Consider the following 72,089-nt stretch of genomic DNA (forward strand, 5'->3'; position numbering starts at 1 on the left):
GAATTCCTAAAATGCCCTGATCTATTGACTACGGCGTACCTCTGGGCATCTTTGTACTATTACTTTATTCTTCGCTATCAGATGCTCCCAACAGAGGACTGTACTAAGCAATTGTATCTAGATCTTTTCTGAATTGTTTTCCACTTTATGTAGCTCCCGTTGAGCCTCTTCTAAACATCAATTTAGTGGCATAACTCGTTTCTCACACAATGGCATTTTAATCAATGTTTTTAGATACTTCAGATACTTACCTCTTGGTCCTTTTAAAAACCAGCGTTCAGCTTCACTATAACTGACAAACATATCAATCGCAAACTCAGTGATAAATCCACCCAAAATACTATCAATCTAGTAATCGACAGCCTTCACAACCTTGTATTCTGATCCTTCCACTAACTCTGGAGTACACACAATATGGTTATCCAGCTTCCAGGTAGGTTGACCATCCACCAATTTAGAAAAACATTCGTATAATTCACATGGAAAAGAGAAAAAGAAAACTTCGTGTTCGTCTATTTACAGATATCTTTGCAACAACTCTTCTTTCGATAGACACGGATTCATGTTTTCTTGAGCTGCAAACTTGTGCGGCTTCTGATCTATCCAGTTTTCAATCTCCTTCTTTGTTGGTTTCCACAAACCGTACACCACACGTCCCTCAGATACATCTTGGTCGAGGAAATGGAACCATTTGTTGGCTTGATGGGGCTTGGACCCAAGTTCGAAGTTAGTTTTCTAACCAAGTTCGAAGGAAATGGAACCATTTGTTGGCTTGATGGGGCTTGGACACTTACTACTTCCCTTACCTATGACTCTCCTATGACTTCCTTTTATACTCTTCCTTCATTAGAGTACCATGGTCCGCGAACTATGGTCGGGTCTCAAAACAACTTGTCTTTAACAAAATAAGGGGATTTTACCTTCCTAAAGCCTCTTTTATTCCTATTGATCTATGCTACTCATGATCCATGCCTCAAAATGCGGAGGTTTTACAATATCTTTACAAACTTTTAACAAAACTTTAACAAAATCTGACCCAGGGGACCCAGTCCCAACATTGTGGTATCTAAATAGTGGAGCATCATTCCATATGATTTCCAATAAATAATTTTTCAGAAACTTGGAGGAGAAGGACCTCCATATGCACATCAAGATGGGAGATGATGGAAGGTATAGCACGACCGACATCGATATTGTTATGTTGGATTCTGGTTCTCCTCTCATGTTAAAAGATGTCATGTATGTTCTGAGTCTCACGAAGAATATAATTTTAGTTGCTATGTTGGAATATCGTGGCTATGATGTGATATTTAGAAAAGGAAAGGCTTTCCTTCATCACATAGCCATGGGACAAGTGAATTGGATTAGGGTTGGGGTGAAGAACCTCTACAAATCATATGTAGAAGACTGTGCTACTTTGAGCACGAAAGCAGAGAAGGTGCAGAGCCGAGACATTAGTGAATGATGACATAGAATATTGGGCCATTTTCACCATGGAGCCTTGAAGATCATGAATCATATTTCTATGAGACTTCCCAAGGGTGCACTAGAGAAGTGAGATACATGCAAAGGGTGTACACTAGGGAAGTACACCAAAGCCACCTTTCATGATAAGTATAGTTGAGCGCAAGCGATCCTTGAAAGAGTTCACTTAGATGTGTGTGGACCATTCTTAACAACTTCCACGGTCAAGCATAGGTATTATGTTATATTTGTAGATGATTTCTCATATAAGTGTTGGATATTATTCATGTAGAAGAAAGACCAGACATTCTCAAAATTTTGTGAATTTAAAGCACTTTTTGAGAAAGATAACTATGGAGAATATGTGTTGAATGAGTTCAAGAACTTATGTGCATTAGAAGACATTCGATGGTATTTAATAGCACCTCATAACCCACAACAGAATGGGGTGGCTAAAAGGAAGAAAAAAGTATTGTGGGAGCTTCACGCTCGATGTTACATGATCAGGGCCTACCGTTGCACTTGTGGGCTGAAGCCTGCAACACAACTATATATGTGCATAATAGGAGTCCTCATCAGATTCTCGGGATGAGTACACTAGAAGAATTGTTTTCAAGAAAGAAACTAGATGTGTCACTTTTAGGATCTTTGGTTCATCAGTTTACTATCATGTTTCCAAGGATGCACGAAAAAAGCTAGAGATGACAACTGAGTTAGGCATATTTGTGGGGTACACTGATACACCTCACAACTATCAGGTGTACCTGTGATCTCACAGGATGACAGTTGTTCGTAGAGAGGTGAATTTCGATGAAGAGAAGGCCATGAGATGTTCCCTTGAGAGGGAGCTTCAGTTACATGTAGATGAGGAGCTTTTGGCTCCAAAGGAAGAACATTAGGATGATGTGGAGCATCCACAAGTAGAGGAGAAGAGAGTGGAAGCATGCACTCATGTAGAGACATCCATAGATGGAAGGAAGCACACTAGAGAAGATGACAGATTGATGCATGATGCTAGAGAGAATTTGGTGACACCCACATCATAGCACAGGCAGAGGAGGTCACAAGATTGGTACACAGGCTACATGTCTCTAATGAGTGAGATTGTAAAGACTAAGCCATCCTCATTCAAGGAAACAGTGCAACAACGAGTATGGGTTGATGTCATCATAGAGGAGTATGACTCCATTATCAAGAACAATACTTGGAAAGTTGTCCCAAGGCCAGAGGACAAGTTAGTGGTAGGTTCCAGGTGGATCTATAAGATGAAGCAAGAAATAGATGGAAGTGTTGAGAAACACAAGGCCATATTTGTGGCCAAGGGGTTCTCTCGGGTGGAGGGAATTGATTACGAGGATACATTTGCTCCAGTAGCAAGGTACTCTTCAATCAGATCTATTCTAGCACTTTCAGCATAGATGGGATGGAAGATACGTCATATGGATGTGAAGACAACCTTCCTCAATGGAGTGATTGAGGAAGAAGTGTACATAGAGCAACCAGAATTATTTGAGACCTTCAGCAGAGATTTGCACGTGTGTAGACTCAAGCAAATGTTGTATGGATTGAAATAATTACCCTCTGCTTGGTACACTAGGACCAACAACTATTTCACTAGGTTGGGCTTCAGCAAAAGTGAAGCACATGCAAACCTTTACCATATTGTGGTTAAAGGTAAATTATTGATTATAGTATTATATGTCGATGATTTAATTCTAACAGGTGATGAGAAGTTGGTCAAACGTTGCAAAGAGGATCTTGTAATAGAATTCAAGATGAAGGACTTGGGGCTCATTCATTATTTTCTTGGTATGGAAGTATGGCAAAGAGATAGTGAATTGTTTGTCTCTCAAGGAAAGTATGCCAATGAGATATTGAAGAAGTTCCACATCGAGAGAAGCATACCCATGGAGACTCCTCTAGCAGGGAATTGGAGGAAGGAAGATGTTACTTCAGGCGAAGTAGTGGAAGCTACTATTTACAGGTAGCATGTGGGTTCACTTATGTACTTAGTGAACACATGACTAGAAATGTGTTATGTAGTTAATAAACTTAGTCAAGCAACGGTGAAGCCAACTAAAATCTATTGGAAGGAAGCTAAACATGTGTTCAGATACCTCAGAGGCACCACTCAGTTTGGTCTTTTGTAGAGATGGATAGAGGGATGAAGCAAGGCTTCACAGATGCATATTTGGTAGGGAGTCCATCAGACAGGAAGAGAACATCGAGGGGAATCTTCAATATTGGGTCAGCAACATTTTCTTGGTACAACAAGAAGAAGAGATCAGTTGCACTCAACTCAGCAGAAGCAGAGTACATGGTTTCTAGTCAAGCATCTTGTGAGGCTATCTAGATGAGGAAGGTCCTTGATGGGTTATTTGGTCAGCAGATGGATCCTACACTGATTTACTGTGACAATCAGAGTTGTATCAAACTCTCTGAGAATATATATTTTCATGATCAGTCCAAGCATATCGACATTCAGTATCACTATCTACGAGATTGTGTAGAGGAGAATCATGTTGCTAGAGTACATTCCTACAGAGGAACAAGATGCAGATATATTGCCTAAGGCACTGTCAAGATGAAAATTCGAGTTCCACAGAGGCAATATTGGGGTATCTGATAATCCCTTTCTTGTTGAGAGGGAGTGTTTAAAATGCAACAATAAAATCTTGATTTAATTTTCCCTTGAATTAAATTAGGAGAAAAACTGTAACTCCACATCGCAAGACAACTTGTACGAGTTAACTAAATTAATTTGACTTAATTGGTTCAGTTAATTCAATTTGAGGGTCTAAATTGAGTCATGTAGAGTGTCTCCTACTTTATAGGCGCTCTAGTTGAGTTTATTTTGAGTTGTAATTAATTAATTCAGTTTAACTGAGTTAAAGTCAGTTAAACTAGTTCCAATGGATGGAGGAACCAGTATGAGGTCTAGCAGTGGAGTGTTGCTTCATGTGTTCAACTAGTTAACTCATAATTCAATCATAAATAACTCATGCATGTGTGATATGAGAGTTACCCAGTTGAGATTGAAGTGCAAGGGAAATGTACTATTAGTTGTATAATCATCCAAATTGTATAGGTGGTGCATCACGTAAGAGGAAGGCCTATGATGAATTACGCAATTCCAATTGAGGAATTTCCCTAATTAATAGGGGCTAATTCCCAAGGAAAAAGAAATAGGGACTTGGGAAAGCAGAAAATTGGTTAAGTTTTGGCCAAAGCTTGTCTAGGAAGCTGTGAGACAGATAGAGATAGTGCAGAGGTTGTTCGAGCTTTAGCAACGCATTGTAATATTCTCATATTTTCTTACTAATGCAATATAAAGATAGCAAGGGTATTTAGTTGTGGCTTTCCCTAGGAAATAATTGTGTAATGTGTTGGTTGAATTCTTTCTCTTGAATGCTTCAGGATTTCTTGATTGATTAATTATTTCCTCTCATGAGTAAAGTAGATTCAAGTCTTTTTTTAGAATATTACATAAGCAGTTTTGAATCTACAAGGAATTTCTACAGGTTCAACCAATGTTTCTTTGAAATATATAACATAGGAGATTTATCATTTCTTTGAATTCGAACTTGAAGAAGTTACAAAATTAAAACACACACACATACACATATATTAAAAAAATAAATCACGAAAATTTAAAATTTAAAATTTAATATATCAATATCATTTGTATGATTACAAAACCAAACTACAACTTTTTTCCAATTTAATAATCCTATCTACAACTTTTTGGGGAAATTACAAGTATTATTAATAGTCAATTTTATTGTTGAAAATAGCAACAAGAAATGTTAAAAGTAGCAACAAGAAATCATAATTTATTTTTTCCTTGAAACAAATTAGGAATTAAATCAAAATTCTATTCTCATAGCAACTTGTAATAGTTAAATAAGTTAATTTGACTTAGTTAGCTTGGTCAATTCAAGTTGTAAGTATATCTAAAGTCATATAGAGTGATTCCTAAATTTTAGGGGTCCAAAATGAGTTCTTCTGAGTTGTAATTAATTATCTCAGTCTAATTGAGTTATAGTTAGTTAAACTAGTTCAATCAGTTGGAGGAACTAGTACAAGGTCTAGTAGTGGGGAGAAACTTCAGTGTAGCTTCACTGATCCAACAATTAACTGAAGATTCACTCATAAATAACTCATACATGTCAATTCAGAGGAAGACCCAATTGAGATTAAAGTATAGGGACAATGGACTATCAGTTGTATAATTTTCCGAGTTGTACAAATGGTGCATGCAATCAGTAGAAGTCCTATGATGGATTGTACAGTTGTGGTGAGGGATTCTCTCAATTAAATATGGGTTAATTCTCTAAGGAATTGTGTAAGGAAGTAGGGGCTTGGCAGGCAGCAAAATTGGCTAAGTGTTGGCTTGAGCCAGTTTGTGAAGCATAGAGATAGATTGTACTTATGCAGGGATTTTTCGGGTTGGACAAGCATTGTTTTTTTTCTCAAATCTTTTGGTTAATGCAATATAGATAGTCAGGGTTTTGAGCAGTTTATTTCCCCAGAAAAATATTATGTTATGTCCGATTGAAATTTTTCCTTTTCTACTTAGTGTTTTCATCGATCAATCTTTGTCTCTGCTAACGAGTATCATAGATTAAAGTCTTTTGTTTTAGAATATTACATAAAAATTTTGAATCTACAAGTAAATATATACATGGTATCAGAGCTGAAGACATTATAGAAGAGGAGAATATGAGTTTGTTGTGCAGGTGAAATTGAAATTATAGTTTCATATTTCAAAATCAGTAGGATGACATTCCACTGTTTGAGACTTGAGTATGCCCTAGAGGGCAGCTCAAATTACATAATTTGGAAGGACATGATGGAGGCAGTGTTGAAAGACAATGGGCTGAAGGAATTCATAGGTTGTGATATTCCAAATCATCCAGCGTCTGATGCTAAAGATTTGGATGAATGGAGAAAGTGTGTGGAAAAGGCGGGAAGGATTATCCTAGAAAGAGTTCAAGATCATATTGTCTCGAATCTCCATGGTAAGGAAACTCCATTTGCAATGTGGAGGGCATTGAAGAACTTGTTTCAAAATAGCAGTGACCACAGGAAGCTGGTACTTAAGGACAAGCTCATAAATATCAAGATGGAGAAGGGCAACTCAATTCCGAAGTACTTGACGAATTTCACCCAATGTTGGGATGAGTTTGGAAGTGTCACGATTACTGTTGTAGAAGATGATATAGTGAGACTAGCACTTCTAGGCCTTCCCAAGAGTTGGCACGGTTACCAGGACTCAATGAATGGGAGGGAGAAGCTACCAGAGTGGGAGCGGTTGTGGTCTGAATTGGTACAAGAAGAGATTCGATGGAACACCAGAAATGCGACCTCATCCAAAGAAGTGAAAGAGGACCTTACATTAGTCAGCAATGAAAAGAAAGCCATGGGAAATAAGTCCCAAGGCAAGGAGGGCGACAAGAAGGACTTGTCGAACATCACGTGTTTTCACTGTCATGAGTTCGGGCACTATGCCACAATATGCCCACAGAAGGAAGCAAGCAAGAAGGAGCTTGTAGTAGTAGCGATAGGTGAAGAGCTAGCTTCACAATTCGAACTTGATTTTATTCTCATTGCATGCATGACTAGCATTGTAATGGGAAGCATGTGGTATCTCGATAATGGTGCCTTATTCCATATGGCGAGGAATAAAGATCTCTTCAGTGACTTGGATGAGAAAGACCTCAAACATAACATAGAGTTTGGAGATGATAGGAGGTATAGCGTGACCGAAATTGATATGGTTACCTTTCAAAGGGAGTCTAGCTCCCCTCTCAAAATCACAGATGTGAGGTATGTCCCACGACTAAAGAAGAATCTTGTTTCCATTGTGGTATTGGAAGATTGTGTCAATGATGTGATTTTTAGCAAATGAAAAGTTCTCCTTAGATACATCGCAATGGGAAAAGTGAAACAGATCGGTGTGCGAATCAAGAACCTGTATGCACTTGAGGTACAAGACGTATGTAAGCCTTAAAAAGCAAGGCAAAGGTTAGAGACTTGGTGGTTGAGAGGGAGAACGCATTACCTCTCAACATACAACCTCAGAAGCGGTCTCAGCAACTTGTGGAGCAACCACAATTGGAGAAGTAGAGAGGAGACCGAGTGGAGGCATCCACTCAAGCAGAGACCTCTAGTAGGGGGAAATTTTGAGCCAGGTGGGTAGAGGAAGCATATGCAGTCACACCTCGAGATGAGACATGGGATGATATGAAGTAATAGTCGCAAGAGTGCAGAAATTTGGTCAGGGTCCATTAAGATGTTTTTTCTCATGGATCATTACCTTGCGACGGGAGCCCACAATACACAATAGAAGGACGGATCAGTGGCAGTTGATGCAGTCAAATGTCAAAGTGAAAGAGGCAGATAATAGCAGCAGTCAGATACTGGGGAGCGTAGAGCAGAGTTGACAATAGTGTAGATGGCACAGTGTAGAGTCAACAACATTGCAGAGTTTTCAATAGACAATGCAGTAGCTAGTAGCAGTTAGAGACTCTGATGACAGATGCATCATATTGATTTAGTTTGGATGGTTTTTCAGTTTCAGAAGTTGCAACAACAAGAAGACTAGAGATAAGTGTTGCATGCAGAACATTCCAAAAGTACTCGATTGAAATAGAATTGAATTCCTTTCTTGTTGAGAGGGAGTGCTAGAAATAAAAACAAGAAATGTTAAAAATAACAAGAAATTCAAATTTAATTTGTCATTGAATCAAATTAGGAATTAAATTGAAATTCTATTCTCATAGCAACTTGTAATAGCTAACTATGTTAATTTGACTTTGTTGACTCAGTAAAATCGAGTTGGAATTCTATCTAGAGTCATGTAGAGTGATTCCTAAGTTTTAAGGGCCTAGGTTGAGTTATTTTGAGTTGTAATTAATTAACTTAGTCTAACTGAGTTATAGTTAGTTAAACTAGTTCAATCAATTGGAGGAACTAGTAGGAGGTCTAGTAGTAGGGAGCAACTTCAGTGTAGCTTCACTGCTCCACTAATTAACTTGCTCCACTAGTTAACTGAAGATTCACTCATATATAACTCATGCATGTCAGTTCAGAGGAAGACTCAGTTGAGATTAGAGTTCAAGGACAATGTATTATCAGTTGTATAATTTTCCGAGTTGTACAGATGGTGCACGCAATCAGTAGAAAACCTATGATGGATTGTGCAGTTGTCGTGAGGGTTCCGAATTAAATATGGGCTAATTCTCTTAGGAATTGCGCAAGGAAGTAGGGGCTTGGCAGAAAGTAGAATTGGCTAAGTGTTGACTTGAGCTGGTTTGTGAAGCAGAGAGATAGATTCTACTCGTGCAAGAATTATTCAGGTTGAACAAGCATTGTATTTTCTTCTCAGAGCTTCTAGTTAATGCAATATAGATAATCGGGGTTTTGAGCAACTTCTTTCCCCATAAAAATATTGTGTTTTGTGCGATTGAAATTCTTCATTTTCTGCTTAGTGCTTTCATCAATCAAAATTTGTTTCCATTGATGAGTAGCGTAGATTCAAGTATTTTATTTTAGGATATTACATAAGCAGTTTAAATCTACAAGTAAAAATCTACATTTATGGCTGATATAGAATTGGTCATGGTTGTGCACAATCAATTATAATTTACTATGATAGATTATGATTGAGCGTAGTTACTCTTAATTGGTTGAGTATATCGACCATGAGTGAATATAGTTTCACCAATTTAACCATAATTTTCTATGATAAATTAGAAAAGTAAACATATGGCTTCATAATATACTCCTCCAATTTCTTGATATGCATGAAGCCAATCGTGAATTGAAAGGTGCAGAATGTATTTATATGAACATTTGGTTATGTAGAAATTACATATCCATCAGCCACATTCGTAGAAATCGCCACAAGAACTGTAGATTTGGTTGGAATATCTAATCTGAATAAAACAGATCCACATTCAAGCCCCGATATTTGCCGTTGTGTCTTCCAATTTGTACCCACGGTCGCTAAATGATCTCGCATTCCTCGCCCACATCTACAGTTTTCCACTTATTTTTTAATTTATTATATTCTAAATTATTTGCGCTAGTAATTTTTTTTTTTAATTTATTGCATTCTAATTATTAGTATACGTCAGATCATTCGCATTTATTGTCCTATTTTTGTGGTCCATTTTTTTTTTTTTAATTTCTCCATCCTATACAAGTTGGTTATAGTGAGAGAGTATATTTATTTTTTAATAACTTCGTTTAACTCTTTGATGTATTTGTTTTTTTATGGTATTTTTTTAATGTTATTTTTGTGTACAATTTAGTGTTTTGTTTTAATAAGAAAGGTAAGTTTAACCATTAATTTATATTTTTTTTGGTATTGTATTTTTTTATGCATCTTAAAAAATATTTAAAAAAATAAAAAAAATTATATCTTGTTATATAATTATAAAGCTAATAATTATATAATTATATTAAAATGAATAAGTAAAAATTTTGAATGGTTAAATTGTTATTTTTTTTAATTTATTGTATTGTATATGCTTATTTTGATGGATTGTTATAATAACAATTAAATAAATGGGTTGGATTTGAAGTGTTTTTTTGTTATATTATTTTAATTTATTGTATTGTATAATTTATTTTTATCGGTGTTAAGATGGGTAACTCCTGTGGATTTGATTTGTTATTCATTTGCTTCTCTCCTACACACAAGCCACCACTTCATGGTGAATATATGGGACCTCACCTCTTAAGCAGAGAGGTAGAGGCCCCTTAGCATGGTTTGTTTATTTATCTACATGAATTGGATTCATTCCATCATGTTGTTCATTTTGGGCTACTAGTTAGAGCTTTGGTTTATCCTTCAACACCTCCATTTATTGTTTCCTTGATGGCCATGCACTTCAAGTCGTGTTTGGTTATTTAGCGTGTGTTTCCTTCCATCTGCTCCATTGGCTTTCCCACACTGGATTTCCCTCCTCTCTTGACAATTTTTTCTAATGGAAAAGGTTTGAGCTCAATCTTGTCATCGATACATCTTGCCTAGGAGTTATAAAGGCCTCTCTCTTTCATAATGACCTCTAGAATCTTCCCTCTATTTTCTATGAGGTATTTGTCACTCCTTTTTTCCTTTGGTAGCCATGAAACAAGCTTGTTTCTCATATGGAAATGGTGGTCGTGTGAATTTAGGGGACTCTTAGGACTACCATGCACATGCACCTCTACATTCATGTAGAAATCCATCTGGTGGAAGAGGAAGTTTGACAAGAACCACTAATAACTCTAAATTTAGAAGTCATGGATTCCAAATACATGCAACACTTTGGGCCGCCAAAATCACTATCTTCATAAAGTAGATTTGCAATGGCATGTTAAGTTGTTGCCAAAGAAGATTCTAGTTGATTGGAGACAAACCTAGGTCAATCTAATGAACAAAGGCGATGAGCTCAGATATCTTATGCTACGCTTAGGAACAATCCATCAGCTTCAATACTTCATTGTCCTTATAATGCTCATGCTCCCTATATTGAGCTCAGATATCTTATGCTACGCTCAGGAACAATCCATCAGCTTCAATACTTCATTGTCCTTCTAATGCTCATGCTCCCTATATTTTATCATTTCCATTCTTGCTCTTCAGCTAGGCCATCTGAGCTATTGATAAGTTATTTTTAGAGTTTATGTTTAGTATCTTTAGGCCATCTGAGCTATTGATAAGTTATTCTTAGAGTTTATGTTTAGTATCTTTTTCTTGTTGTCTTGAATTCTTCACTCTCTAAAGGTTTCCCATTTTGATTTTTGTTATTAGTTTCCCCAGGGTGGGTAGCACTATATTTTTGAATTTTGAAGTTTTGGATATGCAGTTGAAGTTAATTTTTGTTACCCATTGACTATATATTTTATTGTCTTTGGTATTCTTTCTAAAGTAACATATAGAAGATAGTAAAACTAACATATCTAATGTAAATATTTGATATTTTAATATATATATATATATATATATATATATATATATATATATATATATATATATATATATATATATATATATATATATATATATATATATAGTATACGTTTGTACATTCGAGGTTATCATCATATATTTTTGTGTAATAAATTATCTAACAAAAGTTGGGAAATTCTAATTTAATCTTCTTTGCAATTTCCAATTTATCTCAATTATCAAGTGAAAAATGGTTTTCAAGTTTTTAAGATCTCTCATACTACTACGTTTTGTGTCAAATTGTTGACCCTCTGAGCTTTCCTACTTTTTCCTTTTTAGTATTGTAGATTTTGCAAATCTATTTGTCTTTCCTTTTTAGTATTGAACATTTTGCAGACTTATCATTTTAAATATTAAGGATATTTTATGATGTTTTTCATTGATAATCGGAAACAAAATTCCTTTGATTCCTTATTCTAAGTCTTTGACAACTTTACATTTATGAGACATTTCCAAATTACTCACATTAAACTTTTTCATTCTTGACATTTTGAGCCAACAAGTGTGGCTAGCCTTTAAGACAAATATTTTGTTTTGGTATCTTTGTGCCAAGAGGCACTCTCCAGCCGAGTACAATAAAAATGTTGTAATGTCCTATTTAACATGTTGAGTTGGGCATAATAATAAAAAATTAAATTAAATTAAAAATAAATAGAATAAAATAAAAGCATAGAATTAATAATTATAATTATAATTAAACCAATCTAGATCCATAATAACCCCGGATCTACCAACTATCAATTGATCAAATATTTTGATATGCAAATCTCTTTTAGCGTGAAAAGAGATTTGATTCCTATGGGCCCTTGATAGATCCCAATTAAAATAAATCTAATCTGATTGAGCTGATAGGCTTATTCTACAACCCAATATGATGTGTAACCTTGTACCCCCGTCATCAAAATTGAAAAAAAAATTAAAATAACTATACAAAATATTTAAATAATATCTGGTTATAAAAAATTTACACTTGAAAAAATTAAATCTCTCTGCAATATTTACATAAATCTATACAGATATTATAATATTCCCCTTACATTTAACCTTTCTTAAATTTTTAATGATTCAATTAAATGTTGAAATACATGTGAATTTTTTTTTTAATTCTTAGAATTTGAAATAATAACCACTAACCCACTGTAGAACTCATATTTATTCTATTAAAAGTTAATTTATTTTCAATCTTAAACAACATTCTTGTGCAAACATCTTGCCCATAAACCCGCCATCAAAAGTAACTTAAATGCTTCGACATCGAATTTACAGTTTCATATATATATATATATATATATATATATATATATATATATATATACACGTCGATATACTTTAGCTTCAGCATGGCGAGGTTTATACAGACCATATTAGGCCATGTTGCATGGGTTCCCGCACCCGGGGGTGGGGTTCTCGAACCCGTCCCGGGTTCCCGCACCCAAGTACCGGATTCGGGTACGGGTTCTTCCTAGAAGAACCCAGAAGAACCAGGTTCTTCCATGAAGTACCGGGTTCTTCAAAAAAAAAAATGGGTTCTTTTCCTTTAATGGGTTCTTGGATTCTTGGGTTCTTCGGGTTGGGTTCTTTGGGTTCTTTTAAAGGCTTGCCGGAATGAATGTCACAATTTCTTGATGTTTCGGACTGTCTGCAACATGAGCCACAACTGTCAATCCAGTTTTATACACTCAATTTGCCTCCTATAGCTGCAGCATAGTCCCTCCTCCTTGTTGTTGTCAAACGCTGAGCTGTAGGGCTTGATTCATGCCACTGTTTACATAAAACAGCTCACTGTTCACTAAGGAACAAACCTCGACCTCCCTATGCAGACTTGTGTACCCAACCGAAGCCCTAAATAGAGATGACAATGCCACAAACTTACCTCTACTCAGCCCAGACTTGTTAAATTTTTAATTTTCTAATATTCTATACTATATACTATAATATGAGAAGTATACGTTTCAGTTCTTTTAACCTGAAATAGTTGCAATTAGATTAATAAAGCGCAGAAAATCTTCATCATTTTTTGCATTAATGAATGGCATTACATAAATGCATTCATACACTGAATATAGCTCTGTGCTATTCTTTACAATATAAACCGTTCAGTGAGAATGTATTTCAACTCAATCATCTACACAACATTCAAGCCAGTTCATTATCTACCCTCTATCAATGGTGTTGCTTGCCCTTGTAATTTCACCATGGATCAACAAAATCCAATTAAATGGTTCAGAATTTGTTCAGGAAAAAGTAAAACATTTCATAGTATATATATTTTAATTTTTGAAAAATTGAATCATTACATTAACATATAAATTCTGTGGTTTTTTTTAAGGCTTGTGGCTACATTAAAGTATAAATTATGGCTGCTGGCAGCATATATTTCACTGTTGTCCCACAAAACACACAAGGCAGCCCAATAAAATAAAGTTTAAAATGTTGAGTCTTTGAGAACTCAGAATACTTTAGGATTTTTGAGCGTACTCCTGAGTTTGTAGGAAACTTGGCTAGTGTATCTCAATCAGCTGTGTGTGACAAAATCTGTCCCATATCATGATTCATGTTAATATGTAAACAATGAACAATTTTTTGGTGATAAATTTTGAAATTTCAATGTCAATGTTGAATGTTCAATGATGTGCATGTTTAAATGATTATCATTAAAGTTTTCTTGTTTAAAGTTGAAAAAATATACAAATTCAAATTTCATATATATTATTAATTATAAATTTATAATTTATAAAATATAATTATTAAAATTTAATATTATTATATTACTCTACGAACCCACGCACCCTGTTTCCAAAAATGCCGTCCCCGTCCCCGTCCCCGTCCCCGTTCCCGTCCCCGAACCCACGTTTCCTGGCAACATAGATATTAGGTTATCAAATTGATGGTTATCAGTTTTTTATGGTCTGTTATATTAGGTTTTGAAATACAATGTATTATGCTCAACCTACTTCTATATCCCGAGGCTTCACCATGGGAATCCTATTGATCTACGTTGTTTCTATGGTCAGAGCTTCGATGCCTTCCTCTACGTACAGGTATGAAAAGAGTGAACATGTATGAAAAGGTGAATCGACAAAGACAACCTTTTTTTTCAAAAGCATTGCATAATTACCTAGCTGGCCCATGTATATGCTTTTTTTATTTTATTATTTAAATTCACTTTCTTCTGGCTACATTAAACATTGCATGAGCTCTGATTTTCTCCGATTTCCACATTGCATGAGCTCTGATTTTCTCCGATTTCACAGTATTATCAAAATACTACATCAGATACTAAATGAGTTAATTGTCTACATAGATTTCAACGATTAATGGAGCCTGTTTTAGGTTTAAGTGAAAGGAGACGGCCATACTCAAGAGTGAAGATGATCCAACGACAGCAATCAGGTGTCCTCGAAAGGTATAGGACGCCAATTTTGATGAAATAGATTGAAGTTGACAAGGACATTAAAAATAAAATGACCAAGTTGAAAAAAACGTTAAGGAGTGATAAAGCATAATTAAGAGAAAGTATTGAGCAAATATATTCCATCGTTTTCACTTGCGATTCCGAGTCATGTCGAGATTCAAGAAGCCAACCCAGTCTCTGTTGAAATATTAATTTTCAACTGTGCATTTATTTCCAGCAAAACCACTCTGATTTCCCCGCACCACCTTTCACACTGAGTGGTATTTCGTGGGGAGGCTCTGATCACACCGACCAGTTGACGCGTGTCCACTGTACAGTTTCAAAACCACCAATCCCTCGGAACGTAAAGTTCGATTAAAAGGGGCTCCCGGGGAATTAATGACAGCCGTTCGATTAAAATGAAGGCTTGAAACCGTTGATTGAAGTCAAAGATGCATACAAGCCTGAACATGTGAAAGTTTTTGTGTTTTTACCGCCAGTTAGAAATTAAATGAAATTTAATTGTGATTGGTAGACAGTAGGTAGAAGTTTTAATTATATTGTTTTTTTATTCTCACGTGAGTATAGCATAGGTAAAAAACATGTAATGTTTGTTTTTATTACTTATTGTATATGCAATGTAATATGCACAGAAGTGTGAAGAAGAAAACAGGGGCAGCACAGAATCATTTTTGTGGAGAATGAAAACCCAATTCAATAGCGTGAGGGTAATGTTTTTTTTAATATGTAATGTATGCAGTGTAATATGCAGAGGGTAAATGGGCATTGTAATGAAAATGCGCTCCAGCATATGTATTGAAGAAATTTTTTTATAGCAGTGAATGTAATTTTCTGAAGTTAAAGATTGTTTTTACAGCAGTAAATGTAAAAGAAATTTTTACACACAGTAGTGTAAAATTTCTAAAAGAGACAGAGTAATTTTTTTTAAGTTCTTGGTGAATCCCTCTGTTAAGAGGATGAAGTTTGTATCAGGTAGTTTATTAATGAATATAAAGTTTTTATGTGTGTAAAAACTCTGAGCTTCTCCATCAATCTATTTTAAGCTTCCTTGTGTTAAAGATCCTGTGGCAAAAACAGAGCATTGTCCTCTGTTCAGTGATTTTGTTTTGGAATTTACCAGAAAATTCCCAACATGGTATCAAAGCTTGTCCAGGCTCTTTGAAGGTGTCAAAGAAGCTAAGGAAGGGTTTCTTGCTGCAGCAGCTTCTCCATCAGAGTGAAGACTCAGTCAAAAAATACAAGGTATTTCTCAAGTTTTTTATGTGTTGCTGTTGAAGACAGTGAGTTTTTTTTTAAATACACAGTCAGGTATTTGAAGCATAGTTTAGAGTGCAAGAATGGCTGGCTCCAGCACCAACACTAGCATGGGTATTTTTAATACTCAGCTCCCACAGTTTAATGGGAAAAACTATGACTATTGGGCAATAACCTTGACAGCCCTGTTTTCCTCACAATATTTATGGGAACTTTTTGAATATGGGTTTGAAGAACCAGGAGATGAAGATGAGTTTAATAGGTTAACTCAGGCAGGGAAAGATCTATTGAAGAGCAATAAGAAGAAGGATTCCAAAGCCCTCGCATTTTTGTATCAAGCATTGCATGAGAGTGTGTTTTCAAGGATAGCAGCAGCCAAGACATCCAAAGAAGCATGGAAAACTCTCAAGACAGCCTATCAAGGCATGGAGAAAGTGAAGACAGCAAAACTACAGTTGCTGAGGAGAGATTTTGAGAATCTGTGCATGAAGGAGTCAGACAATATTGACTCATTCTTCACACATGTGATTGGTCTGGTCACACAAATAAGGTCTCATGGAGAAACTCTTGAAGAAAGGAGGATTGTGGAGAAACTGTTGAGGGTCCTACCCTCAAAGTTCGATGTGATTGTCACCACCATAGAAGAGACAAAGGATCTCACAAACTTTTCAGTTGATGAACTTCATGCATCACTGATAACACATGAGCAGAGGTTGAGTAGAAATGAAAACTCATCTCTAGAGCAAGCCTTCAAGACCCAGATGTCCTTTGGAAGAGGAAGAGGTCAAGGCAGAGGAAACAAGAGAGGAAAAGGCAGCAATCCAAATCAGAACCAAGGCCAAGGCAGCAGCCAACAAAGTGGACAACATCATACTCAAGGACAAAGGTATGAAAAATCCAATGTCCAATGTTATTATTGTAGAAAATATGGGCATTATGCAAATGAATGTAGGAAGAAGCAGCATGATATGAATAATAGATCTAGTGCAAATATCACTAGAGAAAATACCAGCCAAGATAATGTGCTTTTAGCTTGTAACATGGCTGAAACAAACAATGATGATATATGGTTTCTAGACTCCAGTTGCAACAACCATATGACAGGAAACATAGCCCTGTTTTCTGCTCTAGATTAGAGTGTGAAGTCACAAGTCACACTTGGGACTGATAGTAAAATTTCTGTTATGGGAAAAGGAGAAGTAAAGATATTTACAAAGAAAGGTGAAAAGAAAACCATAGCAGATGTCTATTATGTTCCTGGAATGAAGTGTAACCTCTTAAGTATTGGACAACTTGTTCAAAAGGGTTACAATGTTTTCTTTGAGAATGATGTATGCACTATCATGGATAGAGCACCCAGCAAAAGATGTATTGCTAAAGTGAAGATGACAAGGAACAGGATGTTCCCTCTCAGAATAAGGGCAGATTTGAAAAACAAAGAAGTAATTGCAACAGTTACCCAAGAGGCTTTCCAAAGCGAACCGAAGGATGAAAATTGGTTGTGGCATTTGAGATTTGGACATCTCAACTTTGGAGGTCTTAACTTGTTGAGTAGAAAAGGAATGGTAAGAGGATTACCATTGATAGAGAAACCAGACAGCCTTTGTGAAGGTTGTATATTGGGAAAACAACACAGAGAAAGTTTTCCATCAGGGAAAAGCATAAGGGCAAAAGCACCCTTAGAAATTTTCCACTCAGACTTATGTGGACCAATGCAAACTCCATCACTAGCAGGAAACCAATATTTTCTAACATTCATTGATGATTTCACCAGAAAGACTTGGGTTTATTTCCTGAAGAACAAAAGTGAAGTGTTTGAAAAATTTCGCAATTTCAAAGCACTTTTAGAAAATCAAAGCAAGGTGCATATTAAAGTTCTAAGAACTGACAAAGGAGGTGAGTATATCTCCAAGGAATTCCTACGGTTTTGTAGAGAAAATGGAATACACAAACAACTTACCACAAGGTACACTCCGCAACAAAATGGAGTAGCTGAAAGAAAGAATAGGACCATCATGGATATGGCAAGGAGTATGCTAAAGGCAAAGCATTTGCCAAATGATTATTGGGCTGAAGCTGTACATTGTGCAGTATATATTTTGAATAGGTGTCCTACAAAAGTAGTCATGAACAGAGTGCTGGAAGAAGCATGGAGTGAGAGAAAGAAAGGAGTCACCCACATGAAAGTTTTTGGATGTGTGGCTTATGCACACATTCCAGATCAACTAAGGAAGAAGTTGGACAACAAAGGGGAGAAATGTATTTTCATTGGATACAGTGAGGAATCCAAAGCTTACAGGTTGTATATCCCATCTACCAAGAAGTTTTTTGTGAGCAGAGATGTTCAATTCATTGAGGAGGAAGCTTGGGATGGAAGCATAGAGAAAACAGTGAATGTTAAAAACTGTTTGTCTCATGATGAAGATGATGAGGATATGGCTGAAATACATCCCCAAACAGCAGCACCAACACAAGGACAGCAAGAGACACCCTTGAGGAGAAATGAAAGTGCTTCTCCAAGCACATCACAAGGAGGAAATTCAAGTGCTTCTTCAAGCACTTGTACACCAAATGAAAGAGGTAAGAAGTTCAGAAATTTAAGTGACTTTTATGATGAAGGTATGAATTCTTTGTTTGCTTTGTATTGTCATGTTGATGACCCTATTCATTTCGAAGATGCAATTAAGGATAAGAAATGGATAGAAGCTATGGATGAGGAGATCAATGCCATAGAAAGAAACAAGACATGGGATTTAGTTGAGCTACCAAAAGGTAAGGAAGTCATTGGAGTTAAATGGGTTTACAAGACCAAGAGTAATGCTGAAGGCAAAATAGAAAGACACAAGGCAAGGCTGGTTGTCAAAGGATATAAGCAGCAGTATGGGAGAGACTATGAGGAAACTTTTGCACCGGTTGCAAGAATGGAAACCGTGAGAGCAGTGCTGTCCATAGCAGCACAAAACAAGTGGAAAGTTTACCAAATGGACGTGAAGTCAGCATTCCTAAATGGAGTGTTAAAGGAAGAGGTTTACATTGAACAACCTCTAGGCTATGAAAAGAAAGGCCAAGAGCACAAAGTATGCAGATTGAAGAAAGCTCTTTATGGGCTGAAGCAAATGCCAAGAGCATGGTACAGTAGGATAGATTCCTATCTACTGGAAAATGAATTTGCAAAATGTGAGGGAGAACCCACTCTCTACATAAAAGAAAAAGATGGTAAATTACTAATTGTTGTGTTATATGTTGATGATGTTATTTTCACAAGTAATGATGATTATCTCATTGAAAATTTCAAAACAGTCATGAAAGAAGAATTTGAGATGACTGACATGGGTTTGCTGAGATACTTCTTAGGAAGAGAAGTAGATCAAAATGAAAATGGGATTTTTATCTCACAGGCAAAATATGTTAATGAAGTGTTGGAAAGATTTAATATGCAAGAGTGCAAAGCAGCGATCACTCCCACAGTGATGGGATTAAAATTCAGCAAAGAGGACGCAACAAGGATTTTGATCCTAATTTGTACAAGAGCATAGTTGGCAGCCTCATGTATTTGACTGCAACTAAGCCGGACATAATGCATGCTGTTAGTTTAATTTCCAGATTCATGGAGAGGCCAAAAGAAGCACATTGGCACGCAGCAAAAAGGATTTTGAGGTATGTTAAAGGAACTAAAAGGTTTGGCATCTTATATACTACATCAGAATGTTTAGATTTAATTGGATACACTGATAGTGATTGGGCTGGAAGTGTAGATGATCGGAAAAGCACATCCGGTTATGTTTTTCACATGGGTTCAGGAGCCATTTCATGGGCTTCTAAGAAACAGCCTATTGTAGCATTGTCTACAGCAGAGGCTGAATATGTGGCAGCTACAGCAGTAGCATGTCAAGCAGTTTGGATGAGAAGGATGTTAAGGAGCTTAGGCCAAGAGCAGGCAAAAGGAACGGTAATTTTTTGTGACAATAGCTCAGCTATTGCATTATCCAAGAATTCGATGTTTCATAAGAGAACGAAACACATTGACACAAGGTTTCATTACATCAGGGAATTGGTAAGCAATGGAAAAATTGTTTTAAAACATTGCAGGACTCAAGAGCAGGTTGCAGACATTCTGACCAAGCCATTGGACCAGAAAAGTTTTGAGTTTTTGAGGAAATGTCTGGGTATTACTGATAACCTAGCAGTTGAAATTAAAGGAGAGTGTTGAAATATTAATTTTCAACTGCACATTTATTTCCAGCAAAACCACCCTGATTTCCCCGCACCACCTTTCACGTTGAGTGGTATTTCGTGGGGAGGCTCCGATCACACCGACCAGTTGACGCGTGTCCACAGTACGGTTTCAAAACCACCAATCCCCTGGAACGTAAAGTTCGATTAAAAGGGGCTCCTGGGGAATTAATGATAGCCATTCGATTAAAATGAAGGCTTGAAACTATTGATTGAAGTCAAAGATGCATACAGGCCTGAACATGACGTGACGTGAAAGTTTTTGTGTTTTGACCGTCGGTTAGAAATTAAATGAAATTTAATTGTGATTGGTAGACAGTAGGTAGAAGTTTTAATTATATTGTTTTTTATTCTCACGTGAGTATAGCATAGGTAAAAAAACATGTAATGTTTGTTTTTATTACGTATTGTATATGCAATGTAATATGCACAAGAGTGCGAAGAAGAAAACAAGGGCAGCGCAGAATCATTTTTGTGGAGAATGAAAACCCAATTCACACAGCAGTGTGAGGGTAATGTTTTTTTTAGTATGTAATGTATGCAGTGTAATATGTAGAGGGTAAAAGGGCATTGTAATGCAAATGCGCTCCACCATATGTATTGAAGAATTTTTTTTACAGCAGTGAATGTAATTTTCTGCAGTTAAAGATTGTTTTTATAGCAGTAAATGTAAAAGAAATTTTTACACATAGTAGTGTAAAATTTCTAAAAGAGACAAAGTATTTTTTTTTAAGTTCTTGGTGAATCCTTCTGTTAAGAGGATGAAGTTTGTATTAGGTAGTTTATTAATGAATATAAATTTTTTATGTGTGTAAAAACTCTGAGCTTCTCCAGAAATCTATTTTAAGCTTCCCTGTGTTAAAGATCCTGTGGCAAAAACAGAGCATTGTCCTCTGTTCAGTGATTTTGTTTTGGAATTTACCAGAAAATTCCCAACAGTCTCTTTGGCCCTAATTGATTTTATTATAATTCGTTACAACATATAATTATGACATTGACGTTAAACGGCCCCTACAAATTCCAAATTTGGCTAACGACATTTTAAATGATTTAGCACGTGCACAAATAACGAAGAAATGAAAATTCAAGTTCAAAATTTGGCTGGAGGCATTTAAAAAGATTTAGGACATGGATCACGGAAGAATACTTTTGACCCTTTGAGTGAGGGAGGTGAGAATCTAGTGGTAGCTTAGCTGGATACTGGCGAGAGAGTAATATGGATTCCTTTTCCTTTGCTCATGAGATACGAATGACTTCCCTGCTCAATCACTTTCCCATCTTCAATCACAACAATCGAATCTGCATTTTGAATGGTTGTCAGTCTATGAGCTATCACAATACTTGTTCTTCCCACCATTATTCTGTCCAGGGCCTCTTGAACCATCTTCTCCGATTGCCTGTCCAACGCAATGGTGGCCTCGTCCAACAGTAATATGCTCGGATTATTTATGATCGCCTTGGCTATAGCAATGCGTTGCTTTTGCCCTCCCGATAATTGCATTCCTCTGTCTCCACAGTTTGTTTCGTATCCCTTCTCCAAAGAGCTACACAAATCCAAGTTAAATCACTGCCATATTCAGTTTGTCCTAATTTATTCCACAAACAATCTGCTTAATCATAGCTGATTGAATATATGTATTATTGCATAAAAATTATGTTTCAATTAAAAAATTGCAGTGTTTACCTGATGAAGTCATGAGCATTTGCAGCCTTTGCAGCTTCAATCATCTCCACCTCGCTTGCATTCTCTTTTCCATAGAGAATGTTGTCTCGAATGCTTCCTCCAAACAACGTGGGCTCTTGACCTACCAGACCTATGTGATTCCTCAAACTCTTCAAATTGAACGCCCTGATGTCACTTCCATCGATTTTCACCGATCCTTTTAGGGGATCGTAAAACCTTTCAATTAATCCAATGATAGTCGATTTTCCGGATCCACTTTGTTCTACCAGAGCCATGTTTTTCCTGCTTTTATCCTGAAGCAGAAGTTCTTGAAGATCATAACATTTGGACAAGATGGATAAGCGAAGTCCATGTTTCTCAGCTCCACGTTTCCTTCTATCTTATCCGCTTTCTCGCCTTTCTCATCCTCTGGGTTTATGCGGTTTTCGCTGTCCAGTATGCCAAACACAGATTTGACTGCATTGGAGCCTTTAGCAATGTCACTGCTCATAGTTCCCGCTTTTGCTAAACCTTTTCCTGTGGTTATCAGAATGAAGAAAATTTGGAAAAAAGCTTTGGGTGTGATTTGTCCTTTTGATACAAGTTGTCCTCCATACCAAAAGTTCAAAGCCGTAATGGATAGGGTGATGCATTGCAATGTTCCAAGAGCGAACCTCGCAAACAAAGATTGTTTGATAATCTCTCCGCGAGGTTCTTCTTGACTCTTTTCAGAGAGAGAGAGGATCTTCTCCTATAAAGAGAAGGCACTAATAGTGCGATGGTTAGCCACAACCTCCGCTGCGAGTTGACTACCTTGATCTTGAGCTTTTATAGCCTTTTGAGACATGGCCTTGAGAAGAACCCGTTTAGTGTAGAAACATAATACAATAATGGGTTGCACTACGATTATTACAACTGCAAGATGCCATGCTATTATCAAGGCCATCGAGAAGGCTATTATAACAACTGCCGAAGTTTCTACAAGTAACGATATACAATCTCTGACCAGAGATCTCACCTGTATCACAAATTTCATATTCGAACCATTAGAATACTGTAATACAATTCACAATTTTATTGGAAATATTAAAACTTTAAGATCAAATACTTGCCACATTAACATCTGTTGCTAGTCTGGAGCAAACAGCTCCACTAGAATTCTCCTCATTATCGAACCACCCAATCTCAAATGTAAAGATTTTGGATAGCATCCGCTCTCGAACCCTTTTAGTAAGATATTCCCCCGTAGCTGCAAAATTGTAATGCTGTAACATGTTTTCTGAAAACGATAGTACTCCCACAGCCACAAACATGAAGGAGTAATATTCGATACTGGATTTGATCTGTTCATGGTCGTGAAGGAAAAATACAAATACAATTGCCCCAAGGAATATGGGAAAAACAGGTTGAACTGCTCCGGAACCTAAGGCTCCTGAACAACCCAATAGAGCATGCCTCCATTCTGGGGCATTTAATAGAAACAGTTGATGGAATGAAGCGGCGGAAGTAAGCTTTTCTTCATGTACCAGTTCTCGATGGGTCGATACAGAGGCATTCGAACTCGATCTAGTATATATGCTAGAACTCCCTGTTACCAAAGACTGGTCTAGCATAGCAGTGCCTTTGAATCTCTCATGTGGCTTATCTGCCACAACAAGTTGTAGTTTCACAAAAGCAACATATGCTCCATTGGGTTTACATATCATATCTTCATGCATACCTGTCTCGATCACATGACCACTTTGAACCACCACAATCATGTCTGCGTTGCGGATGGTCGAGAGGCAATGAGCTACTACAATAGTTGTGTGTCCAACTGAAGCTTTGTCTAGAGCATCCTAAACGATTCTCTCTGACTCTGCATCTAGAGCACTTGTGGCCTCATCTAGAAGAAGTAGACGAGGACCCTTGAGCATAACTCTTGCAATAGCTATACGTTGCTTTTGCCCTCCCGACAACTAGACTCCGTGGTCACCCACCTGTATGGCCCAAATGAAGAAAGTAAACTCAAATTGACTGCACTTTAGAAATGAAGAATGAGAGTAAAAACCTAAATATTACCTGTGTGTCATAAGCATCTGGTAGTTGACTAATCAAATCGTGAGCGTTTGAAGATTTAGCCGCAGCAATAACCTGATCCATGCTGGCTCCCTCTTTTCCGAACAAGATGTTCTCCTTGATCGATGTAGCAAAGAGTGCAGGTTATCGACTTACTAGTCCAATTTTGGAATGCAACCATTTCAATTGTAGCCTTTTAGTGTTCACTCCATCCAGCAAAATCTCTCCAGCTAGGGGATCGTAGAACCTCTCTATCAACGACACAGCCATAGACTTGCCAGATCCGCTTCTCCCCACCAACGCAACTGTCTTGTTTGCGGGAATGGTTGCGAAATATCTTGGATTCTGGTCGGGATGGATATGCAAATTCAACGTTTCTAAATTCAACTTTACCGCTGACCTCTTTCAATATTTCTCCTTTTGCATCTTCCCAATCAATGATCGGTTCTCTTTCAACCATCTCAAAGATGCGTTTACAAGCAACACGTGCTTCTGAAAAGTATCTGATATTCGGAAGCGCAGTCCCTAGAGCTCTGTAAACGCAACAGTGCTTTCAGAGATTTTGCTTGAACTTCGAAATGTGGTAAATTTCCAGTTGTAGGATCAATTATAGAAGTACATGAGAAAGAGAGATGAATAGAGAAAGAGCGCTTACAAGCCACCCATAAGAATGCAACTTGAAGCCGCGAAAATCCTTCCTCCGCTAGCGCCAAGATACATTACCAATTTGCTACCATACCAAGAGTTGAATGCCCAGATACCGAAGGTCACTCCTCCGCTTCCTATTGCCAAGCCTTTGGCAAGACCTTGTTTAAGCCCAAGCTTTGTAGTCCCATTGAGCGCATCGGAGAACTTAGCCATTGTCCTCTCCTCTCCAATGAAGGCAAAGACTGTCCTAATGGATGAAAGAGCTTGCTCTGCAATATTACAGGCTAGATTATATGCTTCGGTGAACTTGCGAGAAGTCCCCACTAGAATCCATCCATACATTATGCCGGGAATGATCAGCATGATCATGAAAGGAAATGATGCTAATGTCAGTCTCCATGTCAAGTATGTAAATGTGTTAGAAAAGCTGCACAGATGAATCTAGCTAGTAAAGGTTGAACACACAGCTTTGCAGAGCAAAAACACTAAAAGAAAATCGAAAGAACAAAAGAATAATTCATTAGAAAATATGTTACAATGCTCATGATATAGCATTATTGGGTGAAGATCCCAAGGTAATGCACCATAGTAGTGATCAATGAGAAGACTCAACACCTACAACAAGTTCCGGAGAGAACTAGCCAGTTGCGGAGTGAAAGAAGGAGCAAATCAGAGAGTAAATCATGCAGAAGAACTAACCAGTTGCGGAGTTAAAGAAGGAGCAAATTGGGGAGTAAATCATGCAGAAGAACTAACCAGTTGTGGAGTTAACGAAGGAGAAAATCAAGAAGTAAATCATGCAGAAGGAATCTTGCATGTAGTCCCATGCTCTAACTAAGAGTCCGCATATAGGTGTGTAGTAGTTCCAACACCCCCCCTGAACACCACTATGGGGAAAAATAGAAAATGGGCCCTGACAATTAAAGCCAAAAGTCACCCAAAATACAGTGCAACTTGTACTAGAATTGAGGAAAGAGGGAAAACCTCGTGGGAAAACCCCCCCCTCAAAATACAATGTAATCAAAAGAAACGAGGAAGAAAAGACATTTGCTAAGCAACTGTTTCCTTCACTCCAAGATGATCGCCCAGAGAGTGAAACTTCTGCTCAGTGAATTCCTTGGTGAAGATGTCTGCAGTTTGTTCTGCTAAAGGACAGAACTGCAAATCAATGACCCGGTCATGTACTAAGTCTCTGATGTAGTGCATATGGATCTCTATGTGCTTCGTCCGCTGCTGCTATACTGGATCCCTGCAAAATCTGAGAGTGCTCTGGTTGTCACGCCAGATGACAATGGGCTGGTGGAACTGGACACCCAACTCAGTGAGGAAGTGTTGTAGCCACAAAGCCTGAATGGTGATGTTGACTACTCCTCTGTATTCGGCCTCGGCTGAAGAGAGAGCAATAGTGGTCTGCTTCTTGCTTGACCAACAGATAGGGCCAGACCTTAGACTGAGTGAATATCCGGAGGTGGACTTGTGATCAATACTGTCACCCGCCCAATCAGAATAAGTGAAGCCAAGGAGATTCTTTGCAATGCCTGCTGCATAGTGAATCCCGAAGGTGATGGTGCCCTGCACATATTGGAGGATGTGCTTGGCAGCATTTCAGTGTAGCTCATGCGGCTCTTGCATGTATCTGGAAACTGCCCCTACTGCATATGAGAGATCTGGTTTGGAGTGGGTGAGGTACAATAAGCTCCCCACTAGCTGTCCGTAGAGAGTGTTGTCAACTAATGGAGTGTCACCTCCATCCTCAAGGCACACCCTAGACAGAAAAGGAGTCGGTGCTAGCTTGGAGTCAGTCATGCGAAATCTCTTGAGGAGATCCCATGTATACTTAGCCTGAGAGAGTTTGATGCCTGTGGCATCCTAGTTGATCTCAAGACCAAGAAAGAAGTGTAATGGACCCATGTCCGTCATCAAGAACCTATCATGCAAGGCCCTCTTGACTGTAGCAATGGTTGAAGCCGAGCTACCAGTGATTAGGAGATCATCCACATACAAAACTAAGATAAGAAGAGAATCATGTGTCTTGAGCATGTAAACATTTGGATCAGACTTACATCTTTCAAAGTTTTGTGATAAGAGAAAAGAATCCATCTTCGCATACCAAGCTCTCGGGGCCTGCTTAAGGCCGTAGAGAGATTTCTTCAGTGTGCAGACCAAAGATGAATCCTGAATGAAAACATGTGCCTCCTCTATGTAGATCTCCTCAGATAGGTCTCCGTGAAGAAATGCATTCTTCACATCCATATGATGTACTTCCCACCACTAGGCAGCCGCAATGGCAAGTGTAAGGCGTATGGAATCCAGCTTTGCTACTGGAGCAAAGGTCTTGTCATAATCAATGCCATGCACTTGTTGGAAGCCTTTGGCTACTAGCCTTGCTTTCCGTCTGGTGATTTGCCCATTTGCAGCACTCTTGGTCATGTAGACCCATTTGCATCGGACAAGTTTCCTTCCTGAAGGAAGGGGGACCAGATCCCAGGTCTGGTTCTCAAGGAGGGAGTTATACTCCTCCTCCATGGCGGACTCCCAAGATGGATGCACAGCAGCCTCATCGTAAGACTGTGGATCAGAAGAATGAACCAAATGACAATGCGAGGATGGCGATGGTTCAGTGGCAGTGAGGGCAAGAGGAGTCTCAATAAACTCTGAACTAGTCCTCTGCAAATTAGAATTATCCCCCACAAGACCATTTCTAGCAGCTGGGTGGTCTTGTGCATATATCTCACGTAAGCTCCTTGTTCTCTGATTTATGACAGGGGAATATGATTCACTGCTGGAAGCCCGATCTGGGCTTGGATGTGGATCATCATATGCATGCACTAGATTTGTATCTAAAGACTCTGTCTCTGCATCTGCATGCTCTACCTCGGCATCTGCATGCTTTGCATCTGCATCTTAGTGTACTAAGTCATCATCTCAGACATGAGGTAGATAAAAGGTGTCTACATGCGGCAATTGAGGTGCATGCGAGAGACTTTCCTCAAATTTGACACTTTGCTCAATGATGAGCTTGTCCGTGGAGGAAATCAGGTGCCGATATCCCTTCACACCATCAGGGTATCCAACAAAGATGCACTCAATGCTCTGTGGATCAAGAGATTTTCTCTTTTGAGAGGGAATCCTGGCCCATGCTCGGGAGCCGAAAACACGGAAGTGGGTGACCTCTCGTTTAGTGCCACTCCAAGCCTCAAAGGGGGTCTGATCCTTAACAGACCTATGAAGAGATCTATTTTGGATGTATTTAGCACAATTAAGTGCTTCAGCCCATAGCTTATGAGGAAGTGACTTAGCATGCAACATGCAGGAAGCCATCTCTTTGAGAGATCGAGTCTTTCTCTCAGCAACTCCGTTCTGCTGCGGAGTGTATGGAACTCTGTACTACAACCGTATGCCAGATTGAAGGCAAAGGTTCTGAAGTGCTATGTTAACATATTCCCCCCCCATTGTCTGTACGAAGGGATTTGATCTTTCTCTCTGACTATGTCTCAACTAGTGCTTTGAAATCTTCAAAGTGTGCCAAAACTTCAGATTTGGCCCTGAGAAGATACACCCAGGTATACCGTGAGAAATCATCAATAAATGTAAGCACATACCTTGCTTTGTTGATGGAAGGATGAGGAAAAGGCCCCATGAGATCACTATGGATCAGATCTAGAGGAGAGGATGCTCTGTGAGTCTTGCCGGTGTCAAACTTTTCTCTAGGATGTTTGCCAAGGACACACCCTTCACAAACTCCTTTGGAGAAACTGATATTTGGCAAGCCTTCCACCATCTCATGCTTGCTTAGCTACTGCATATACCTATAATTTAAGTGACCAAACCTCTCGTGCCAAATCCTACTACTATCATCAACATGTGTAAGCAATAAGGAGGATTCAGATTCAATAAATTCAGAAAATGTATACAGTCTGGCTCCATTGTTTACCTCACCGGTTGAAATTTTGGAGCTACTATGTAGGTCATATATGTTCACTGCATCTAGAGTGAATTCCACTCTCTTTCCGGTTCCAGAATGAGTGATCTGATAAACTGAAAGCAGGTTTACCGAAAGTTTTAGAACATGAAGCACATCTTCAAAGCTTCCATGTAAAAGTTCCACTCTAACTTTTCTGGTGACCTCAATAGGTGAGTCATCTCCCATGAGGATGGGAGGTCCTTTGCATGCATCCAAAGAGGAATATATTTCCTTTGCAACATCCATATGATGTGATGCACTAGAATCTATAATCCATGCATCAGGAGAAGAATTAATTGCAACTAAAGCATGAAAATTATTACCTTTCCCGTGTGGCGGATCCTCAGTTTTCTTCTTGGTGCCCTGAGAGATGTGGTCCCCAAGGTTGTGCTTCTGAAGGATTTGTGTGATTTGGTCAATTTGTTTCTTCATGCAAGAGGATTTTGGATGGAATCCAATTTGATAGTAGGTGCATCTGTTTCCTTTCTTCCCTTTCTCATTTCTCGATCCGGAGGAGTCATTGAAGGGCTTGGTGTACCCTTCCTTCTTTGGATGGGAATGTGCTTTTCCCTTGTCTTTTTGCTGCTGATTTTTCTGATTTGAATTAGATCTTTGATTTTTATTGTGGCTGCCATCATGCACGGTAATTGCATGCACTTTTGGAGGTTTGATTTTCCCCATGCCAATGAGTTTATCTTGCTAAAAAATAAGGGACTCCATAAATTCTCTGAGAGAAGGCATAGTGTAGGATTTACCAGTTGCGAGCCTTACTGAATGAAATGTAGACACAAAGACGGAGTATTCCGGTCCGAGCTTCGACATAATAGAGAGAATTTGGTGACTTTCCTCCTTGGATTTGTCAATTCCACAACCCTTGAGTTGTAGCAATAGATCATTATATTTGGTGAAGAAGTCTTCAATTCTGTCATAGTTCCGTGGATCCAATGACAACAGCTCCACTTCGAGCATATGTCCTTTCATCTCATCCTGTTTCCTGTAGAGTTCAACCTTTTTCCAAATCTCATTGGGAGTATTGCAGGCAGATAGATGAAACTACAACTCTGGAGAGATGCACATGCATATGGATCCGTGGGCCTCATCCATACGGTTGAGGTACTTGGATTTCTCTATGGCTGAAGTGCGTTCCACTTTTGTAGCCATGGTAATCCTGTACAACCCTTTATGATGAAGGTATCGAGCCATTTGGTCCTTCCATTCGTGATAGTTGTACGGTGTTATGATCGATGCTTTGGGAAACTCCATTTTTCTGTCGATCTTCGATCTCCAAGATGTAATACCTCCAAAATAAAGTACTAGTGTGCCTTTTATCTAGCAACTCGCTGGCTCTGATACGATGTAAGTGTGTTAGAAAAGCTGCAAAGATGAATCTAGCTAGTAAAGGTTGAACACACAGCTTTGCAGAGCAAAAACACTAAAAGAAAATCAAAAGAACAAAAGAATAATTCATTAGAAAATAGGTTACAATGCTCATGATATAGCATTACTGGGTGAAGATCCCAAAGTAATGCACCATAGTGGTGATCAATGAGAAGATTCAACACCTACAACAAGTTCCGGAGAGAACTAGCCAGTTGCGGAGTGAAAGAAGGAGCAAATCAGGGAGTAAATCATGCAGAAGAACTAACCAGTTGCAGAGTTAAAGAAGGAGAAAATCAGGGAGTAAATCATGCAGAAGAACTAACCAGTTGTGGAGTTAAAGAAGGAGCAAATCAAGGAGTAAATCATGCAGAAGGAATCTTGCATGCAGTCCCATGCTCTAACTAAGAGTCCGCATGTAATTGTGTAGTAGTTCCAACAAAGTAGAATGCCACAAAATAACTAATGAAGAATAAAGAAGTATTCATGACGAAGTTGGGTAGCTGAGGATGGACATTCTCCCAAGAGAATTAGCAATATTAAAATTAGAAAACTTAGTAAAGAGTCCAAACGTTGATAAATTAGATGAACTTAATGAAGAGTCTGAACATTGATAAATTAAATGACAGAATAGAGTAATAAGATCACACCTTTTCTGCTAAAACGTCTTGTATAACGAGAATGAGAGTATCATTAGTAACACTGGTAACCACTTTTGCTGTGGTAGTTCTTTGGGTTTCGAAGAATCCCTCGCCCTGCCTCAATTCGGCTTTCAAATAATTTATACGCATCCAAGATGCCTGCCTTTCGCTGGTCCTCGTCCAACAGAATGCCTCTGATCAAAGAAAGCAAAGAAAAGCATTAGTCATAGATAGGATCATCAAAAACCATTTAACTATAGAAGGTGTGAAAGAAATAGGAAGATGTAATACCCACTGAGAAATGCAACAAAAAACGTAGCGATTGATATATAGAGCAGACATAAAGTATACTGTGCAAGTAACCATCACCGACACATTCATCAATATGTAATATGAATATTATGCAACGTTTTGTTGTAAAGGAAATGATTACCGCCGTGTTGATAATACGACGGAAATCTCCTGTGGATGCCGAACCAAAATTTCCAACTGTGTTTATCAAATTGCTTAACACAAGCAGCAGCATCAAAGGCATGGTCATTCCATTTGTAATGGCTCCTACAGTGCTGAATGCCATTAGCCACAGATCAAATGAATCGGCATACTCAAAGTTTCCACATTGAGATGCCTGAATCCTTCGGACAAACAACCGTGTTTCTTTCCACACGATCATGCGGTTTAAGCAGGTCTGGTTGTTCTTCCAGATTTGACATCTGTATTTGTTCCCTTGCCATATTCTTCAGTGCGGGAAAAACACGGGAGTTCTTCACCTTTGTGGATCATTCAGCGAAACAATGTATTTATGTATAATAATTGGATCATATTCGGGAGCAAGGGCCCTTAATCGAGAATTGAAAAATGAATTCAAATTGAGTTATTAATAAATTTGTAATGAAGTACCTTGCGAAGGCCTTTCATCAACTAGGTCCTAAATCAATGATTTTTCAGGTCGCATCTTAATAATAAAAAAAGGTCATAGGATATCATATTTGGTAGATGGAGCCATTAATAGGCCATTAAAAAATGAATTCAAGTTGAGTTTTGAATAAAGTAAGGAGTGGAAGTTGATTTCTCTTTTTAATTTGCAGTGAAGTAATCTAGTTGCCAAATTAATAGTGGGACAATTATTATTGGTTGGAAAATTATAAGATCCATAAAATTTCAAATAGATCTAGGAATTTTAGTTCTCTGATTAAAAAAAATAAACTTGCAACAGGAATGAGAATACAAAGGGATCCAAAAATGAAGCCTTCTATTTATATTAATAGTTGAAAACAAGATACATGATCGTGGACCTTGGATGGATCAAAATAACATACACGAGGTTTTCGTCCCTGGGATCAAACTAGAACTAGCCATGCCAAGTTCTCAAGAAAAACACAACAAGATACATAAACCCGAATGATCCAAATGCTTAGCTTCTATCCTCGTTAATAGGTTTGATGGACTTTCTAAAGACACTATTTTATTATTTTCCCTCAAAAACCATGGGAAAATACCACGATAAATACCATTGATAGATTTCGTCCATTTTTACCAGATCAAGAAAGGGAATATTACAAATCCCCTTTCCCAAAGATTGCTTGCCTTCAAACAATTCATTGTTATCCATAAAAAAAACATTGATCCCAGGATCCCATACAACCTAGTGTTTTAAGATTCAACCGACTCGGAACCGACTCGGTCGAATTGGTCTGAGTCGAGGCCTCATCCGGTTGACTCGGCCTGTGAACCAGTTCAACCGGCCGGGTTATTACCAAGCCAGCTCGGCCGGGTTGGATACAACAGTATAAAGGTGATATTTATGTTTATGACAATATGGCTTGACAACAATATAAAAGTGATGCATGGTTATGATGTATGGTTAGTGATCCATGGAAGTGTTGCTTGGGTAGTGACTGTAATGCAAAGGTTGAGGTATGATAGTCATGTTTCTCTTTTGAGGTATGATACAAATTGATATGGCATTGACCTTGTTGACATAGCAATGACCTTGACACATGATTGAGTGTCCTTGAAACTTAGTATTACGTCAATCATCCATGACTTGGCCTGACAGTGATACATAGGGCAGTAATCTTGTATGTAACGGAAATATTGTGATATAGCATCAGCCTTGTGATATGACAGTAATCTTGGCAGTAATTTGTATGATATGTAATGACAAGTATGACAGTATTGTGTGATTAGACTTGACAATGAAATGTAATGGCATTATGGCAGTCACATTGATATATGATAGTGCCCTTCATATTTGACAGTGCTCTTGATATGACAGTGCCCTAGACATATAACACTGACCTAGTATATGACAATTATTTCTATGTAATCTTGAAATGATATAACATCAATGAATGGCTTGTCCCTTTGACTTCAGAGTGATAACAGTAACCCCATATATGATGGTCACCTTGTTATATGATAGTCACCTTGGTGTATCTAATTAGACTATTGAAATTCTCTGATTATATCAACTTGGTCGCTGATTGCACGTCTAGGGATACATCAACAATGGTTGGATACTTAGATTCTCTTGAAGTTTGCATTGAAGGATATGACAGTGAAGGTGTATTATGCTACAACTAGGGTTTGATTAGGGTTTGTTCTACAGGTTGAGATGATGAGGCAAAAGTTAAAACAACAGAATTATTGATACTAGATAACAGTATTTGAGCATTGATAACAAGATGCTAAGGTTTACATGTTGAGCAAAGCTAATGCTGTGTGTTTGGAAACATGAATGAAAATCTTTAAAATTATGATTTTTTATAAAAAAATAAATATTTAATGTATTTTTTACAACGACTGAGTCACTAAAATCGAGCCGGCCGAGTCGATACCTAGTTGGAGTCAGATTCAGAGTTTTAAAACATTGATACAACCCAATGTGTTATTCCATACCACCATGCTACATGATCCTGAATGGATCCTTCGATACTTGGATCCCAAATGATCCTCCGACCAATCCCTCTCTCGATAGATTCATCTGGATCCCAAACAATTCTCCAGTCAATCCTGGCCCCAATGGATCCTCCTGGATCCTAATGCCACCTAAGTCCTGGGACCTGTGGGTTATGGTACCATCTCAACCCTCCATCACTGCTTGTGCTAAAGGGCCCGAGCTGCAATATGCCCTTGGTTGTGAGTGTCCTCCTAGGAATCAACCCATCAATAGAGTACCAACTCATAATTTCTTGCCAATCCACACCTTGGGAAGGTTGAATACCTGCAAATCTACTATGTTGATGTTGCTTGACACTCAACCCATGCTCCTGCACTCGGTCGCCCAACATGATGCATTTGGCAAACTCTGCGTTGCTCTTCCCAATGTATAAGGGGGGATTTGTAGTGTTGCAAGATTTATTTATGTACTCCAATAGAGCGTTTCTCTGGAACTCCCAACTGTATTATTCCTACTACCTTGTGAGGGACTTGAGATGTTCCTCTACACTAGACAACTTGGTCGCTAAGTCGGCACATATCCCTATGAGCTCCTCATTTTTTTTGTTCTCCTGTAAGATAGTGTCTCCAATTGTCTAGACTCTCTACTTCAACATCATAAGATCTTGGATTTCAGAGATCTGTGGTTTGAGCTTTTTGAATTTTTGACCGGAGAACCCACAGTAATGGAATTTTTACACCAACGTTTCGAATCCCAAATGGGATCCATCATCAGGGTAAGAGAAAGATGATAGAAGATGATAAAAGAAGAGCCAGAGGGAAGAAATAAATACTAATGAGGGAAAATAAAGGAGCAGCACAGGTCGGCAAGAGAGAATTAAAATGAAACCTAAAATTAAATTTAATTTTAATAATTATAAATTAATATCAATTATTTTTATTATTATAAATTAATATCAATTATTTAATTTTTATAAATAAATATCTATTATTTAATATCTAAAACAAAGACTTTAAACTAAAACCAAAATTAAAATTAATATCTAAAAGACTAGAATATATTAATATTAATATTAATAACATAAATCTATATAAAATCTAAACTCTATAATAATATTAAAATAAAAAAACTAAAAAATTAGAAAATATGCTAAGGACAATACAATCTATGTAACATTAATACTCATATAACCTAATAACTCTCTAACTAATAATTATGAAACCTGATCACTCTATACACCTTAATATTTATATACCTAGAATCTATATAACTTAATATATATAATAGAATTAATATCAATAAGACCTAATAATTAAATCAAACTCTAAAAACTAAAATATATATATAATATTAATATCAATAACATTTATATAACTAAAAACTATATTAATATTACTATCTCAAAACTAATATATATTTTAATAATAATATCATAAAACCTAATATTTATATAACATTAATAATTAAAAAACCTAATGCCTAATAACTTTATAGTAATCTAGTTTTATGAAATTATAAAGTTTCTTAGGCATTAGATTTTTTAATTATTAATGTTATATAAATATTAGGTTTTATGATATTATTATTAAAATATATATTAGTTTTGAGATAGTAATATTAATATAGTTTTTAGTTATATAAATGTTATTGATATTAATATTATATATATATTTTAGTTTTTAGAGTTTGATTTAATTATTAGGTCTTATTGATATTAATTCTATTATATATATTAAGTTATATAGATTCTAGGTATATAAATATTAAGGTGTATAGAGTGATCAGGTTTCATAATTATTAGTTAGAGAGTTATTAGGTTATATGAGTATTAATGTTACATAGATTGTATTGTCCTTAGCATATTTTCTAATTTTTTAGTTTTTTGATTTTAATATTATTATAGAGTTCAGATTTTATATAGATTTATGTTATTAATATTAATATTAATATATTCTAGTCTTTTAGATATTAATTTTAATTTTGGTTTTAGTTTAAAGTCTTTGTTTTAGATATTAAATAATAGATATTTATTTATAAAAATTAAATAATTGATATTAATTTATAATAATAAAAATAATTAATTTTAGGTTTCATTTTAATTCTCTCTTGCCGACCTGTGCTGCTCCTTTATTTTCCCTCATTAGTATTTATTTCTTCCCTCTGGCTCTTCTTTTATCATCTTCTATCATCTTTCTCTTACCCTGATGATGGATCCCATTTGGGATTCGAAACGTTGGTGTAAAAATCATAAGATCTATCTTGAAATGCATGATATTCCCTTGAAAGTCCTCTACGGGCGATTCCGGTGCCCTACTGAATGTCTCTGTACCTGTTTGGACTAGATGCCCCATGACCACAGCTTCAACTTGAGCCTTTGACCGACTCTCTGTGAATGGATCATCATGCACATGATGTTTTTCATGCTCCTCCTAATGAGCATGCTCATTGTTAGTTTTTGTAGCATCGGATGTGTTCTAGCCACAAAATTTGGTGGACAGGCTAGAATACATGTATTCTCCAAAACTAAGAAATCGTTTATGGAAATTCCACCTAGAAATGACTTAATTAAAATAATTAATATTTTTTTTAATATTTTCTAAGTCTAAAATTAGGAAATGTGATTAATTAAAGGGTATTAATTAAGTCATGGTGATAATCTTCTAGAAAAAAGACTTGGATCAAGTTCTAATTAATCTTAGCCATCAATTAAGTTTTAAGTGTGGTCGTTGATGTCTCAACGAGAGACTATAAGAAGAAGCTCAATGGGCTTGAAGAAGACACACCAATAGTTCGATTTCAATGGCAGATCAATTTACAAAGTGGCAACATTGAGTTGTCAGAGAGAGAGCTAGTGAGGTCGAAGCAGTGAGAGAGGGGCAGGGATAGCAAGGCTGGGGGAAGGATTGTAGTTCTGGTGACTGCACTGCAGAGAGGCAGCTTTGTGCTTCAAAGGGGATTCTGTATTTTTTTGGGGAGAAGCAGTGATTAAGTGCCAAAAGCCAGAAGGAGAGTCTAGAGGCCAGGAGGATCCATTTTCGAGACAACAACTGATCAGATAGTGAGAGGGAAGAAATTCTGAGTTGTGGGACACAATACTATGTAGATTGATGTTGTGACTATGCAGAGCCAACAAAGACCATCTCAAATTGAGCTAAGGTCAGTGTCGGATCGCCAGTGGGAGTGAGATTTTTCTCACTAGATTTATTGTCAGTCATTTCTCTATATGGATTGCTAGATTTGAGCATCCATAGTCTTGTACTAGAATTTACTACTGTGTAATATTAAAACCCTCAGCTGCTGCACCACTTTTTCTGAGTTGGGTTTTTCCGGGGACTTAATAAAAAAATAACGTTGTATTTTGTGTGTGTGCATCTATTTCTTCCAGCATTTTTATTTCTTCCGCAATATTTGTTTTGTGAAGGTTGCAGTGTATTTGTTTCAATGTTTGTCATAGCACACAACAAATAATTTGTTTAATTAAATTAACAAATAGAAGAAATAACATCAGTTGCTGCAATAGGGTTTGGGGTTAGCTGAATTTTCGCATGGTATCAGAACACAAATTGAAGTCGGAGAGCTCAATTATAGACTCGAAGAAGGAGCTTCAAAGCACTATGTAAGTAGATGTTTGAAACCTGAGGGGCTGTGTAGTCCCTTTGGCCAGGAGGGTCAATTTTTGAGGAAAAGTTTATTTCTCTCAGAGAGTCAACAAAAACTAATTTTTCCTGATCAATGATTACCAAAGGCAAAGGGAGAAGCAATGTTTTCCTTGCAGAGAAGATCTTCAACTATGCGCAGTTATTTTGCAACAGTTTGTTGGTGAAGAATAGCGTCAAGACGAAGGAAGAGCACACATTGGGTGAATTCTTTCCTCAGGGAACTTCTAGTCTAGAAGTTCGATTTTTCACTACAGAGCAACAGTAGTTGTGAGCAGATTTTCCCACTCCAATAGGGAGTGTGTAGAGCCAGTCAGTAGTTGCATAGAGGAGAGGAGGAGGAGTTCGAATTTTTTAAGAAATGGCATCAGTAGGACTGATTGATTAGGATTGGTTGGACGGAGCCTCAAATTATGTGATCTTGAAGGCAATAATTTCTTGTCTTCTAGATTCATACGATCTCAAAACTTATATCGATAACGTGGTAGCTGTACCCATGGATGCAGTTTAGTTGAAGGCCTACAAGAAGGAGATGGAAAAAGCAAAGAGGTTGATTCTCGATGGGGTTCGAGATCATGTGGTGTCTCACATAGCTATAAAAGCCATTGTAAAGTAGATGTGGGAAGCTATTGCTATGCTATACCAAGGATCTTCCGAACAACAGAAGGTGTATGTTGAGGAGAAGTTGAGATGTACAAGGATGTAGAAAGGGGTGCACATAGACCCCTTCCTTACTAGAATTCAAGATATCCGAGACCAACTGTCTATAGTAGGGTTAGCGCCCCAACCCACAGAATTGGAGCCGTTATCTCTAAACAACATTTTCAAAGACTGGAAGGTCTTCACCTAGATTATTATGGGCAGAGACAAGTTTCCAAAGTGGGATCGAATGTGGGATGATCTGCAGCAGGAGGATATGAGGTGAGATTTGTTGAAGATCACCATCAATGGTAGCAACAACAGCAATAGTGGGACGAAGAAAGTGAAGGAAGAGGAAAATGTGGCCCTCGCATCAAAGGGGCAGCAGGAGTAGCATAGGAGGAAGAAGGACATTTTCAAGAACAAATGCTTCAGATGTGGTGAGCTTTGCCACTACAACACCCAATGTCCTCTCAGGAAGAAGGACAAGGAGGAGAAGCAGGACCAGGTGACATCTCATGCAGAGATCGATAGGTTATCCTCCAGATTGGAGGAAGAGTTTTCCATGATCATTGATATACATCCAGGAGTGAGGTAGGGTTGATTTGGTTTTGTAGCCCCAGAGAGATATAAGATGGGTAGGATTATTGAGGAGGTCCAGCCCTTGAATCAAAATGTTGCTATGGGAGCCCACAATATTTAAGAAGCTGGATGGATCAGTGGCAGATGGTGCAGTTAGATGCCAGAGTGGCAGAAGCAGTGGCTAGTAATAGTTAGATATTGGGCAGTGCAGTGTAGAGTTGGCTATAGTGCATTTCGCACATAGAAGAGTCAACAACAATGTAGGGGCTTAACTAATAGCATAGATACTAGCAGCAGTTAGAGACTTGAGTGATAGATGCATTATACTGTTCATAGTGGATTCAATATTTTGGATGCTTTTAGTTGTAGAAGTAATAGATGGAGAGGGAGTTGCAATGCAGATGCAGTGTCAGAAACATTTCAGCAGGGCCAACAACAACACAGATGCAACGTATATCAGAGTTGCATTGTAGCTGGTGTACAACAATAGCCAGACATCATCAACGCGACAAGAGGTGGTGCAGAGACAAGGTGTTACATCAGTGGGTTGTAGCAGTAGAACACATTCCTCGCTAAGAGGGAGTGTCAGATTTTGTATCAGTAGATATTTTCTAGCCACGAAATTTGGTGGAGAGGATAGAATACATGTATTTTGGGAAACCCATAAATAGTTTTTGGAAATTCCACCTAGAGATGACTTAATTAAAATAATTTATCTTTTTTTTTATATTTCCTAAGTCTAAACTTAGGAAATATGATTAATTAAAGGGTATTAATTAAGTCATGGTGAGAATCTTCTAGAAAAAGGCTTGGATCAAGCTCTAGTTAATATTAGCCATCGATTAAGTTTTAATCGTGGTCGTTGATGTCTCAATGAGAGATTATAAGAAGAAACTCGATGGGCTTGGAGAAGACACACCAACAGTTTGATTTCACTGGAAATCAATTTCCTAAGTAGCAACACTAAGTTGTTGAAGAGAGAGTTAGTGAGCTCGAAGTAGTGAGAGAGTGGTAGGGATAGTAAGGCTGGAGGAAGGATTCTAGTTTCGGTGAGTGCATTGGAGAGAGGCAGTAAGTGTCACAGAGAGGAAACATGGTGCTTCAAAAGGGATTTTGTATTTTGCTAGGGAGAAACGTGATTCAATGCCAGAATTCGGAAGGAGAGTTCAGAGGCTAGGAGGATCCATCTTCTAGACAATAGCTGATCAGATATGGCCACATCAATGGGATATAATGGATCAAATCCTAGCCCTATCTATAAGGGGTTGTGGCACATTGAGTTATGGAGAGCTCTATTATAGTTGTGCTAGACATAAGCTAGACTTTCATCTGATGTGTGTGGATGCTTGGAGTTGCACATGCGCAGAATGTGCATGATCATCCTATTGAAAACCTCTATTTGGCCATCAGTTTGGAGATGGAAAGTCGTGGACTTAGTAAGTTTTGTATTCAACATCGACCAAAGACTTGACCAAAATGTAATCAAGAATATTTTGTCCCGATCTGATACAATGGACTGTGGGATCCCAAAGTTCACCCACACTCGCTCAAAGAAGAACTTAACAGTGGCCTCTACTATGTTACTCTTCATGCAGGCCGCCATGATGGCCATATTGGAGAATGTGTCAATGACCACGAAAATGAAGTCATTGTCGTGCATAGTAGAAGGAAGGCCTGACATGTAATCCATGGAGATAGATTCCCATGGTCGATTAGGGGTAGGTAGAGGAGTATATAGGCCTTACTTATTGATGGTTGGCTTTGCAATGAAGCAGGTGGCGCTGGATCTAATGTACTTCCCAACATCTTGACGAAGTTTTAGCCAATAAAAATACTTTTGCAATACCACCATTGTTTTCTCTACTTTGAAATGTCCAACGACCCTACTTTAGCGTGCCTCCCAAATCATCTTTGCACACTCCCTTGCAGGAAAAAAGATGTGTCCTAGGTGGCATAACAGTGCATCCTAAAGGTGAAAATTTGGAAATTTCTTCCCTTCCAGGAGTGTGTGGTATGTGCTGCCGAATTTTGGATCGCTCTGGTAAAGATGCAGCCACCCCGAAGTCTCATTCCCATAGGATTCGAGTACAGTGATCAGTGCCATGATTGGTGGTCAGATGAGGCAGTCTGCAACATTATTGGTGCTTCCCTTCTTGTACTTAACGTTCAAATGGAATTGTTTTAGGTAGGTGGACCATTTTTGTTGGAGATTGTTCTGCAACTGCCCTTGTCTCTGTATGAATTGCAGGGGTGGGTGGTTTGTGTGGATGATAGTTTCCATCCCTAGAATGTAATGCTTCCATTAACTGAAGGCCTGCACAATGGAATACATTTCTTTTTCATAAGGGGGATACTTTTAGAATGTGTCTGAAAGTGTTTCACTATGGTAAGCCACTGGATTCCCCTACTGAGTAAGAACTACACCAATAGCATAGTCCGAGGCATCTGTCTCAATCTGAAATGGTTGTTGCAGGTTTGGTAATGTGAGCACTAGTGTAGAGCATAGGTGATGCTTCAACTCGGCAAATGCCTGCTGTTGGGGTTCAGACCAAAAAAACTTTTCTTTCGCTCTTCCCTTGGTGACTTGACTTAAAGGCTAAGTAATATTTGAGAACCCCAACAAGGACTTGTGTTAGAAATTGGCAAGACCAAGAAATTTGTGGAGCTCTGTTAGAGTGGTTGGGGCTTGCCAATCCTGAATGACTTGTATCTTGGTTGGGTCCACATGCACACCCTTCTCATCAATGATGTACCTGAGATATTGAACGTGGGTCATGGAAAAAGTGCATTTCTCAAAGTTAGCACACATCTTGTGTTGTCGTAGGGTTTAAAGGACCTATCGAATATGGTGGAGGTGTTCTTCCCAATTCTAGCTGAAGATTAAGATGTCATTTACATACACCACCACAAATACATTGGTGAAGGGTCGGATGATGCCATCCATTAATCTCATGAAGATTGCAAGGGAATTCATCAACCCGAAAGGAATGACCATCCATTCTAAAAGGTCCTCCTTGGATTTGAAGGAAGCCTTCCACAAATCAAAGAGTTCCATAGGCCCCTGGTGATAACCTGAATTCAAGTAAATATTACTGAAATATTTGGCCCCCTTGAGCTGGTCCAAAGGTCATCAATCCGTGGATTTGGGTACCTATTCTGAACAGTGATCTTGCTCAGTGCCCGATAGTCAATATAGAGTCTCCAGGTCCCATCCTTCTTTTGTACCAATACAATAGAGCTCCCACAGGGTGATGACCTTGGCCTAATGTTCCCTTTCTGCAATAGTTCCTGAATCTACTTCTTCATCTCATCATTCTCTAGAACAGAGCATTGATAGATCGGTCCATTGGGTAGTGGTGCACCCCGGGTCAGATTGACAGAATGATTGACTTGACAGTGTAGAGGTACCCTTGTAGGTGAGTCAAAAATTTCCCTGCACTCCTCCACGACCTTGTCCATCTGCTGTTGTTGTGCGGATGAGAATTTTCTGGGAGCCATGGCCACAACCTTCTTCTTTCCCTGAGGGAGAATCATAAGGAAAACAAATTTCTTGGTATGGGAAATGATCTTATTCCATTACTTTACAATGATCAAAGAGATGGTGGTAGGCGGGGTTACCTATGGTATCATGTAAAACTTATCATCCAAAGTAATAATCACAGAGCAAGGTCTAGAATCATATACAACATGTCGCTTCCACAAGTATGGTTTTCCTAATAATACATCACAAACTTTGAGAGGAGAAAAATCACACAATACCTCATCCGTGAAGGGCTTGATGCTATAGGGAAGGCAAAACTCATGGCTGACGCATATATCTCGTCCTTGGTGAAGCCACCTGATGGTGTATGGTTGTGGATGTATTGTATTTTTTAGGCCCAACCATTTCACAACCTCTACTAAAATGAGGTTCTTTTGGTTCCTACTATCGACAATGAACTATAGTGGAGAACCCTTCACCCACATCTGTGAGTGGAAGAGGTGTTCCCCCTGCTCTAGATCTTCATGCTCATTCTTCAAGATCTTGGTAGTGGCGACAATGGCACTAGGCTCTGCCTCAATGATCTACTTACCTTTATCATTCCCCTTATCGGGTTCTAACTCAGAGTCAGATAATGCATCTGATTCAAAGGCCTTCATCTCGGCCACCAGTGACTGCTTGGCCTGACACTCACTTGTGTTGTGAGTGGAGCTCTTATGGAACTCACAACATTTTCCCGTGTCCTTTTTCTTTGTGGTGTTTTTCTTTTCTTTCACCTATACTTCGACATAATTTCTCTGGGAACCAAGATCTAGAGACTTTATAGTAGGGGCTTGCAGTCATCAGTGGTAGGATCCATCACTATTGACAGTGGGAATACATCAATGCCCCTTGATCGATAGATTCTAAAAGTTTTCACCCACCTTGCCTCTATCCTTTTCCTTTTCATTTAGGAGTGCCTTTTCCTTCCTTCAGATTCATAGATCCAAAGTCCTGATTCTTTTGTTTAAACTTATGCTCAATCTTGACAGCTTATTGGTACGCTGCACCAAGCGAGGAAATTTCCAAGAACTCAATCTTATCCTGGATGTACTTGTGTAGACAATTGATGAGCCCCAAATTTTGGTAACATTTTGGGCTCATTTGGCCTACTTACCTTGCTCAACCCTTCATTTTTTATCACTTATGCATCATTTCTTAGTATATTCATGTTATTTGTATGAAGGAGGGCAGTCATTATGCCTATGTGGCTAATACATGTTTATTTCAGGTTCTTGACATTAAATGGAGCAAAAACCACGCAGATGGAGGCAAGGAGACAACCAAGGTGGCATTGCGGGTTTGTAGGAAGGTTGTCCACAGCCTTGAATGACCTTCCTCGTGATCTCCACCCCAACTCTGAGCTTCGACAGCTATCACCACTGAGCTAGAAGGCAGCCAACGGATTCTACAGGAACAAAAGTTTACTTTTAGTTGGACAACCAAGCCCCACTAATTTAGGAGGCCAGCTTGGCCCTCTTAATGTATAAATATTGAGGCTGTAGCCTTCGATGGGGACTTTTGAACCTTTGTTGCAGATTTTGAATCACGAGCTATAGCTCTGTTTTGCTCTTTGTAAGCCATTTCTGGCATGTTGTTAGACTTATGATTATGATCTTTTAATAAAAGGCAGGCAGATTTGAGTTCAATTCTGAGTTCTTATAGGAGCTATAGCTCTCAGGTTTGGGCCCAACTTGAGAGCAATAGGCCTCCTTTCTTTGTATTGTTACTTGTCTTTCCTTTCAGCATTTCATTTCTTTGCCTTGACATGCATTTGGAAAACACAGTCTGCTGATTTAAATTTCTTGATGTGATCAAGTAGGTTAGTGTTATGGATAAAGTGCTTTCAGCAGTTTAGATTAGAGTAGGAGGATTAGAATTCATCAGAGTTCCAAGAAAAGGTTGCTCATACACTCACTTCCACCTCTGTTTAGAGATTGGGAGTGTAGACCGTGCCGACCACCAGAAAAATGCAGTTTTACATGTTCGTGCAAGCTTTAAAGTAATATTTCCATTGGTAGAAGTGTCCATGCATTTAGATCTTGAGAAATAACTCTTTGTTTCAGCACCATGCACGATTTCTCTCTTAACTTACATCGCTGCTCTTTGGTTTTTAATAAAACAGTTAGAATAGGTTGATGAATTCTCGGTTTTGTGCAAGACAGAGGTGATTTGTTTCATTTACACTGCGCAACACCACTCTATCACTTCCTTATCCTTCTCAGCCATGCCTAAGCCATCTCCCTACCTCCCAGCCAGATCCTTTGCCCACCAACTCTTCTATTATCCATGTTGTTTCATCATTTCGGCCTTCCATTGCCTCTACCCTTCTATCGACCAACCAGCTTTACACACCCCCTCTCCATCTCATCTCTCTGTCCATAAGCCATCACAAGCTCCCCTCTCATCCTACCTATCCACCCATACAGCTCATTCACTCCTCCATCACCCAAAACTCCGACTGTAGAACATCCTGTAGAAGTTAGCAGACTTCCTGTAGAAATCCCGAGCTTCCTGTAGGATCCCCTACAGACATCCTGTAGAAGCTTGCAGACACGGTTGTCAGGCACCTGAACACTGTGAACTTCTGTGGAATAATGTTAGGGATCCCCTGGAACCTCTCAGAGTCCTCCTGACCTTTCCCAAGCCTTCCTCCCCTTGAACTACCCCTGCATAGTCAAGACCCAGTAAGAAGCACAGTCATAATAACTCCAACCACTTGAGCAAAAATACAAAAACATGTTCTCTTCAGATGAAAGTAGTTTAAATTCATGCATCTCATCTCACTAGAAGTAATGGCATCATTTTTAGAAGTTGCATTCCCACCATTGCATCGTAAGGATTAAGCTGGTCAGATTAGGGTTTACTAGGGTTTCCATGTTTTGTTGGTTTTCAGTTCATTCTTGCAAGGTAGGTTAATTTCCTTTGAGATAGCTTTCGTTCATCACTTAAAAAGCTTCTTCTGAGAACATATAGAAGTTGGCTTGAGCCCTAGCGGACTTGTGCCAGCTGACCAAGTGACAGCTGCGACAAGAGCTAGTACTTGTGCATACAACACCGTCGCTTCCAAGTTTGTTACAAACTACCGGGTTGATAAAATTAGAGAAGGAAGCTCCAGGAGTTGTAGCATTATTGCTACAATACTGGAGCTCACCATCTTTTTGGCGCTATTTCCGGGGAAGCATCAGAGTATTAGTAATTGTTTCTTTTCTTCTATTTTCCTACTCTCGCCTTCTGCCAAGTAGTTTATTTCATTTCCATTCTGCAAAAGTAGCATAGACATTTTCTGCTTTCATAGATTAGCATTTCAATTCCGCAATTTCAATTTTGCAAGCATAGATTAGCATTTCAATTCTGCAAGCATAGACTAGCATTTCCATTCTTGCAATTCCATTTGAGCAAAGTAGATTAGTTCTTTCCTGCTTTCATTTCAATTCTGCATTCTTATTTCAGCAAGATAGTTAGTTGTAGATCAATCTGTTTCAGTTTTGCAGGTACCAAAGAAAAAAAAACAAGAGCAATCAAAAAAGTCTTTCCATTTCATGCCTCGTAGGAATCGAGATAAAACAGGCAAATTCTTACCCAACACCCCCACCACATCACTGAGTCACCCTTCTCTCTTCTTCGGTGACAGTGATCCAGAAGAACCTATAGGTGAACCTCCTGAGATATACAAAGATCCTATAGCAGAAGAAGAATTAGAGACCATCCCATCTGAAGCTATGGCTGACAATAGAGGAGAAGATGGAAGAATAGAAGGTGCCTTCCCCATCCGAGAAACCAATGGAGACATGAAAATGAAGAACATTAGCCCCTCCGCTTTACCTCACTTCCATGGACTGACTACTGAAGATCCTGATACCAATCTGTTTGAGTTTGTTGTCCTTTGTCGAACCTATGACTATATTGAAGATGAGCAGAAGCTGAAACTCTTCCCTTCAACTCTTAAGGATGCAGCATTACACTGGTTCATGGGCTTACCTGGGAATAGTATCACCACTTGGGCTCAGATGCAACAAGCTTTCAATACCAAGTACCGGGACTACTGTAGGTCCAAGGAAACCAAGGGAGAAATCTTTCGGATGACCATGGGAAATGATGAGTCCTTAGAGGATTATGAGGAGAGGTTCCAACTTAGCTATAAACGGGCCAGGTGCACACTTGACCCTGAATCCCTCAAGTTGGTCCTGCTCCGAGGAGTCGCTGAAGACCTCTTAGATACCCTTCACATGTTAGCTGGAGGAGATATTTACCAACTGCCTTATGAGGACATCAAGACTGTGTTTAGGAACCACTCTAGGGTAGCCTGGAAACGAGGTAAAGGAAACATCCTCTCAGCTGGTATTCCTTTCTCCAAGCATGAGTTTGCAAATCAATTAGAAGATCTTAAGAGTGAGGTGATACAGACCATTGCCATGCAACTTGACACATTCAGGATCCAGCAGAAGAAGGAAGAAGCTGAGAGGGCCTTGGCTATCTTCTGCCCTAGATGTACAAGGAGACACCCTAAGAATGAGTGCCCATTGCATTCGGTTGAAGTGTGCTTCGTTTGTGAGGAGGACCATCCCACAAATCAATGTCCAACCTTACCTGGGCTTAAAGCCATGTACCAAGGGACAGAAGCCCCCACTGAACCTCTCTATTTCCTCAACCAAAGGAGGCCACAAGGACCTAGACCTTACCAGCAGGGGATGCAAGGGGCACCCCAAGCTTATTACAGCCCCAACCAATCTACTCCTATGCCTTCCTGTGGTCCCCCTGCTCATCCTTCCTGGTCTATGCCTCCTCCATGGTCTTATCCACCTCAGTACCCTACTCAGCCCACTACTCATTCATATCACTCACATGCCCAGCCACAGCCTCAGTGGAATGCACCTCAGTCGGGGTGGAGGCCTCAGTACAACACTCCTCCCGCCATTTTGCCTCCACCACTAGTTCAACCTCAACCATTACCTCCTGCTCCTCCAAGGCAACCTCAAATGCCTGCTCAACCGAACCCAAACCCCAACAATAGACAGGCCCAACAGGTATACACTGGGGAAACATCATTCCCTACCTATGCTGTGGAGATCCAGGAGATCAATCTTTGATCTGGAAAGACTCTTCCAGATCGCCAACCTCCTCCCCCAGAGGACGAGGAAGACAAACAGGAAAGTGAACCAAAGGCTATTCCACCCTTTCCTGAGAGACTAACAGCCACCACACAACCCAACCCAGAGGAGAATGAGCTTCTGGGAGAGCTTAAGCAGTTGTGTGTGAAAATACCACTTCTTCAAGCCATCAAGGATGTGCCAATATACAAAAAACTGGTTAAGGAAAAGTGTTTCAAACACCCAGGCAGGCGAAAGAGAGATGCTTCAACCATCAATGTCTTAGGACAACTGTCTAACCTTATGTTAGGACAAGTCATCTGCCCAAAGTACCTAGATCCTGGGAGTCTTGTAGTAGATGTCCACATCAATGGCACCATCATACCTCACACCTTGATTGATCTGGGGGCTGCCATTAATGTGATGACCAGGGATACCATGCTCAAACTCAATCTTCAGGGTTCCTTGAGGAATACCTCGACAGTCCTGCAACTAGCAGATCGCTCCACCGTGACTCCCGAAGGGATTGTGGAGGATGTCTTGGTCTCTGTTGACTCTTGGGAATACCCTGCAGATTTCTTGGTTCTGCAACCCAAGGCAAAGCTTACTGGATATCCTCTTATCTTGGGAAGGCCTTGGTTAGCCACTGCAGATGCTTACATAAGTTGCCGTGCAGGAAACATGACCATCAAAAATGGTCCTATGTCCAAGCAGCTAGTCCTATACCCTCCTGCCCAACCCTCCTTAGAGCATGACTTACCACTGTGGTTGGAGGAAGGAGAATAGGATGAGGTGTACTCAGCACCTTTTTGCACCCTAGACACCACTAGAAGAGATCCTCCAACCGAGGATGACTTGATTGAGACCTTGATCCAGAATCCACCTCCCAGTGCACTATCCTTAGAGAAATTGGTGGAGGATGCCCAAGCCAACACCTTAGTGGACCTTTGTGCCACCAACCCTGTCACTCCCAGAGTCGAGAATGTGGAGTTCGGCCCTGAGAGAACGTTAAAGATCAGCTCCTCCCTATCTCCTTCCCAGGAAAGGGAGCTGTGTAGCTTGTTGGCCAGTCATCTAGATGCTTTTGCTTGGAGCTATAAGGAGATGAAAGGAGTCCATCCTTCGGTCTGTACCCATCACATATACATCAAAGAGGATTGCAAACCAGTTAGGCAACCTCAGAGGAGAATGAATCTAGCCCTTAAGGACATTGTCAAGGAAGAATTGAAAAAACTGTTGGATGCCGGATTCATTTACCCCATCTCAGATAGTGAATGGGTGTCCCCTCTGATGTTGGTTCCCAAGAAAAATGGGAAGTGGAGAATCTGTGTGGACTACCGAGAACTAAACAAAGCTACCAAGAAAGACCATTTCCCTCTACCTTTCATAGATCAAGTGTTGGATGGACTGGCAGGAAAGAAGTTCTTCTCTTTCCTGGATGGGTTTAGCGGGTACAACCAAATCCAAATCAGCCCGGAAGACCAAGATAAGACCACCTTCACTTGTCCTTGGGGTACCTTTGCCTACCGAGTTCTTCCCTTTGGGCTATGCAATGCTCCTGCTACCTTCCAGAGAGCTGTCTTGAGCATCTTCTCGGAGCTGGTCCATGATGCGGTGGAAATCTATATGGATGACTTCACTCCTTATGGGTCCAATTTCCAGGAAGCATTGTCCAATCTGGGAAAAGTCCTAACCAAATGCATTGAGATGAACCTGTCCCTTAGTCCTGAAAAATGTGAATTCTTGATGACTGAAGGGACCATGCTAGGCCATACCATTTCTTGCCAAGGGTTACAAGTGGATCCTAACAAAATTGCTCTCATCAAGAAGGTTCCACCTCCCCAAAAGGTAAGGGATGTTTGGAGTTTCTTAGGATTAGCAGGGTATTACAGGAGATTCATTAAAGACTTCAGCAAGCTAGCCTCGCCATTGTTTGGCCTGTTGGCAAAAGATGTGGAGTTTAAATGGACTGACGATTGTCAGAGGGCTTTGAATGAATTAAAGGACAAGTTGGTGTCAGCCCCAATCTTAAGAGGTCCAAACTGGGCCCTACCTTTCCACATCCACACTGATGCCTCGAACAAAGCCATAGGGGCAGCTTTAGGACAAGTTGAACAAAAACTTCCATATGCCATTTACTTTGTTAGCAAAAACTTATCCAAAGCTGAACTGAATTACATTGTAACCGAGAAAGAATTCTTGGCTGTAGTCCATGCACTGAACAAGTTCCGACATTATATTACTGGCTATCAAACCTTTGTACATACAGATCATGCTGCAATTAGATATTTAATGAATAAACCAGATGTGAATGCTCGTATTATTAGATGGTTACTTTTGTTGCAGCAGTTTGATTTGACCATTGTTGACAAACCAGGTAAAGAAAATGTTGTTGCTGACTTTTTATCTAGATTGGATTTGTCTGCAGATGAGGATGGAACAGTGGATGACCAGATGCCTGATGAAAATCTGTTTTCTATCTCAGTACTCTCTCCATGGTTTGCTGATATAGCAAACTACCTTGTTTCAGCACAGTTCCCTCCGCACCTATCTTCAAGAGAGAAGAGCAGAATCATCAGAAAAAGTGCCTCATTTACATGGATCGGGGGCAATCTATTCAAGCTTGGCCCTGATCAGATCTTAAGGCGTTGTGTAAGGGAGGAGGAAGTCTTTGATATCCTCCTCACCTGTCATGATGGGCCTTGTGGAGGACATTTTGCAGCAAAGAGGACTGCCTACAAAATCCTGCAGGCAGGCTACTATTGGCCCACACTTCATCAAGATGTCAGAAGGTATATCAGCCAATGTGACCGATGCCAAAGAATGGGGAAGTTGACTCAGAGGGATGAGATGCCTCTCCAACCTCAAGTGACTCTTGAGCCATTTGAGAAGTGGGGTATGGACTTTGTGGGTCCAATCAACCCTCCTTCGAGGCAAAGGTCTTACATCATTGTGTGCACTGACTACCTGACAAAGTGGGCAGAGACTAAAGCAATCAAGGCAGCAACAGAAGAAAAGGTGGCTGAGTTCTTAAGGGAGAACATCTTCTACAAATTTGGCTACCCAAGAGAGCTGGTCACCGATCAAGGGAGCCAGTTCACATCCAACTTAATTGAAGACCTACTAGCTCATCACAAAATCAAGCATAGGACTTCCACCCCCTATCATCCACAGGCAAATGGGCAAGTGGAAGTCACCAACAGAGCATTGGAAGGGATTTTGACTAAGGTGGTGAGCAGCAGTAGGAAAGATTGGGCAGATCGCCTGGTTGAGGCCACATGGGCTTACAACACCACCTGGAAGACCACCACCGGCTTCACACCTTATGAGCTGGTCTATGGGAAGAAAGCTTTGCTGTCCATTGAATTTGAATACAACACTTTGAGGATGGCAGCTCAGCGAGACCTGGATCTCAGCCATGCACAACAAGAAAGGTTATTGCAACTGAATGGACTGGACGAGCACCGGATGCAGGCCCTCCTTCACTCAGAAGTGGTTCAACTTCAGAGAAAGGTGTGGCATGACCAACACCTCAATGACAAGCAATTCCAGCCAGGAGATTGGGCACTGTTGTATGACTCCAGGCACAAAGATTTCAAGGGGAAGCTGAGAACCAGATGGCTGGGACCATATGCAGTGGAAAAATGTCATGACAATGGATCTGTTCTTATTCGGACCATTGATGAGGAAGCCATCCCCATGCTTGTCAATGGGCATCGACTGAAGATCTACAGGAAACCTCTCTCAAGACAAGAGTTCATCAAAACTATGGAGAAATCAGTGTTGGTCATAGAGAAGGGTTCTGCCTCTGATTTGGGCATACCCCGAAAGATCTCAAAAAAAAAAAATAAAAAAAAAATAAATAAATAAATAAAGATCCTTGGGTGAAAACCTTTCTGAGGCTCCCAAGGCAGGTGGTAGGGGTGAAAACCTCGTTGAGGTGCCCCTATTGTCTTTCAAAAAAAAAAAAAAAAAAAAAGGATTTGGAAAAAAGATCCTTGAGTGAAAACCTCTCTGAGGCGCTTAAGGAAGATGGCAAGGGTGAAAACCTCATTGAGGTGCCCCTGCTATCATTCAAAAAAAAAGAAAAAAAAAAGGAAAAGAAAAAAGAGAAAACAATAAGCAAAAAAGACAGGGACAACAAGTTTATAATGCATGTAGGTTGCAGGTGTTCTATGAAGGAGAGGAGGTCTCTCAACTCAAAGCCAAGGATCCTTATCATGCTGCCAGGAGACCTCACCAGCACCTCCTCCAAGAATACTCATCTTCTCCAAGGTATGGGCACGATTTCATCACAGCTTAAGTCTTCTACAGGAAGGTGCAGACTTTCTACAGGAAATGCAAACATTCTACAGGAAGTTCTGTATTTCTACAGGAAACTTCCTGTAGAAGTTCGAGACGGCCCAGAATTCATTATATGAGGAGATCTAACGACCAAGGATCGGTTTGGACGCATGCAAGCTACTATTGTCACCCTTACACATTGTTGTCACCTCTTTCTACCACCCCTGTCGACATGTAATAAAGTTACCTGCACCATCAAAGCAGATCATTGAGTTATCAAGGGAAAGCAATTTGTAAAATGAAAAGAACGCTGAGATGTCATACCATATCCATCCCAGCCATCCATGAGCTCTATGAGCATGATCGTGAGGCCACTGCCTTCGTCGTGCAGCATGCACCCGAGGAGGGAAAACTGCTACAAGACATCCTACAGGAGTCCCGTAACAGTTAAGCCCGCTAGAGTGTACACCATTCAAAGTGCTTGCCACATGCAATGAAAACGTGGGCGCATGTAGCTGAAGCATCAAATTCATTGTCAACGGCCTATGAATATGAACCTCCAGGCTTGTGCAAATCCGCTAGCAGCAAATAAATCCACTCATCGTCATCCAAGAGCCTGAAAAATCATGTTGTGGCCGCACAGGTAAGTGCCTCGACCCTTTCTTCCATCGAATCACATGAATTTTACTTTGAAAATGTTTGCGAAGTGTAAAGTGAATGGGTTGAGCGGTCGTATGGCCATCCGACTGGCCACGTCGACCAGTTAGTGGTCTAGTCGGATGTTTGGGCGGTGGTCGTGGCAAAAGGAACGGGCAGTGCACACGTGAGAGCCATCCCGTTGGGAAAAATGAGTTTTAACAGACGAGATGGCGGCGGATCTGCGGGGAATGATGCGGCAGTAAGGGAACTCGCAGACGAATGATGGAGTGATGTCGTCCAACGGTCCGGCAGGGACAGCTCACCCCCGCGCCACGGATTCCGCTGAATTCAAATCTAATCGGCTAGATTGCCACCCCACACATTTATCATTCACCGTTTGAAACTCGAGTGATCATCCGGATCCCTCTGCAGCTCGACACTCCAAGTCTTTGGCCGTTTGAACGCCTGTTAAGCAACACCAAGAGCGCAGACCCACTGCAGTATCCTCCAGAATTCAGGCGCTGCTTCTATAGGAAAGCTGTTTCTACAGGAAATCGGGTTCCTCACGTCAAAAGGTGGCGGATTAAAAAGGTAAGCCTGAACTCTCCATGCAATTGGTTTTGAGGGTGGCAGAATCGACGTCTACAGCCTGGTCGTAGAAAATTTTTGCAAATATTGTCTGCCGTTGCATGAATTGTCGTCCCACAGGATGTCAATATAATTGAGCTGTGTTAAGGTCCTCGGGAGATAAGCTTCATGAATTGTATGCATGACAGAGGCGTTATTCTACGCTCTGTCCTAGTAGGCCAAATTTCTTCCGCATTCGCCACCTCCAGCTAACGCAACAATTTTTCACCATGCCGAGTGGGATCATCAGAAGGGAACCAACTGATTCAACGAAGTTAAGAGAAAACCCTGAGGTGGTGAAGCTCTTCACGCGAGCGCAATGGATATCCTTCTGTGACAAATTGCAAGGCTATGACGACGAGGTGGTAGAGGAGTTTTTGCAAGCTCTGAGGCCGAAATCTAAAACATTGGCCACCGTTAACTTTAGGGGTTTGAGTCTCAGACTCACCCCACAATTCATCAGCCGAGTTACTAAGCTCCCAATGGGATTACCATGGGATAAAGAAGAAAGGAAATTGGGCCAACAGGCTAAGAAAGAATTCTTTCCACCAGAGGAGGAATTCTCAGAAGATAAAAATGGGGTTCGTAGAACTAGTTTACTGCCACCGTGGAGCGAAGTTAGCCTGCAGATTATGAAGTACATCACCTGCGAAGGCCGTTTTAGCATTGTATATGGGTACCATTTTTGGTTACTCACGGAATTAAGGCACCAGATGGATCTACCTGTAGAAAACAAACTCAGTCTCCCCTACTTTCTACTACAGTCTCTGATTGAGTGTGCCACCAAGTTGAAAGAAGGCACACCAAACCAGGTAGCCCACCATGGACTCATCAAACTCCTCGTGGAGGATGCGCTCCACACATACAAGGTTCCTCTCTCATGGGAAGCCTTCAGAAATTTGACCAAAGATGGGGATATAAAGATGCTGACCGAAGAGCTCGGTTCATCTAGCAGTGAGGAGAAAGAGTCAGTGCCCGCAGGGAAGAAAGAAAAAGGCCAGAAGACCACGACCACGGAGCAGAAGAAAAAGCAAGAGAAGAAACAAGAGAAAAAGGGTGCCAAAGAGAAGGATGACACACCCATTTTGACAGCCAGGGAGAAAAGATTACAAAGCAGAGTGGACAAGGCTGAGCAGGTCCACATCAGCAAAGGCACCACGTCGGCAGCCGCAACCAAGTCAAAAAGTAAAACTCATGCAGCAAAACAAACCAAAGCGGTGACACCTGTTTCTACAGGAAAACCGAAACCGGCTTCTACAGGAAGCCCGAAATTAACTGAAAAAGGGTCTTCTACAGGAAGCCCGAAATTAACTAAAACAGGGTCTTCTACAGGAAGCCCTGAAAAAGTGAAACCCAAGGAGAAGAAAGCTGACATTCTTGCAAGGGAGGCAACAGCTGTGCTGGCTGCCCTCAGCACACCTCCTAAGCCAAAGGAGAAGAGAAAGAGGGAGACCCCTCTATATTTTAAAGCTAGAAGAAGTGTGAGAATAAAGACGGGCAAGCCACAGCCTCCGTCCAGCAGCCCAATCATTATTGAAGATGCCCCTACTTCGCCCAAGGAAAGGTCCCCCTCGAGGATATCAGTCACCTATGAGAGGGGGAGCCCGAAGAAAACTACTTGGAAAGAAAGGTTAGACCAATTGACTACAAAAGCTCGGCTACAGGATGCTGAAGATGCTCTACAGGAAACCTTAGCCAGGCTTAAAGAAACTGAGAGAATGGAAGGAGAAGCACCCTTATCACCACCGAGGGAGGGCGAAGTAGAACCACCAAAAGAAGTGGAGAAAGAGCATATACCAGAGCCCAGCCCTCAGCTAAGTCTGAGTTCATATTACAACTTTTTAGAGGCTGGAAAAATTATACCTCAGAAATTTACTGTGCCACTGTTTTTTGCATTGGAGGAAGAAAGAGTCCGTACACACACGTGGATGAAAATAGCCAAGTCAAAGGGTGTGGTGGACATAGGTCCCTTGCAGGAGCAGCTCAAGGAGGCCAGAAGTGAATTGTCCATGGCCAAACACATGGCAAATTTCCAACGAGTGTTCCTACAGGAAGAAAACCAAAAGCTGAGATTGCAGCTGCAGGAGCTGAGGGCAGGGACAGGTACATCCTCCAGGGACACCACAACAGAACATCAAGGCAAAAAGGAACTGAACACCGGTCTTGGGGAGCCAACCACACATCTACAAGAAGCAGAACAGCAAGCACAAATAGAGGTGCAAGCTCTCAGACAACAACTGCAGCAGAAAGAGGCACAATTGGCCTGCATGGCCAGCTGGGCCATGGATGCTATCCAATGCAGATAGCCGGCCAAATCCTATGGCTTGTACTTGAAAGACCAATGGCTGAAATTTCAAATCAATACCTTGGCGCAAAGAGGTATCTCTCAGCTCCAAGACCCACAGCAATTCACTGAAGTATGCAGTACTAGTTCATCAAAGGATAAGGCCAAATTAGCAGATTTCTACCTCCATAATCTGGCCCTGCCTAATGTAGTTTCATGGGATCCCAATATGGCCTTGGGAGATATGCAATTAATGGCATTTGCCTCATGGCTGAACCATGAGGACAAGAGAGCAGCAGAAGCCAAAGCGGTCATGAACCGAGAGCTGAACGAGCCATTGCTCATCAGACCAGAACCAGGGGATCCAGTTGCACTAATCTCTGCACACCAACATTTGTCCACTGACCCTCAAGCTTCATTAAGATATATGGATCAACAGGCCCAAGCCATAGCTCATTTTGAGGACATGGAGAGACTGTTAGGAGACAACGCTATCCAAGCATGCACCCGCAGATGGAATACATTGGCCCACAGTCTGAAAATCCGAGAGTACCATACCCCAACTCGGATGAGGGAAGCTCTGGTATGGGTAGCCCTCTATAAGAAATCCATGCAAAACCTCCAGGCCAGCTGGATTGGCCTTAAGCTAAGCCCACCACTGCTGCTAGGATTGATGGAAGGCAGCACAGAGAAAGATGATAATGAACAGTGGGAAGAGGTAAACAGAAGGGCTGGGTTTCATATCAGCAAGGAGGACACTACTACAGAGGCTTGGGATGTAAGGGTGGCAGTAAAGGCAATGAAGGATGAAGAGTTGGACGAGTTGCTCAAGGATGAGCAAATATTTTAGCTGGGGGGTGATGATGAGCCCCAAATTTTGGTAACATTTTGGGCTCATTTGGCCTACTTACCTTGCTCAACCCTTCATTTTTTATCACTTATGCATCATTTCTTAGTATATTCATGTTATTTGTAGGAAGGAGGGCAGTCATTATGCCTATGTGGCTAATACATGTTTATTTCAGGTTCTTGACATTAAATGGAGCAAAAACCACGCAGATGGAGGCAAGGAGACAGCCAAGGTGGCATTGCGGGTTTGTAGGAAGGTTGTCCACACCCTTGAATGACCTTCCTCGTGATCTCCACCCCAACTCCGAGCTCCGACAGCTATCACCACCGAGCTAGAAGGCAGCCAACGGATTCTACAGGAACAACAGTTTACTTTTAGTTGGACAACCAAGCCCCACTAATTTAGGAGGCCAGCTTGGCCCTCATAATGTATAAATATTGAGGCTATAGCCTTCGATGGGGACTTTTGAACCTTTGTTGCAGATTTTGAATCACGAGCTATAGCTCTGTTTTGCTCTTTGTAAGCCATTTCTGGCATGTTGTTAGACTTATGATTATGATCTTTTAATAAAAGGCAGGCAGATTTGAGTTCAATTATGAGTTCTTAGAGGAGCTATAGCTCTCAGGTTTGGGCCCAACCTAAGAGCAATAGGCCTCCTTTCTTTGTATTGTTACTTGTCTTTCCTTTCAGCATTTCATTTCTTTGCCTTGACATGCATTTGGAAAACATAGTCTGCTGATTTAAATTTCTTGATGTGATCAAGTAGGTTAGTGTTATGGATAAAGTGCTTTCAGCAGTTTAGATTAGAGTAGGAGGATTAGAATTCATCAGAGTTCCAAGAAAAGGTTGCTCATACACTCACTTCCACCTCTGTTTAGAGATTGGGAGTGTAGACCGTGCCAACCACCAGAAAAACGCAGTTTTACATGTTCGTGCAAGCTTTAAAGTAATATTTCCATTGGTAGAAGTGTCCATGCATTTAGATCTTGAGAAATAACTCTTTGTTTCAGCACCATGCACGATTTCTCTCTTAACTTACATCGCTGCTCTTTGGTTTTTAATAAAATAGTTAGAATAGGTTGATGAATTCTCGGTTTTGTGCAAGACAGAGGTGATTTGTTTCATTTACATTGCGCAGCACCACTCTATCACTTCCTTATCCTTCTCAGCCGTGCCTAAGCCATCTCCTTACCTCCCAGCCAGATCCTTTGCCCACCAACTCTTCTATTATCCACTTTGTTTCATCTTTTCGGCCTTCCATTGCCTCTACCCTTCTATCGACCAACCAGCTTTACACACCCCCTCTCCATCTCATCTCTCTGTCCATAAGCCATCACAAGCTCCCCTCTCATCCTACCTATCCACCCATACAGCTCATTCACTCCTCCATCACCCAAAACTCCGACTGTAGAACATCCTGTAGAAGTTAGCAGACTTCCTGTAGAAATCCCGAGCTTCCTGTAGGATCCCCTGCAGACATCCTGTAGAAGCTTGTAGACACGGTTTCCAGGCCCCTGAACGTTGTGAACTTCTGTGGAATGATGTTAGGGATCACCTGGAACCTCTCAGAGTCCTCCTGACCTTTCCCAAGCCTTCCTCCCCTTGAACTACCCCTGCACAGTCAAGACCCAGTAAGAAGCACAGTCATAATAACTCCAACCACTTGAGCAAAAATACAAAAACATGTTCTCTTCAGATGAAAGTAGTTTAAACTCATGCATCTCATCTCAGTAGAAGTAATGGCATCATTTTTAGAAGTTGCATTCCCACCATTGCATCGTAAGGATTAAGCTGGTCAGATTAGGGTTTACTAGGGTTTCCATGTTTTGTTGGTTTTCAGTTCATTCTTGCAAGGTAGGTTAATTTCCTTTGAGATAGCTTTCGTTCATCACTTAAAAAGCTTCTTCTGAGAACATATAGAAGTTGGCTTGAGCCCTAGCGGACTTGTGCCAGCTGACCAAGTGACAACTGTGACAAGAGCTAGTACTTGTGCATACAGCACCGTCGCTTCCAAGTTTGTTACGAACTACCGGGTTGATAAAATTAGAGAAGGAAGCTCCAGGAGTTGTAGCATTATTGCTACAATATTGGAGCTCACCAACAACCACAGTACTTAAGTACCAAATTCCCCTAATAATTGTTGATACCCATCTTTGTGTGAAGGGTATGGAAAGCATTTGTGAACTCCGGTACATCTTGGTCCCTTCCCTACCATAGTGTGGTCTACTTTATGTATTTATGTTCATATCTCCCGACAGGGTAATATTGTCCCTTGATGGTGTATCGGAAAGAATCCCAAATGGGTGTAGCTAAAAACAACGAGGGTTCACTCTCTTCCTTTTGTTCACAGTAGGTTTCCCAATAGTCCTTGACATGTGGGGCAACTTTGAGAAGTGCAAAAGTAATATTTTCTTGATTGGAAAAATCATGAACTGAAAATTATCCTTCAAACAGATTGAACCATTTATCTATGGCGTCTGCATCTATCTGGCCCTCAAATATGGGAATATTGTTGGGTGTTTCAGCCGGATGTATACCCCAGGAAGATTGTACACCCCTCCATGCGGGGGGGTGCGGGGGTGCACTTGTCGCCCCCGCGGGGGTTCGGGGAGGCCATCCCCCCCAGTTGGGGGGTTCGGGGGCCAACGATCCCCTGGCAAGCGTTTCAGGGGTAGCGTCCCCGAAGCTAAAAATAGATGTAAAATTGCCTTGTAAAAGTATAGTAATTTCTAGTCAATCTGGGCCGTTCATTAGGCGGATGATCTGACGGTAGAATTTATGTTTAGTTTAGGGTTTTTTGCCTTAGAAGGCAACCCCTCTCTTTGTATGAGGGTATTGTATTGAGGCTGTGGAATATATGTGTATTCTCAGAGCGAGAAATAGAGAGGTGACACTATGAGAGAAAACAGAGGATATTACAACGGATCTACTATAGGTTGTGTCTCTTCATTTTGCTGGATAATATAAAGGAAGGACTGGCTGTTCAGGGTGGACGTAGCCCAAAATTGGTGAGCCACGTATATCTGTGTCTCTCTGGTTTTATGTGTGTGTTTTTCCGCATATTATATGTCTTCTATTTCTCTGTCATATATAATATTTTTTCTAACAAATATCGAAGTTAAATTGTACCTTAAAAAGAGTGGTTCCTCTAGAGTGGCTACAGGATGAAGATGCATTGTCTGTGGGTAGTCGTTGAAGGATCTGGAAAACATTATCCATCATCACGTTCCTCTATCCCTCGAGGGCTTCCTTGAGCAGCATTTTGAAAGGATCTCTTGCCCCTTGATATTTATTTTCTTCTGCCATGGGAGGCCATCGGTGTTTGCGAGGGTGGTCTTGTAACGGTTCAACTAGACCAAGCCCTAAATCCTTATACCCTGACCTCATTAGGGACATGCAAATAAAGACAAAGAAAGAACAGACTTCTATGATACAACTGATCTCAACTTAAACAGGAATGCAAAAAATTAGAGATATAACCATAAATACAGAGATGCAGTAGAAATAACACTTCATTTCATTAATAGAAAAATATTTAACTATGCTTACAGGAAAAGACTGAACTATTTTTACAAACAGAATGGAAAAAAACTAACTCGGGTGATGGTAGCTTATCTCTGAGAAGAGATGTGGTGGCTACATGACTCTAAACTATGTTACAATGAGGCTCAAGGGCCTATTTATTATCGAGCAACAAGAGAAAACCCTAAACAACTAAAAACCTAACAACAAGAGTTTGTGGGCCCTGTTGGGGTTAGTTGGGCAACCAACTTCCCGGGGTCATAACTTGGTCATATTATCTTTGTTTGGTATGTACAATACATTGTTGGTAAGGTATCTCTGAGTAACACAGGATTTGCAGTAGTCTCATGTCATAATCATAAGCCTGCAGTGGACCTCAACAAACATCATTTAGGGGGTCAAAACTGCTCTAGAAGTACTGTTCAGGACCCAGAAAATTGCTAAAGATAGTAAATGTTGAAATAAACAAGGAAACAAATGAAGCTGACTAGAGGTTGAGGTGGAAGAGGTGAGCGACCACCAATATCCACCTGGATTAGTCTCCCTCCTTAGGAATGAATGGTCCCCATTGCTTGCAGATCTTCCATGAGGTGAGGAAATTTCTGTTGAACCTGGTCCCTGGTGAACCACTTTCTTTAGTGAAGGAGTTGGGCTGCTTTGACAACTCGATATAACTAGATCCTATCTTAGTGAGTATTATTGATCTACATGTTCATGAGCTGATCGGTTGTGGCCTGTTCCATGCAATCCGGGTTGACCTCTATTGGTGTGAGTTATTCTACAATGTCAGATGTGTTCAACAATGGTGGAAAGTATGGCCAAAGGCGGTCTACATTGAAAACTAGGTGTAGACCAAGGAATGATGGGATGCTGAGCTCGAAGGAATTTTCATTGGAAACCTTGGTGATGGTGTATGACCCATATCAGAGCGAGTGAAGCTTGCAGTGGGGTCTAGCAAGGCACTCCTTCTACAAATGTAGCCAAACTTTGTCATCCACCTAGAACTTGTGTGGCACTTGATGTTGATCATGGCACTTCTTGTACTTAGCATTGGCTCTTGTCCAGTATATCATGGAATTGTTGGTGGATGTGTTCAATGCACTTAATGAATTTGTTATCCCTGTCAGCTTTAGACTGGATGTGAGTTGAATCTACTTGAGTGGTTGCAAATGATATGGCCACATCAATGAGACATAATGGCTGAAATCCTAGCCCTACCTGAAAAGGCCTGTGGCCCATTGAGTTGTGGGGAGCTATGTTGTAGATGTGATGGACATAAGGGAGAATCTCATCCCATGTGGGTGGATGCTTCGAGTTGTACATGCATTGAATTTTTATGATCATCCTATTGACAACCTTTGTTTGGTCATCAGTTTGGGGATGGAAAGTCATGGACTTAGTAAGTTTTGTATCTAGCATAGACCAGAGACTTGACCAAAATTCACTCAAGAATCTATTGTCCTGATCTGAGAAAATGGAATATGGGATCCCAAAGTGTTCCCACACTCACTCAAAGAATAGCTTAGCACAAACAAAGGACAAAGAATTTACTATTTTTAGCAGTTTTTCGGGTCCTCAACTTCGGGAGAAGTTTTCACCCCATAAATGGTGTTTTTTTGAGGTCTTCCCCATGCCCATAGCTATAGGACTACCAAAAATCCTATAGTACTCAGAGAAACCTTTCCAACAAGGTATCGTATGTGCCAAACAGAGGTAATATGACCAGGTTACGACCCCAGGAAGTTGGCTACCCAACTAACACCAACAAGGCCCACAAACTCTTGTCATTACATCTCCTGAGGTTAGGGTTTTGGTTGTTTAGGGTTTTATCTTGTTGCTCAATAATAAATAGGCCCTTGAGACACATTGTAACATAGTTTAGAGGCATGTAGCCACCACATCTCTTCTCAGAGATAAGCTACCATCGCCCAAGCTAGTTTTTTTTCCATTTTGTTTGTAAGCATAGTTCAATATTTTTCTATTAATGAAATGAAGTGTTATTTCTGTTACATCTCTGTATTTTTGGTTATATATTTATTTTCTTGGGTTCCTATTTAATTTTAAGAGTTGAATCTTCCTTAGTGACTACAAATGGTGTGCCCACATCAATGGGACATAATGGCTGAAATCCTAGCCCTACCCGAAAGGGGTTGTGGCTTGTTGAGTTGCGAAGAGCTCTGTTGTAGTTGTGCTAGACATAGGGGAGACTTTCATCCCATGTGCGTGGATTTTTTGAGTTGTACATTTACATAATTTGTATGATCATCTTGTTGACAACCTTTGTTTGGCCCTAAGTTTGGGAATGGAAAGTCGTGGAATTAGTAAGTTTTGTTTCCAACCTCGACCAAAGATAAGATAAGATTCTCTAAGATGGCCATCATGGTGACCTGCAAGAAGAGTATCACAATAGAGGCCGCTACTAAGCTCTTCTTTGAGCAAGTGTGGGTACACTTTGGGATCCCACATTCCATTGTCTCAGATCAGGATAACATATTCCTGAGTGCATTTTGGTCAAGTATTTGGTCAATGTTGGATACAAAAATTACTAAGTCCACGACTTTGCATCCCCAAAATGATGGTCAAACATAATTTGTCAACAGGACGATCATACACATTGTGTACATGTACAACTCGAACCATCCATGCACATGGGAATCTATCGATTCAATTTTTTAGATCTTGGGGGCCTCCCCCCAAAATTTGGATCAACTACTATCTATATTTGATTCCTCCTGGAGAACTATGGACTCAATTGCATAGGATTCTACCTTATCAACACCATTAGGTAGAATTTACTCATGCACTTCCAAATGCTTGTCAACCTGCAAGTCTCGCGTTTGCTCACCATCCTGAAAATTAATAGACCCAACTCCAAAACACTCCCCATGATCTGAAGGAATACCCTTTTGTTTTGTATTTGTTGCTTCCTTCCTATCACCTGAACATGAATGGTTCAGGACCCAAGGTCCCTTGCAGATGGAGCATAATCCTCTCCTCCTTAGTTCATTATTGTTGCAGGTTTTATTCTTTCTCCCCCATCAATCCTTCTCAACTCCTTCCTAGTTAGCACCCTTCTGAGAAATTTTATGTTTTTCCTTACCAGCTTCCCGACTAGATCATAGGAAATTGGTGATACATTTGGTTCCTTCTTCCAAGTGGTCAAAAATTTGGATCTTAGTATCTTGCAGATGTCAGCATCTCCTTCTAAGAATAGAGACACAATCTTTTGCATGCTTGTTTTGACACTGTTTAGATGAGGTGATGTAATGTTGGTGTAAAAGCTTTGTAGTAACTAAATTTTTCTATCTCTACCCATCCTTCAAGAGTTCCAGGACAAATCCCATGTTCGCCCTTGGACCTTGGGAATTTCCCGAGACCACCTCAACCAGGATCTATGTCTACTAGCCCTCTAGAGCTAATCAAAGAGAGAACCCAATACATAATGGATATCCAAGAAATGGCAAGGAAAGGCTAAAGCCACTGTCAATCTAGGAAAATCCCATTCCAATGATAGAAAAATAACCAAAGAACCACATGCATATACCATGCATCCAAATATCAGCAAGGAAATCACACATGTAACCTGTTACCTGCTATGAATTTTAGTTATAGTTGTTGATCCAACCTTCTCTCCTTCTGTCCTCCAATTCCTTTCTTGTTCTTTTCTTTCTTCTCTCTAAATCCAAGTGAATGAAAGGATACTCCAATACTTATCTAATTGCGCAAGAGTGTAAGAGAGATATAATGAATAAGAATTGAGCCAAAAACTATCAAAAAGTTGTGAACTATTTCTCTGATGCCTTTTTATCATTGAAGTCTAGTCTCTTCCTTTCCTTTTTCTTTTTTCTTTCATTTTCCTCTAATTTTTCTCTAATTTCCCTTGCATGCATATTTGTGTCTCTTCATCTTCCTTTTCTCCTAGTTTCCTTTATTTCTCAATTAAATTTCCATTTATTGTCTCTTTGCCTTTGCCAATTTCCATAGCTAATAATAAACCACAAATGATTCCCACTATACTGTTTACCCACCATTTAGCTTGGAATAAGTGTCCCATGACCTTTGTCTTATTTTATTTACATGGAAAATCAACCAGGGGCTCTTACAAACCCCTCTCCCTTAGGGGAACGTTGTCCTTGGTGTTTGATGAAACTTATGACCAGAAAAACATACTACCCATGGAGCTTAATAACACAGATCGATGTAGTATTTACAATAAACAATTGCTGAAATCATGAACAACATGAAAAACATGACAAACATACCACTCATTGGAGGTCTATAACATAGTTCAATGCAATATTTACACACACACACACACACACACACATATATACATATCAAAAACTCATATACTAAGCACATCTTACCAACCAACAAATAAGGAAGGATACAAATCCTGCATCTAATCAGTCATCTCCCATGTAGCTTCATTGGGCCCAATGTGCTTCCACTGCACTTTAGCCCGCTCTATTGCTTGGTTCCAGAGCATGAGCTATTTCTATTGCAATATGAATTTTATCTCTGGCTAGAACTCTCCCTCTAGTTCCACCTGTAATACAGACTATTCAATCACATGATCAACATATTTCACATATCTCTTAAGAAATGAAAAATGGAAAATATCATGGACTTTCACTGTTGGCAGTAGCGGAAGTTTGTATGCCACTGGTCCAATCCTCTCCAGGACCTCAAAAGGCCCACAATACCAAGGTTCCATCTTGGCACATAACCCAATCCTCAAGGAACTCCTCTTGGGCTTGATGCACAAATACACAGGATTGCCAACCTAAAAATCCTTGAATGCTACATGTTGATATGGATAACTCTTCTGACTGTCCTGTGCTTCCTTTAAGTTCCTTCTAATAACCCACATCTCCTTCTCCATATCAACCAACATATATGTTCCAATCATCACCCTATTCACTCGATCACTCCATCTGATATAAGTATTACAAATCTGCCCATAAATATCCTCGAATGAACTCATCTTCAAGGACTCCTGATACCCATTGTTATATGAAAACTCTACCAGTGGAAGATACTCCTTCCACTTACTATGGTAGTGCATGACATACATCCTCAACATATCCTCAAGAATCATGTTAACCCTATGTTTCAGTTCATATTTATGTGGATGATAAGTTATACTCAAAGCTAACTCTATCCCTGAGCCATCAAACAACTCCTTCCAAAAACTAGAAGTGAACTTAGCATCTCTTTCTAATACAATCTTCTTGGGAAGCCCATGCAAGCTCACTATCTCCATGATGAATATCTGAGCTACCTCACTAGATGAATTAGTAGACTTCACTGCAATGAAGTGATCCACCTTGCTCAACCTATCAACCACAACCATGATGGAATCATGGTGCTTCGATGTCATCAACAATCCTTTAATGAAGTCCATGGAAATGACCTCCCATTTCCATTCTGGAATTAGAATATGATGCAATAATCCAACTAGATGCTCACACTCTTCTTTCAACTGCTAACAATCTAAGCATGTTGCAAAAAACTCAACCACTTCTCTCCTCAAGTTTGGCCAATGATAGAACTTCTTAACAGTTGTCAAAGTCTTCTAATATCCCGAGTGGCCTCAATACATCTTGACATGAAACTCTCTCAAGATAAGCTTCTTCAATTCCCTACTATCTGGCACACAAATCTTGTTTGTGAATCTCACCAAGCCATTTACCATGAGTTGGTACTCCTAATCTCTATCTCCTTCACCCTCAGCTGCTGCAGTCTCTGATTCAGATGTTGGTACCTCTCATCATGTTACCCTGCATGCAAGATCTGCTCCTGCAAATCTCTCCCATGAGAGATCACAACATAAATATGGTTCATCTGCACTCTCATACTGAGAGCACATGCAACCCTGTTCTCCTTGTCATTAATATACTTGATCTCAAAGTCAAACTCACCAAGGGTAGCCAACCAACTAGCTCTCCTAGCATTTGGATTGGGTTGGTCAAATAGATACCTCAATCCACTATGATCACTTATAAAAAAAACCTCCTGCTAAGGAGATAATGTCTTCGCATCCTCAATGCATGAATGATATCTTCCAACTCAAGATCATGAGTCACATAGTTTCGGTCGTGCTCATTCAACTTCCTTGATTCATAACAAACTACCTATCCTTCCTGCATCAGGACTCCACCAAGTCCTTCCTTACATGCATCTGTACAAACCACAAACTCCTTATCAGGATCTACAATCTTGAAAACTAGAGCATTGGTAAGCAAATGATTCAACATTTGTAAGAAAATGCTTCAATTGATCAAAAAATAGTTGCACACTCCTCATTCCATTCAAACTTCTTTCCTTTTCTCTACAAGGATGTAATACGATAGCCAATCTTTGAGAAGTTCTGATGAACCTCGTGTAATAACCTATTAGTCCCATGAATGATCTAACCTCATCCACATTGTTAGGTGTTGGCCACTCCATGATAGGTTTAATCTTCTTCAGTTCCATTGCTATCCATTGGAAACATGATCCATATTTAAACAGGAACAGAAAAATTACAGATATAACCATAAATATAGAGATGCAATAGAAATAACACTTCATTTCATTAATATCAAATACTGAAATATGCTTACAAACAGAATGGAAATAAGACTAGGGCAATGGTAGCTTATCTCTGAGAAGCGATGTGGCGGCTACATGCCTCTAAAATCTTTTACAATGAGGCTCAAAGGCTTATTTATTATTGAGAAATAATGGAAAACCCTAAACATCCAAAAACCTAACCCTAGGAGATGAAGTGCCAAACTATGGGCCCCATTTGGGTAAATTGGTACATCAACTTCCTGGGGTCGTAACTTTGGCATACGATCTCCGTTTGATATGTACAATACCTCGCTAGAAAGATCTATTTGAGGACTACAAATTTTGAAAGACCAACATGGTCTATGGTATATTAGCCATGTTGGCCCCAATTTTCCCAAAAAACATCCTTTAGGGCCTCAAAATGGCTCTCGAAGTTGAGGACCTGAAAAAATGCCAAAAATAGTAAATTGTGCTACAAATAAGGAAACTAAAAAACTGAAAGAAACAATGGTGGGGGTCGAAGTGGAATATGTGGGTGGCCACCAATATCCACTTGGATAATTCCTCCCTCCTTAGGAAGAAATGGTCCCCATTGCATTGAGTTCCTCCATGAGATTAGGAAACTTCTGTTGAACTTGGTCCTTGGTGAGCCACTTACCCTGGTGAAGTAGTTGGCCTGCTTTGACAACTTGATATAGTTGGATCCTTTCATATCGAGTGTTCTTGATCTCCGTGTCCATGATTTGATTAATCGTGGTTTGTTCCATGTAGTCTGGATTTAACTCTATAGGTGTGAGTTGGTCTACAATGTTTGATGTGTCCAACAATGGTGGGAAGTATGGTCGAAGGTGGCCCACATTGAATACTGGGTGCAGGCCAAGGAATGGGGGAATGTTGAGCTCAAATGCATTATCTCCCACAACCTTGGTAGTGGTGTAAGGACCATATTGGAGTGGTCTGAGTTTCTGATAGGCTCTGGTACTTCTGCAAATGCAAACAGACTTTGTCGCCTAGTAGAAACTTATGTGGCACTCGATGTTGATCTTGTCGCTGCTTATACTTGGCATTTGATTTCTCCAGAATGTCATGGACCTACTCGTGGATGTGCTCAATGAATTTATTTGCCTTATCAGCTTCTGATTGGACATGAGTCGAACCTGCGTGAGTAGCCACAAATGGTATGGCCACATCAATGGTACATAGTGGCTAGAATCCCAAGCCCACTTGAAAAGGGCTATAACCAGTCGAACTATGGAGAGCCCAGTTATAATTGTGCTAGACATAGGGGAGGCTCTCAGCCCATGTGCATGGATGCTTTGAGTTGTATATGTGCAGAATGTGTATGACCATCCTGTTGACGACCTCTATCTATCCATCAGCTTGGGGATAGAAATTTGTGGGCTTAGTGAGCTTGGTGTCCAGCATCGACCAGAGACTGGACCAAAAGGTACTGAGGAACCTGTTGTCTTGATCTGAGATGATATACTGTGGGATCCCAAGGCATACCCACAATCTTTCAAAGAAGAGTTTAATAATAGCTTCTGCTATGATATTCTTCTTGCAGACTGCCTAATGGCCATCTTCGAGAATCTCTCGACGACAAAAAAAACACAGTCATTGCCATGCTTAGTAGAAGGAAGGACTGACATGTAATCCATTTAGATGGATTCCCAAGGCCGACTAGGGGTAGGTAGCAGAGTATAGAGGCCTTGCTCCTTGATGGTCAGTTTGGCAATGGCGCAGGATTTGATGTACTTCTCGACATCCTATCGATGATTCGGCTAATAGAAATACTTCTGCAGTACTGCCACCATTTTGTTGACTCTAAAATGCCCAACGGCTCAGTTGTAGTGCATTTCCAAAATCATCTTGGCACGCTTGCTTGAAGGAACACAAAGGTGTCCCAAGTGGCATAATAGGGAATCCCGGAGGTGAAAATATGGAACTTTCTAACCCTCCAGGAGCACCTGGTATGTGTGGCTGAATTCTAGGTCGCTTTTGTAGAGAAGTGGACAATCATAAGTCTCATGCCCACAAGAGTTGAGCACGATGGTTAACGCCATGATCGGTGGTTGGTTGAGGTAGTCTACAACATTATTGGTGTTTCCCTTCTTGTACTTGATATTCAAATGAAACTGTTGCTGGTATGTGGACCACTTCTGATGGAAATTCTGCAACTTCCCTTGCATCTGTATGAACTGTAGGGGTCGGTGGTCTGTTTGGATGACTATTTCCTTCCCCAAAATTTAATTCTTCCATTGTCAGCAGACTTTAACAATCGAATACATTTCTTTGTCATAAGTGGGATACTTTCGGATTGTGTCTGAAAGTGTCTCAATGTGATATGCCACTAGATGCCCCTGTTGAGTAAGAGCTGCCCCAATATTATAGTCAGAGGCATCTGTCTCGATCTCAAATGGTTGTTGCAAGTCTGGTAATGTGAGCACTGGTATAGAGCAGAGGCGATGTTTCAACTTTGCGAATGCCTTCTGTTGAGATTCTGACCAAAAGAATTTTTCGTTCGCTCCTCTCTTGGTGACTTGACTCAAGGGCCAAGTGATATGAGAGAACCCCAACACGAACCTGCGGTAGAAATTGGCAAGACCGTGAAAGTTTTAGCGCTCTGTCAAAGTGGTTGGGGCTGGCCAATCCCGAATGACTTGGATCTTGGCTGGATCCACATGCACCCCCCATTCATCAATAATGTATCCCAGATACTGAACCTGGGTCATGCCAAAAGTGAATTTCTCAAAATTGGCACACAGCTTGTGTTGCTGAACCTGTTGGATGTGGTCGAGGTTCTCTTCGAAACTCTAGATGAACATTAGGATGTCATCTAAGTATACCACTACAAATGAGTTGGTAAATGGCTGCAAGATGTCATCCATTAGCCTCATGAAGGTTGTAGGAGCATTCATCAACCCGAAAGTCATAACCAACCATTCGAAAAGACCCTCCTTTGCTTTGAAGGCAGTCTTCCACACATTAGAGGGTTCGATTGGTATGTGGTGATATCCGGACTTCAAGTCAGTCTTGCTGAAATATTCCCCCCCTTGAGTTGGTCCAAAAGGTCATCAATCTGTAGGATCGAGTACCTAATTTGGACAGTGATCTTGTTTAGCACCCAATAGTCAATACATAGTCTCCAAGTCCCATCATTATTCTGTACCAACATGATCTGGCTCCCACAGGGAAATGACTTGGTCGGATGTGACCTTTCTGCAACAGCTCCTAAATCCGCCTCTTGATTTTGTCCTTCTCCAGAACGGAGCACCGATATATCAGTCCATTGGGAAATGATGCACCTGTGGTCAGGTCGATGGGGTGCTTGACCTGAGAGTGCAGAGGCACCCCTGTGGGGGAGGTGAAAATGTCCTCGTACTCCTCCAAGACCTTTTCCATCTGTTGTTGTCGTGTGGATGGGTCCTCTCTAGAGGTTGTGGCCACCATCTTCTTCTTTCCCTGAGGGTGTATCACTAGGAAAACAAATTTCTCAGTTTTGGAAACGAGCTTACTACATTTCGTTGCAGTAACCAAAGAGATGGTGGTAGGCAGTGCTACCTTCGGTATCCTGTACAACTTATTTCCCAAGGTAACAATAACAGTGCGAGGCCTTGACTCATAGACAACATGTCGCTTCCACAAGTATAGTTGGACTAATAATACATCACAAACATCAAGGGGAGAAATGTCACATAATACCTCATCCGTGAAGGGCTTGATGTTGTATGGAAGGCAACACTGGTGGCTCACACAAAGATCTTGTCCTTGGTGAAGCCACCCAATGGTGTATGGTTGTGGGTGTGATGTGGTTGGTAACCCCATCCGCTTCACGATCTTTTCTGAAATGAGGTTCTTTTGGCTCCTGTTGTCGACAATGTACTATAGCAGGGAACCCTTTGCCCACATCTGGGAGTGGAAGAGGTGCTCCTCATCCTCTAGATCTTCAGGTTCCTCCTTATGGATCTTCATGGTGGCAATGGTGGTAGTGGGCTCTGCATTGATAATCTACTTCCCTTTGTCATTCTGCTTGTTTGGTTCTGACTCAAATTCAGAACATGCATCTGATTCTGAAGCCTTTAGCTCAGCCACTAGTGACTACTTGACCCGACACTCACTTGTTTTGTGAGTGGATCTCTTGTGGAACTCACACCACTTTCCAGTCGCCTTCTTCAGCTTCGCGGTGTTTTTCTTTGCTTGCAGCTTTAATGGGTTATCCTGGGCCACCCCACCTTGGCTTTGTCCTTTGATCTGTGGTTTGGGGGCACCTTTCCCTTGCTTCAGATTCACAGATCCAAAGTCTCGCTTCTTCTGTTTAAACTTCTACTCGATCTTGATGACGTATCGATATGCCGTGCTAAGTGAGGAGATGTATAGGAACTCCATCTTGTCCTAGATTTACTTGCGTAGGTAGCGCAATACTTGAATACCAAATGTTTCACAAAATCCTTGATACCCAACTTCGTGTGAAGGGTATGAAAAACATTGGTAAACGCTGGCACATCTTGGTCCCTTTCTTGCCATAGCATGGTCCACTTTATGTATTTATCCTCATAGCTCTTGACAAGGTAGTAATCCTCCTTGATGGTTTCCTAGAATGAATTCCAAGTGGGTGAGACTGAAAAAGGTGAGGTCATACTATCATCCTTCTTCCAATAATAGGTTTCCCACCAGTCCTTGATGCGGCTGGAAAAATCATGAACAGAAAAATATCCTTCTATCAGATTTAATCATTTATCTATAGCGTCTGTATCTATTTGGCCCTCAAATATGGGAATTTCAAAGTTTAGTTGTACTTTAAAAGGAGTGGAGCCTCCAGAGTGGCTGCCAGATGTGGATGCGCCACTGGTGTGCAATTGTTGAAGGACCTAGGAAAAATTATCCATCATCGCGTTCCTTTGTCTCTCAGGGGCCTCCTTAAACAATATTTTGATAGGATCTCTTGCTCCATCGTCTTTCTTTTCTTCCCCCATGGGTTTTCTCCGGGGTTTGTGAGGCTGGTCTTGCAAAGGTTCAACCAGATCAAGCCCTAACTCCTTATATCCCAACCTCATTGGGGACATGCAAATAAAAACAGAGAAAGAACAGACTCCTCCAATACCATTGATCCAGATTTAAACAGGAACACAAAAAATTACAGATATAACCATAAATACAGAGATGTAAGAGAAATAACACTTCATTTTATTAATATCAAATACTAAAATATGCTTACAAGAAAAATGGAAATAAGACTAGCTTGGGCGATGGTAGCTTATCTCTGAGAAGAGATGTGGCGGCTACACGCCTCTGAACTCTCTTACAATGTGGCTTGAAGGCCTCTTTATTATTGAGAAACAATGGAAAACTATAAACATCCAAAAACCTAACCCTAGGAGATCAAGTGCCAAACTATGGGCCCCGTTTGGGTAAATTGGTACATCAACTTCCCAGGGTCGTAACTTTGGCATACGATCTCTGTTTCAAGCACACAATACCTCGTTAGAAATATCTATCCGAGGAATACAACTTTTGAATAGAAAAAATGGGGCAATGACTAATGTTTGCCCCCGTCTTCCCAAAAAACATCGTTTAGGGCCTCAAAATGGCTCTGGAAGTTCAAGACTCCAAAAACTACCAAAAATAGTAAATTCTGCTACAATAGGAAACTATAAAACTGAAAGAAACAGTGGTGGGGGTCCAAGTGGAATAGGAGGGTGGACACCACCTAGATCTAAACATGTCGCAAGTAATGAATCTGAGACTCAAAGAAACTACACTTGTTGAGCTTGGCATACATTTGATGCTCTCTCTACAATCTCAACATTGTTGTCAGGTGCTCTACATGCACTTCCTCATTCTCATAACATACCAACATGTCATCAATAATGACTATCACAAACTTGTCTATATAAGGAAGAAACCCACTATTCATCAAACACATGAAGGTGGTAGTAGCATTAGTAAGACCAAAAGGAACCACTAGAAACTCATAATGCCCATACCTCATATGAAATACAATATTGTAGATGTATTGTTCTTTGATGCGCTCTTGATGATATCATGATATCAAATCAATCTTCAAAATCACTATAGCTCCCTTTAGCTGATCAGAAAAATCATCAATCCACAAGAATGGATACCTGTTCTTGATAGTCACCTTGTTCAACTACCTATAGTCAATGCATAACCTAAGGGTATCATCCGTTTTCCTTACAAAAAACACTAGTGCAGCCC

At 40.1% G+C, this 72,089-nt stretch overlaps 1 pseudogene; it reads right to left on the bottom strand.

Annotated features, from left to right (window-relative positions):
• Positions 1-21,558: 21,558 nt before the first annotated feature.
• Positions 21,559-25,080, bottom strand: LOC149207134 (ABC transporter B family member 15-like; annotated as a pseudogene).
• Between the last annotated feature and the right edge of the window lie 47,009 nt (positions 25,081-72,089).

The sequence above is a fragment of the Pinus tabuliformis genome, chromosome 1_2, assembly GCF_031772625.1.
Source record: "Pinus tabuliformis cultivar Carrire ecotype Pingquan chromosome 1_2, CPIR1, whole genome shotgun sequence".
Taxonomy (NCBI): Eukaryota; Viridiplantae; Streptophyta; class Pinopsida; order Pinales; family Pinaceae; genus Pinus; species Pinus tabuliformis.